Source organism: Barbatula barbatula (assembly GCF_947034865.1).
Source record: "Barbatula barbatula genome assembly, chromosome: 11".
NCBI lineage: Eukaryota > Metazoa > Chordata > Actinopteri > Cypriniformes > Nemacheilidae > Barbatula > Barbatula barbatula.
Genome location: NC_136774.1, coordinates 5,022,714 through 5,094,802, shown reverse-complemented (window position 1 = coordinate 5,094,802; position 72,089 = coordinate 5,022,714). Strand labels below are relative to the sequence as shown.

The following is a 72,089-nucleotide window of genomic DNA, read 5'->3' as shown; positions in this document are numbered from 1 at the left end:
CATTACTGCTTCTCATTTTGTTTTTGGACAAAAGTTGCACTGGAATTTTCAGTAATGCCTTTGCATACTTAAAAACATTTGCTCTTACTGTGATGTGCCAGAGTTCACAAATCTTAGAAACCATTAAGAGCTTTCTTAATAGCCTCTAATAGGATATGGCTTACTAGTATCCAGTCCTAGGCAAGAGGGTTTCTCTTTTATCGTTCACAAGATCACTGTTAAATAATACTACAAACACCACAATTGTTTTACTGTGAAGCTATAAAAGAAAATGTGAAATTATATACTTAGTCTCCATATTTAATCTTATTGCCATCTCTGAAAGACAACCAAGACCCTAAAAGTACAGAACAGCCAACAAAGCATTTCTTCTGGTACATCTTTTTTCATCTTATTTTCCATCGTCTCATTTTCTGTCCCTTCGTCTGTAGCAATTTAATATTATTTCCTGCCACTGTCCTCTGCGTGTCATTTAATCCCTTGAAAGTTCTCATTGTCTTTATTTTAAGACCATTTGCATTAAATTATGGACTCGGTTAATCCCACTAGAAGCTCCTTATAAACAGTCAGAGAGCAACACAACAAAAAAACCCTTGTGCCTCTAATCATGAGATGACCTTGAAAGTACGTTTAAAGTAATTATAACAATGAAGTCATATCAGAGTTTATCCCTTATATATAAAAGCTACTTAATATCTTGTGATTCATCATCATATTATTATTATTATTATAAATGAAACTAAATAGGAGAAATATTCCTTAAAATGTAGTAATTGTATGTAACCCTACATGACTTACATCATCTCACATCAACTTTAGACATACACAACACTGGCTCACTTTATTATATGAAAATGCATTTGACATTTAGCTGAAACAACACGCAACACAGTGGTTTTTCTAAAAGACAGGGAATAAATAATAAATAAATAACTTGCTTATATAAAATAAAAGAATAAGCAACTTCGACATCTGACATCAGGGGTTGTTAAATCTATGCCGAGCGCTCCAGGTTTAACAAAATGAATCTGCATTTAAATATTTAAATCAGTTCAATGTCATTTCTGTGCGAGCAATGATTACAAATTGACACAAATAGAGCAATTAAAATGAGTTAAACATTTATTAATAAGCTTCTATTAAAATAAATGGTTTAAGAATATCTTAAATTGTAATAGCTGGAATCATAACTCCCATACAAGAGTTGGATTAATTTTTATCTTTTGCATTCCCTCTGGACTCTTGCTCTCAATGTGCTTTAGGCTTCTCAATGAAATGCTCAAAGTTACATAACCATGCAATTATTAGCACAAGCCCTTCATGAGACATCAGAATCATGTCAGACGCCTCACATTTTCAAAAATCCGTTCAGCACTGTATATTGATGACTCTTGAAAACTTGAAATGTGGACACTAAGAGACGAATTGAATTACTCCAAAGATTAGTCCTGATTAATCCAAAACCGGAATATTGGAAAGATATTGACACAACCTACTTGTTTGTCAAATTTGTATCCTAGAGTGAAAATACTTTTGGATTTTGTCATAGACTGGGCAAAGCGGATCAAAATGGGACGACCTGACAGGTCATTGTTGGAAAAATCTTCCAAAAAACGCATTTTGCCAGGCTTGACGTCAGCAATGCCAAGTGTCACAGGGTTCTCAAAACTAGCTCTTTTTGTAATTGTTGGGCCTCGACAGACACTGGTCACTACTTCTATTGCATGAAAAATAGCGGTACAAAAGTTCTTTCAAATGTCTAGCAGTAAGTCAGGAAAAGAATTATCCAGATTGCATGAAAAGAAAAAGTCAATAATGAGGAAGACATACAGTCCAGTTACCAAAGCATCAGATGACACTAAAGACCTCTTGCCTACAGTGCTAAAGCCAAGGGCCATCACATTATGTGCTTTCTTTATTCGTCTCTGCTGAGAGGAAGATGCACCATGATTGAGTTTATTTGCTGTAATGAATCAGAAGACAACTATCATCCCACTAGCTGTAACCACTAAATAACGGTTTGCCCCGATCAGAATGAAACTACTTGCAAAAACTACTATAACAGCAAGCATGAGGAAACGAAAAGTACCACCTGGACAAACCCATCTATTAACATTTCATGAGACAGGTTGCCACCAGAAAGTACATCATTTAAAACCTACTATCTCTGCTCATTGACAAAGCTGACACAAAAGTTTGTTCTGCCAACACGAAATGACCTTATACAGTGTCAAGCTCCTGCTAGCTAAATATTTTGACCCTGGGTTTCAATAACAAATCTGGTCAAACTGACTTTAAAAGCATCTACCTAAATAAAATGATTAAGCAATTTAGGCTAAGTCAAGCAGAGAATGATGGAGAGATGCGAAGATGTGAGAATGTTTTTATTCCAAAGGCTACGTGAATCAAGAAAGATTATAGGACAAATTAAGCAAACTGCAAGAAAGCTAATATTATTATATAGAAGAAAATTATTGTGGCAAAATCAACAGTTGAAAAGGGGGGTTTATGCTATGCCACTACTTTTTTTACACTGTCAGAAAAATGTACTTTTTATGTACAGATTTATGCCTATGTAAGGCTCTGTTCATCTGGCTACAGATTAAGACAATAACTAAATGACATTACATTACAGAAATTACATTACATCTAAACCATTCCAGACATGGCTGAACCACACTGTCTTTTAACAGGGAATATCTGCTTTGCCATTTCTTCAATAACATTAAGATCAAGATGAGAGCAGGGTATATTGCTTGGAATGTTTATCAGAGACATGAAAAGGTTTCAGAGTATATTTTGGTGGCGATGCACATCGGCGGTCAGAAAGCATTTAGCATATACTGCTTGTGACACAACGTCCAGGCGAGATGCCAAGATGTCCATTCAATTGTAACATGTCATGTGCAAATAATTTCACCAAAATAAACTAAGTGATGCAGAAGAGAACATTAAGTACAATGCAGATGCTAAAGACATTGCTTTTAGAATATTTTTACAAGTTTACAAGTTAACAGGTAAAATTTGTAATATAGACTTCTGAATAAATACAACAGTGAATGTGTTCTGGCAACTAAAGCTATTTTTGCACATAACTATGGTATACTGAATTAAACACATCAGCAAAACTCTGGCTTGTCATGGAAGTGTCCTGCCCTCTAATGCATCCCAAATCTAAAAAATCCTCTCATTTTAAGCATAAAGCTCTTACCTCCAAATGCCTCCAGGTTGGACTTACCTTTTAGGGACAGGCAAGATTTCCTCAGCAGCATTCATGGAGGCCAGAGATACACCAAGGCAAAGCAGTTACACTCCAGCAAGAGAGGGTAGAGGATGTGTTTGTCCGCAGACTGAGGCAATGAGAGCACTGAAGCTAGAAGACTGGAGCTTGGAGGGACCCGGAGCAGAGCAACTGCGTTTGACACAGACGCGTGCTGATGGAGAAGTGTGCGTGTCCACTCTCACACACGGAGGAAAATTCAGACAGACAATGGCAGTGGTGTGCATCACTCATGCATCACATTCACACGTTTGTGGAATAAATCTGTATGGCATAAAGAGAGGCTCAGTTCGGAGAGCTGACAGTTCAAGCATGGCAAGAGATACTGTACACGAAGGCGTATAAAAACGGGATGATCTCGCTCACTTTCAATCTTGCGCTCTGGTCTTTTTCCCCTCCCCTCTCTGTCCAATTGTCTCGATTTATGCTGGGTTGATAACCACTTTTCTTTGTCCTTGTAACAATTCATCTGTAAGATTTTTTATGCTTTCTGTTGAATACTACATATTTTATTTTGAGAATTTCCAGGAAACGAAAGCAAAAATGTCATTCTTATTAATATAATACAGTACAACAGTAATAAAACGACTTGCAAAATAAAACTGAAATAGAAAATATATGTTTGACGTTGAAGTATAAAGTGAGGCTAACTGGGGATTCAATGTGCAAGCAAAGTTAAAAATAGTTTACAATGCATATGCATTATTTTGCTATATGCAGTGATCCTGTACTTTCCAAAACACTGCTCAAAACTGTACAGCATACTAGCCTATTCTATTAAATAATGTTTTGTATTTATTAAAAATGCATTAAAGGGCAAAATCTACTTATTTTCAATTGTCGTCGATGTAAAAAACGTATTGCCAGCCAAGTTGGCAAAACTATCTGATCAAGTTTTATTTTGTGGTTGTAGGTATCAAGAATGAGATATAAAAGCAGGCTACCCATTTCTTATTTCTTATAAGAAAGGTTTATAAAATAATCAATAATTATGATATTTACAAATGATATACATCAGGTGCGTCACAGCAGTTGTCAGAGTTGTGAAAGGAGGCGTTTTCTCCAACTTTCTCTAGCTTGTTATGTTATCTCTGTGCTGAAGTTGAATGATTCGATCTCTTTAGATTCTGCTGTAGAGAAACCTCCTCAAAGGCAATTAAAAAGGGATTTATAAACAAGTTACATTTCATATAGCTCATTTGATAGATAATGCATTCGTCTTTCACATAAAACACAACACAACTAAATGCTCTCACATGCTTAGGTTTATTTGTAGGGGGTGAACAGGAGGAAGGTTTTTTTTTAAATAGTTTGTCTCCATCTAGTGTTTTGGTATTAAATAGCACGTGGGTAGTTATTAATACTGCTGGATTCTGTTTTCAAAGATTGGAAAATTCGAACAAATGTTGTGAAGAAGATGGTGCACATGCTACAGCAATGTCTATTTTATTTACATTTTAATTCTAATTGAATTCTTTATTATTAAAGCGAGAAAATAATTCCTAGAATGCCAGTGAAGAGAGGAGCGGTAAAGAATACCTAGAATGTTCCTCTCTTACAATCCATGCACGGTTTATACTTTTTATTACATTCTCATGTTTCTGCCTGAAATCTACATTTGATGTTGATATTTTATTTTCCACATTTCATTTGTTTATTTATATATATATATATATATATATATATACTTATAAGAGCCTACTCAGCACCTTATTTTAATTTTACTTACTTTAGTTCGTACTTATTGTATGTCTTTTGTTATATGTTCAATGCTTTGGCAATATTTCAAGAACACGCGATCATGCCAATGAAGTACCTTGAAATTGAATATTATAGTGAAGGATGAAGCGTGTTTATGGCGGATGTATTATGTACCAGTTTAAATGGGCTACCATGGTTATAGTAGCTAGACAATGTGGCAACAATAGTTGTAGCCTACTACAAATAACACCGACAAGCTATGTATAGGTCTATTGTAGCGAGAATGTGGTGTTCGTACGGATAGTATAACTATTTAATGTATTTGAATGTCCATCTGCCTATTGAACTGACGCGACGCCCAAAAGCATCCACGATCGCGTCGCGTTGATCGCTGGAGGTTGACCGAGATCTCGCTTGTTTACTTAACGCAGTTCCCTGAATAGTTTGTGTAAGGGGCGTTTATTTCTCTTACCAAACTCGAGCATGAAAGCACAAGGTCAAAAGAGTCTGAAGAGTGATAATAACACCGTCGATCAGTCATGGGATCAGACGAGCAGAAGGATAAACTCAATGAGCTCTTCCTCGCCTGTGATGTGGATCGATCAGGACGCATCGAGAAGTGGGAGTTTGTCAAAATATGTTCCGAGCTGCATGTCCGATCCAATGAGGTAGATGCGCTTTTCTCCAAACTTGACAGCGATAAAGACGGCACAATCAACCTGGAGGAGTTTGTGAAGGGATTTCAGGACACACAACTGTTGACAGTGGACGCGATGAGTGAAAACGCCGGTGAGAGTTTCTCTGTGGCCTGGGAGGACTTTAAATCCCGCCTGGAAGACCAGGTCAAGTTCATTCCCAGGTAATAGGAGGCACAGGACGACCCTTTAGTTTATACGTTTTTATAAGGCTGTATATAAATTCACAAGAAGCCTGTCTGTTACATCATTTATTTTTTATACAACAATTTATGATGTATCTATGTAAGGCCATTCATGATGTAACAGGAATGTAAGTGTGTTTTTTTACTTGTTGAGAATATGATTTAATTTACAAAGAACCACCTTTTACATTGTTTGGGTGTAATATTTATGCTGCTAGTAAGGCTAAGCAAATATTTAAAACAAACAAATTAGAAAGTTTTAAAGAGAGGTATATTTATGATCTAACAATTGCTTGTAATTAATCATTTATGTTATTATAATTACTAAACATAGTATACTTTAATAAACGTTATAATAACATATAGGACTAACTCGGTCCGGTCAACCACATCTCTCAAAACCTTCAAAAACCTTCAAAAATCTACTTAAAGCCCTTCTCTTCCGTGAATACTTGACGGACAAATGAAAAAAAAGGGATGTACACCAACTCTCTCTCTTTCTCTCAGCAAGTAGTGGTCTAGCTTTTGTTGAAACTACTAACTTTTTATTAGCACCTAATGTACTATTGCTCTTGTATGACATATCGCTTATTGCTCCCTGAATTCTTTGTAAGTCACTTTGGATAAAAGTGTCTGCTAAATGACTAAATGTAAATGTAGTAATTACGCTTATCGATCTGTGTACATTTCCAATCTTGTAGGTTACGCATCTGTCCTTTTATCATAAGTTAGTGTTACGAGTTCATTACTGTCTCTTCTTTTTATCCATTTATAACATTTGCGTTTAGCTTGACTTAAGCTGTTATTTTGGTTAACAACCGGTCCGGGGTTTTCCCTGTCTCTCTCCAAGTTAGATGGGATAGAGTTCCATCCCCCTAGACCCCAAAGAAGGGGTCAACGCCATAGATGATAGATGGACAGCTGTTTGGTCGCTGTACGCTGTATTAAAAGCGTAGTTTGGTGTACCTCATGACAAGACACTGACATTGATTCTTGCCAGAGGCTTGGCATGAGACACATCGCCATCATGCGATGCTAAAGCTGATAGAACATTGATTAGTGTACACTCTCAATTCCCCTTTTATGTCCCTCATCAGCATAGCATTAATGACACAGGTCTTACATTAAAATAGAGAACACCCAAATCATGAGGCACAAACCCACCAACTTTGCACCATCCTTTTCAGGTCATGCTATAGTGATATAATAAACTCTGTTTGATTGCTAATTTTCTGAAAGACACATGATCTTAATACCACCAGCTTCAACAACTACGGCAAACAAGAGGGCACAAGTGTTTTCCCAAAATGCAAAGTGTGTGTATAAAGAATGTTTCCATTAGAAACTAATTAAAATTGTAGCTATATTAAAGCATAATGTTTTTTCTGTAGTCTTCGTGTACGTGTTTTATTCAAAGGCATTGTCGTATGTGTGTAGGATTGACCAGGTGTCCACTCTCTACCAGAACATCAGTCTGACGGAGCCCAGAATGATATCTCAGTATGAAAGAGTTCTGATAAATTTCATCAAAGAGATTCGAATATTGAACACAGAAATGGAGCATCTAGCACTCGCTGTGAAGAGGTACGCATGTAGATATGCTCCATATAGCACCATGGATATGCTTTAACCACCAACTTTGGTCGCTTATGTGGGTCCTGTGTGTGATCATGATAATATGGGCTTTGGTCTATAGAGCTCAGGATCAGGCCGCTATACAGTTGAGTGAGATGGAGGAAGAGATGGACCATCGCATCCACGCCACAGAGAGAAACACACGCCTACAGGTGGGGAAATGTGCTTTTACAGTATCTCAGCCACGATACAATAAAGCATCAAAAATACATTTAGGTTCATTGTCCATGTTTGTTCTATTCAGCTGACCATCAATATTGTTGTGCAATGAAACTACCTTCATAAATGTATGTGTTGATGTGATTGGGAAAATATAAATTTGTTATTGAAACACAAGCATTGGCGTTTTAAAGGTTGGCCCTGCTGTGGTTAAAGAACTTTGTTTAGTGTGACAGACCTCATATATGCACTTGTAAATATGCTATGAACTGGCATCGTGCCAAATCACGTAAGTGTCTTGGCCACCGTTCAAGGTTTATTTTAAGTACTACGTCACATTTTACTGCAACAATCTTCGACAGTCTTCTGTCTGCTCTGTTCCAAACGGCGTTGTTTATCTTAAACCCATGTTCCACGACTTATCTCATTATGTAACTAAACTGACTGTTTGCTCAACTCCACCTGTTAAAATTCCTCTAAACGTGTATTGCATTTGTAGTCCTTAAAGCAGATATACGGAGACATTTTCTTACATTAGCTGTGTATTATTTATTTCTTCTAGGAGTCCAAAAAAGCAGAGGCAGCGTTGAGCAGCATGAAACACCAGCATGAGTCTCAGATTTGTGAACTTCAGCAGAAGATACAGACACTGCAGATGGTGATTAAAAACCTCTGTTAGGAACGTATCTAGAAGCACAAAGAATACCTCATAGTTTTGGCCGTGGCCCCAGCTGACTTCCAAGGGGACATCGGGATGACTAAGAATTTGTTAAATGGGTCAAAATGAGCATTGAAATACATTTTTTAAAACAACAAAAATCAAGATATTTCTTATTATTTATATATATGTAATATATTATATAAACGTGTAAAAACACGTTTCCAGTTAATGTCAATACATTTTGAGTTTTTGTGAGCGGAGCCTATGAATATTGTTGAATACAGTTGGGGGCCTTGTGGTCAAAAAGGTTGAGAACCACTGTTTTAGCCGCATACAATTTTTGAGCTGTAAAGAATATTTGAACTGATTTATGTTTTTCTTAGATTGAGAACCAGAATAAAAGCACCAGCCTCAAAGAAGAGACCTCAACATTAAAACGAAAAAATAATGAGCTCCTGCTGGTATGGCTCTTATTCAAAGCAAATAATACAAATTTTCTGATAATTTACTTGAGGCAAAGATGTAGGTGACATTTGTCAGATTTTTATCTGAAACCTTGGTCCTTGGTGATTCTCAAAATCCAAAAGTATCTGCTTTTCTGACTCTCAGAGCGACGGCAGTCGTGGACTTGAGTTTAGAAAATCACCAAGGACCACTGCAAAAAAAAATGATTTACGGATGTACTGAAGAAAAAATGTCACATCCATCTGGGATGGTCTTGGGTGCGTAAATTGGCAGCAAATTTTCATTCCGTTCTATCGTTTTTAGTTTAGAGTATTAAATAGAGTATTTAAACGTTTACTCTGATTTAATGTGTTTATGTTCCTTTTTTAGCAAAACCAGAAGTTGAAACAGGAGCTATTGGAGAGCCACACTAATGTTGCGTTTCTCCAGAGTGAACTGGATTCTCTCAAGAGCGATCTCACCGACCAGAGCATAAACTGTGAAAGGTAATGTGTGTGAATCACAGCATTCATGGTAGACCAGGTTATTATAATGAACCCTTTATTATAGAGCAGAAATCTCACAGAAACTCATAAATTACCTACTGACTCATCCTGACACTCCAGACAAGATATATGCAAACAAATAATACAGTGTGTATTATAATAGGGAGCAATACTCACTTGACAAACTGTATAATGGCTTTGAGCAGCTGTTAGAACAGGTTTTGTGACTGTTTACAGTAGTGATGCACTGAAGCAGGATGTCCTGGTCTCATACGTCACACTGCACAGGAATGTCTGAAACTTGTTGCCTAGTAACTCAACAAAGACACAGTTTACTTATCTGTGCATGTGTTTTAAAATGATCATTCAGCCTGTTGGAATATATGCTATAAATGATAAGATGCTTTAACAATGTTGTTTGTGTGCCGGTGCAGGGATGAATCCCTTATGAAGTGTTTCTCTGAGGAGCGAGAGAACCTTGAGAGACAAGTCGAGATCCTTCAGTGAGTTTGACCTACAGCACACTCTCAATTCAATAAATGACATTCTGCATGCTAACTTGTGAGATGTTAACTTTTTAATGTAATCCCGAGTTATATTTGGTCCATATACTTTACCTGGAGGAATTGTTTTGCTATAAAGTCACATTTAAGTATGTGACAGGCTGAGGAAAGAAATAGTTTTGTTCGAGTTGGTGGGGTCACATCGTGTTACTGTGTTGAATGACTGTTATGGTTTCTTGCCAGTGTTAAACTCGAAAAACGTTTATAATGCACACTTGAAAAGATTTAACAAGCATATTTGTGCCATAATATTTAATAAAACCCTCGCCCATTTCCGTTGTTACAAGAACGATGAATCATTGCAGGTTTACATTTTATTAATATTGTTTGTTAATAAAAGCATTTATGACAATTGCTTACATTAAGGGTCAAGGAATTGAACATACACCTAAATCTAAGGCTCGTAACTGTTACCTGAGTAATACCAGAAATGTATGAAAAGTTTTTGCCTGGCAGGGAATTTTTTTTTATATTTTTCTTTGATACTATTGAAGAAGGAAAATGATTTAAGTACAGTTTATTACATTTCAATGTGATGGGGACATCACACAATAGGTGTTATAATCCCACTATTTCAGCACAGTTTAATTGCCCAATAGGACATTTTCCACACTTTATGCATGTGAGGGGAAGAAGTCAAGAATATGAATAGAGGAAAGGAGGTCCAATGTTTCACTGGTTTTGCGGGTAGGCATCCTTTTGTTTTGGGGGATAAATGATTATAGAAATGCATAGCATACTTATCTTTCCTTGCTATTATCAGAGAGACATCTCATGAGTTGTGTACCCAATCCCACTTTCATCCCATCCATTATCCTGGGTGAAAGATTCCTTTGGTGAGGTGCTGCTGATAATGCCCTTTGGATGGTTCCCAACAACGCGACACATTGTCAGTTGTGCACCTCAGCCTCATTGGGTGTTTTGGCCCTTTATCACAAAACATCAGCCAAGGGAGGCCCACCGTAGGTTAATCAGACCTGGGTGTGTGTCACATTGTTACATGGTCATTTGTCGGTCCAAGCTGTGTCCATCCGCCTCAACCACAGCCAGTGGCTTCTTTCCAGTTATTGGCCAGTTCTTGTTTATCCTCCACTGGATCGGTCCTCTGAACCCCACCTCCTTTTTCAATTAGCTCATCCAGATTAGTGGCTGCAGCCTCTGCAGCACTTGCTTAGCTGGAAGCTCGGTGGCATCACACCTCAATGCAACCATACGCGCCAACCCATTGGCTAAGGCTGTTCTAGCCCCACTGGCACCGTTAATGTGTGCCCCCGGTTCCATATGGCATAGCAGTTTATTTATGCCACTTAGTCTGAACAATGCAACTTTATTAGCAGGGATTAACAAGCTAAATAAAGTAGGAAATTGTCAGACACTTCTCTGGGTTGTTTTTTTTTACTTATTTCAATGCATTCCGAATTTATTTCTAGCGTTTTGCATTGTTTTAAAAGCAGTTTTACAAAAAATACATTTCAATACAGATCCTATAGTGACGAAAGGAAAAAAAGGGATATCATGAAATATATAGAATGCATGCGATGCAATTTTTGTTCAAGAACATTGATGAAACAAAGTAGAATGTAAAATCCATCATCGTGTGGTTCAAAATCTTTCGACTGTGTACAAATAAAGATGTTTTAGAAAGGTCTCAGTGGTTTGGTGTCCATACAATGAAAGTCAAAGGGGGCCAATGTTGTTTGGTTACCTGTGTGTCTCAAAACATCTTGCTAACACTTTACAATAAGGTTATAGTTGTTAACATTAGTAAATCAATCAACTAAAATGAACTAACATTGAGCAGTATAGTTTTTTAAGCGTGTATTGTCCATGTTAGTTCATTAACTGTTGACAGATAGGACTTCTGATTTAAAAATTGTATTAGTAAATGCTGAAATTAACATGAACGAAGATTAATAAATACTTTAGAAGTATTGTTCATTGTTTCTTTATGTTTTATAGCTAATTCAAAAACTGATTGTTAACAAAATACAACCTTATTGTAAGGTGTTGCCAATATATTTTGTGTTCTGCAGACTATAGTCATACAGGTTTGGAACGACATGACGGTGAGTAAATATGATGATGATGATATTTATGATGCTCTTTATTGTCCAGAGCAGCAAACCGGAAGCTGCATGATAGCAATGATGGTCTGCGTGGAGCTTTAGAGACCATTCAAAGCAGAAGTAAGACTCAGGTGAGACCCCAGCCTTCTTTTAGATGTAGATTAAAGAGTTTTCTGAAGCTAATACCTAAGATTAACTTAAACCCGTCCTCCTTATGTATTTTTCATATAAGTCTATCAAGACAGAAGTGACCCTTTTCTCTTGCAGCGTGTCAGTGGGCTCTCACCTGGAGTTTATATGAATCAAAGAAAGACATTGTGTGTCCCTTATTTTGATGGGTAAGACATGAAAAGTAATTATTATAAACTCTTAAGACTATATGAAATCATTTACTTATTTAATACATAATATTTCTGATCTGTTCGTTTACAGAGTTTTCACATTTGTCTTCTTTAATTGATGTTAGTAACATACACTATGTTGTTATAGCTCTGTTTCAAGCATATTTTGTGAGGCATATAGAATAGGTGGTAGAAACTGTAATGTTCATTTTACTGAATACATCTGTAGACGTTTTAACACGTGTGAAGATGAGGACCACGATCAGTTACGTCTGATAGCCGATGAATCTCTGGCCCTGGCCCTGTGTGACCCCATGCGCAGACACAGCTGTGAGGAGGACAGCCTTCCTGACAGCTGCGTGGATAGCGGCATGTCCACCCTGCGCTCAAATAATGGATACGAATTTGAGCATGAAGGGGCTTCCTTTGCAAATCATGAGCTAGCAGCGGACAACAGCACCATTGTGTCTGGAGAAACTTCGGACACAGAGGTATGATGTCATTGTTTGAAGTGTCTTATAATTAAAGGTGGGCATATTATCTTTTCGTTGCACATGATTCTTCAGTGCACATTTATTGTAAGATGAAAAGGTCGTTTTTGTCATCTACACTGATGAGCCAAAACGTATTACCACTCATGAAGGTGGAAATAGAAGGAATGTGAGCAGTGCCAATAAATATGAATATTTTCATATTTAATAATGTCAATTTATTTTTATCATATGATCAAATAATCACAATTAGGGCCGTCACAGCGTCAGATTTTACTACAGGTTTGCCGTGGCCAAAACAATTTACAATCACTATTGTGATGTCTTTTAAAATGAAATAAATAAATAAATAATGCTATTGTTCAAATTCATTATATTATATATATATACAGTGTATATATATTTATATATATATATATATATATATATACATATATATTAATCAAATAATCTCATTCAAAACAAAGAGAGAGTTTGTATAACCAAGTCAAAATGTTAAATGTGTTCAATACTGTGTGTAAGTGTCAACAAGATATTGGCGCTGAATTATGTAGAATATTATCATGTGTTTACGATATCAATTTTCACGATTATTAATATCAATAATGGTAACGGTATATTGTGACCCCAAATCACAATCTTAAAGAACCCCGTAGGTCAAAGGAAATTGTGTGTTTTATAACTGCAAGTGAAGTATATGTGGAGTATAATAAACTGTGTTCATGAATGAATAGGACTAATTGAAATTCATAGACATGATGACCAGTACCAAACAGGACATATTTCGCTAGAGACGGTAGACTGATGCTCTGTTAACTGTTAAATTTCAGTATTCTTATAACAAAAGGTCGCAACACAAATAATCATTCACTCCTGAGAATTGCAATATTGACGTCATGTTTATTTTAATTTGACATTGTCTTAACAAATTCATATGATATACGCTTTCTTTGCGTTCACAGGTTCTCGAAGTGCGAGACGAAGCTGCGTCCGAGTCCGATGGTGAACCGGCTCACAGCTGGGCTCCGTCGCAATCCACTCCAAAAAACGAAATTACTGCTCCAGGGAAGAAATGCCTGTCAGCTATCTATACTGAGGTACTGAACTCGCTGGCCCAAATGAATCTTTGCCTAAAACGCTGTCGTAAACCCCATATTTTGTGCATGTGTTCAGAGAGAGAAAGATGAGATGGCAATGACCCAGACTCCACCTGAAAAGGCCTACAGAATTGTGCTAGCTGGAGACGCTGCAGTGGGCAAGTCTAGTTTCCTACTTCGCCTCTGTAAGAACGAGTTTAAAGGCAACACTAGCGCAACTCTGGGTAAGACTTCTCCTACATATGTGCATGTTAATTCCGGTGTACTTAAAGTAATAGTTCACCCAAAAATGTCAAACCTTCACCTTCTTTCTTCCGTAGAACACAAAAGAAGATATTTAGAATTGTTATGTTAACCGGACCCCATTCACTTGCATTGGTTTTGTGTCCATGCAATCAAAGTGAATGGGGTCCAGTTAACATAATTTTTCTAAATATCTTCTTTTTTGTTCTGCGGATGGAAGGAAGTCATACAGGTTAAAATGACAAGAGGGGGGGGAAATGATGACAGAATTTGAATTTTTGGGTGAACTATCACGTTAAGGACAGCGGCACTAGGATTTTTATCTATAATACAGACAAAACTGAAATTCCTATTCCAGTCAAAATATGTGTCCTGTATATTTCCCTGCAGGTGTTGATTTTCAGATGAAAACCTTGGTTGTGGATGGTGTCCCAACAGTGCTGCAACTGTGGGACACAGCTGGTCAGGAGAGGTAAGATATGGAAGACCTAAAGGAATAGTTCAGAGAAATATTAAGATTAATAACGTGGATAAAGTAATCCAAATGACTCCAGTTGGTCTTCTGAAGCCAAAAGAGTTTGAACATGTTGTTCACTGAATTAAAGACCCAATGGAGTCGCTGGGTCAGAAAATGAAGATGAAGATTTTTTTAATTTGGTGAATATTTCTTTAGAATATTATATTTAAAATGAATATGTTTATTTGATTTTGTAATCCCTATCATAATCTAAAAATGAAATGAAAGTTGATTTAAGTGAATTTTTTATGTATCATGGCTGTGTTGCAGATTTAGAAGCATTGCAAAGTCATACTTCAGGAGAGCAGATGGAGTTCTTCTGCTGTACGACGTCACCTGTGAGAAGAGCTTTCTGAATGTGCGCGAGTGGGTCGACATTATTGAGGTATTTCCAGGCACTGTATACTGTAAACTCGGGTGAAATATTGAATTTTTTATTTCCATCATTTTAAAGTTAGCAAAAGTTTCTTGCAACTGAGACACGGTAATCATAATTTCGATTGACATCACATTAATTAAATGTCTTTATTGTTTAGCCTTTTGATCTTTGATTCAAAGTTAATAAAAAAAGTTTTATCATCAAACACAAATACAGTATTTGTTAAATATGTGTTTGGGACAATAATTGTTACCCTTAAAGTTTAGTAGAGTGCATCGTGCCACCTCCTTTTGCCAAGATAATGGCTCTAAGTCTTCTCCTATATAATGCCTGATGATATTGGAGAATGCATGGCAAGAGATCTAAGACAATCCCCTAAATACAGAATCCCACCAGATCCTTAACATTTGGAAGTGGACTCTCCAATTTGCCCCAAGAGTTTTCTATGAGGTCCAAGAAAGGGGACCGTGATGGCCATGACAGCACCTTGATTATAGTGATGTATATTTTGGATCATTGTGCTATCGGAAGGTCCAAAGTCTTCCTATTTTAAGGTTCCAGACGGAGGCAGTTATGTGTTTCCTTGTTGATGTCCAAGTCCTCTGGCAGAAAAACAGGCCCAAAACATAAAATAACCTCCGACATATTTTACCATAGGCCGCTACTTCTCCATATGTCTCCCTCTCTGTGTGCACCAACACCACGTCAACACTATTTTGGTTTCATCTGAGCCTAGGACCTGATCCCATGTTGAAGATGGTTAAGTTTGTTTTTGAAGAAGTAGAGGCTTTTTTCTTGAAACCCATCAATCAAATTCTTATAATGACTTTCGGATTGTGGTTTCCTACAGTGCATTGAGAAAGTATATGAGAATACACGTCATTTACCGGGTTGATTTAAGTGAGTTTTTTCGTCAGTTTTGGGTTTCCTGTGTAAAGCACTTTGTTTCAGAGGAACGTTGCCGGTTACATCTTCAATGAGATATTGATTTGGTCTCTCTTCTGATGCAGGATGTGTCCCAGGATGACATTCCTATCATGCTCGTGGGCAATAAGACAGACCTGAGGACACAAGCTCTTCAGGAGGGAGTGACTTGTATCCCAACCAGCTATGGAGAGAAACTAGCCATGGTCAGAAGTTATTCACGGTTTCTTTGTTATCTCCTATACTTTAATTTTGTCAGTATTCATTTGATCCAGAATATTGCTAGCAGCACACCCTCATCTCTTAATACTGACACTGATAAAATTATGTTATGCAAAAGCAGGATTAAAATGTAAAAAAAAGGAAAAATGCTTAGCTCCAAATGTTACTCAAATTAATGCCAATGTATAAAAAAAGATATTTATATATATCACAGAATAGCACATTCCCTATTTATTTGTATCAAATTACTGTATAATAAAAGTTATAATTATTAAAATAAATAATTTGTTTAATTTGTTTTAGAAATGAAGACAAATTCCACAAACCTTGTATAGAAACGTATTTAGTACCATGCTCCAGGACACCCTTTGCTGTAAAAGGATTATATTTTAAATGTATAAGTTTAAGGTCTAAGTCATCCATTTTCTGATGGTAAACGCAACACTTTGTTTTTGAGCGGAACTCAAAGATCTATGTACACAAAAGGCCTGTTTATCTCAAAAGTTCTTCACAAATCTGTCTAAATCTGTGTTAGTGAGCACGTCTCCTTTGCCGGGAGAATCCATCCACCTCACAGGTGTAGCATATCAAGATGCTCATTAGACAGCATTATTACTGCACGGGTGTGCCGTAGGCTAGCCACAATAAAAGTCCTCTCTAAAATGTGCTGTTTTACTGTATGGGGGTCCGAAAACCAGTCAGTATCTGGTTTGACCACCATTTGACTCACGCAGTCCAACACATCTCCTTCACATAGAGTTGATCAGGTTGTTGATTGTGGCCTGTGGAATGTTGGTCCACTCCTCTTCAATGGCTGTGCGAAGTTGCTGGATATTGGCAGGAACTGGAACACGCTGTCGTATTCGCCAATCCACAGCATCCCAAACATGCTCAATGGGTGACGTGCAGTGAGTATACTGGCCATGCAAGTTCTGGGATGTTTTCAGCTTCCAGGATCCTTGCAACATGGGGCCGTGCATTATCATGCTGCAACATGAGTTGATGGTGGTGGATGAATGGCACAACAATGGGCCTCAGGATCTCAGTTATTCTTTGGTTATGCAAACCGATTGTTGCAGCAGTTGTCCGGGTGGCTGGTCTCAGACGATCTTGGAGGTGAAGATGCTGGATGTGGAGGTTCTGGGCTGGTGTGGTTACGCGTGGTCTGCAATTGTGAGGCCGGTTGGATGTACTGCCAAATTCTCTTAAACGCCTTTGAAAAGCCGTCTCGGCTTATGATAGAGAAATTAACATTAAATTCACGGGCAACAGCTCTGGTGGACATTCCTGCAGTCAGCATGCCGATTGCACGCTCCCTCAACTTGCGACATCTGTGGCATTGTGCTGTGTGATAAAACAGCACAGTCTAGAGTGGCCTTTTGTTGTGGCCAGCCTAAGGCACACCTGCGCAATAATCTATTGTCTAATGATTATCTTGATATGCCACACCCGTGAGGTGGGTGGATTCTCTCAGCAAAGGACAATTACATTTACATTTATTCATTTAGCAGACGCTTTTATCCAAAGCGACTTACAAAGAGTTCGGGGAGCAATGAGCGATATGTCATACAGGGAGAAGTGCTCACTAACAAAGATTTAGACAGATTTGTGAAGAATATTTGAGAGAAACGGGCCTTTTGTGTACATAGAAAATGTCTCAGATCTTTGAGTTCAGATCATGAAAAATGGGGTCAAAAACAAAAGGTAGTTATTCAGTCATGTAAAAATAAAAGATTTATTAATTCTTCGTGGCTTTTGTGTTTTATAATTGCAGACATACAGCGCGTTATTTTGTGAAACAAGTGCAAAGGATGGTTCAAATATCATTGAGGCTGTTCTTCATTTAGCAAGGTAAGCTCACATTTCACAAAGTCGTAAAACTAAAAATACAAACCTTCTGCCTGCTGTCCACAACACTTAACATGTGGCTGCCGTCATATACCTGTACAACACAGTGCAAATCTGTAAGCTTTCTGTGATATTAACTTGGCACAAGAGGGCAGCACATTGATGGAGTTTTCAGTTTCGCTTTTCAAGGAGTAGAATTAACATCATAGAATATGACTCTGTTTCCTCTGCACCTTAGAGAGGTGACCAAGCATGCGGCGCAGTGCAAGGAGCCCATAACAGTGGACAAACTCTCTATAAGTTCCAACAAAAAGATGTCCAATGAAAACTGTTGTATGGGATAATGCCTGTGCAGGTGGCTCCCAAAATACTTCTCATAGAATTGGCTGTGGCTCAGGTATTTGAGCCTGACATCTACGTGAAGGTACAATATGAGTATTCAACAAAGGGTTCCTGATAACAAATCGGATATTTAATGGAGAGGTAAAGCAGTTTTGGTCTTTTGGAAGGCACTTTTGGAAGGCACCAGTATTGGTCTTTTGAAAGCATACACACATTTTTGAAGATTCATTGTTTTTAGTAACCCCCTATTTCACAGGACATGTATGTGTAGCTTACAGAGTAAAACACACTCTTTATTTTAAATTAATTTAGTTAACATGCTGCACCTTACCATTACTCTATTTATTACTTACAATGTTCTTTTGTTAAAGTGAAAAAAAATATTCCGTTATGTAATTTATCAGTGATATTTGAAACTGAATATTTTATGGTGTTGATGTCTATTGAAATCAACCAACGTTTTGAGAATACATGGATGGATGAAACAGAATAGTTTGATGTACGGATTTTACTGTTTTAATAAAAAATAGTGATTTTGTGGATTCCTCTAATTATAAGCAATAGTTTTATGCCTTTTTCCAAAGTTGTAATTGCATCATAGTTTATTTGGGATATAACAGTCTGTTTATGTGCTGTCACTGGTCTCCACTGCACTGTATTCTGTAATAAACAGTGGACAAAATGTTTGTCAGAAAAGCCTTCATGCTGTTTCTCAGTTATGTGAAAAGTGCATGAATTACGTGTTGTATACTGTAGATAACCTTTAAGAATGTATGTTGGTCAAACACATTTTTAAGTGTAACCCATACAAAATTTCATATTTTCAATAAAGATTTCACTCTAAGATTTTCACTCCAATTTTATTGTGGCAGTACTAACATATAAAACAATTCATTTTTTGAACATATAAACCATCAAAAATCACTTTACAATTTAATTAATATTTAATAATAAACTTTATTGAACTTTACAAATGTCATAAGGCGCTTCCCGGTCAATTTCAGACTGTTTTTTTTATATTGATACTCCCAGAGTTGTATTTTGAAATGATAGACCGTATGTTAACAGAAATATTTCAAATGTTGCTAAACATGCGAATAAAACACATTTCACCAATTGTGTGAAATCACTAAACACTCAAGAAGATAGCAAACTTAAGACGAGACGAATAAAAAAGACACTGTTTTCCAATTTTGCATATATTCTTGTCAAGTACAATTATGAGTCTTTTAACAATCTTTGTATTGTTTCGTGTTTGGTCATGTTTATGTATAAATCATCTGGGTATATTCGCCACCAAGCGTTAATCTTAAATAAAAATGTGTATGTGTATGACAAGAACACGCTGAATTGGCCTGATTTTATTCACAGGATGTCGGATTAGATACCAGGACTATCAACCAAAGGGACGGATTTCAGAAAGATTGTGTCTAGTGAAAATTTCCCAACAAAATCAAAGGAAAAAGAGAGGAATTGCAGCCTTTAATATCAGTGTTTCATTTTGTTTCAGCGCATCTTAAAACCCTGCAAATTAAATTTGGTTTTTCTTTTGATTTTGGTGTAAAATATCAGTCTCATTGAAAGTCACAACAGTGCATTTATAGCATCTTAGTGAAAACGGATAAAACAACTTTAGTGCAGTTCTATCAAATATATCAGGCTGGATTAATAAAATAAACACAGCACCCTCATCCTTAAAGGGTACATGAAGTGGTGATGTTGCATCATGCAACAGCATGGCAAAGCAATAAAAACATTTCAACATATTTAAGTGCATAAAAACATTATATCACATATCTTTTTGTTCACTCTGGCCAATTTAAAAAGTTAGAACTTCTAGATTTTGCCACACTAGAATACAAGAGATGTTGAGGTTAATGGCCAAATTCAATCAACCTGCTATTGTAACCTATGTTTTTAATCAAATATATAATAAAGATTAATGCCTATAATCTCAGACGAGATGAATGTATATAGATGTATATCATCTAAGCTGTTGCTGTAGTTTGTTTAACACTTTGATTGAATTTGGCTACATATTCTCTGGTTTTATTGATCGTGATAACACAAAGCATGACTATCTAGCATATACACAACTTTTTTCTCACATATGTGATGTGCAGCACAATAACTATGACCTATACACATGAACAAAGCATCAATGGTATATTTATATTATTATTTGCCGTCATCAAAATGTATGACTCATCCTGAGCTAAGAATGCAAAGAAACCTTCAGCAACAACAAAATAAAAAAGTTCATGTTCTTTTAAATGGCATTTGGCCATTGTAAAATCATATAGAAATATGATTTGGGTGCATTAATCGAGTACACAAGTTCGGATTCTTAACATGAGAATGACCTCATGGTATTTACAGACATGCAGACAGTCCTCAAAAGTGAGCAACTCATTTTTGTATCTAAACTTCTGCCTGGTCATGCATTTTAATGCATACTCATTTAAAAAATGTATATGAATAAAAAAGAAATATTGAAAAACAACCTTTGAATGTATTCATAACGTATTAGGAAATAAAGATATAGCAAGTAATTTACTATAAAGTATGCTTTTGATGTAATCACAACCATGACTATGTAGTAAGTGTTATTCAGATTTTAATGCACATATTTTATGTAATAAAGGGGCGGTTTCTCGGACAGGTATTATTTTAAAACAGGACTAGGCTGTAGTTAAATAGGGAGATTTGAGCGTTTTTTGAGATTTTGAGTGTTTACAAACATGCCTTACAAAAAACCATTATATGTGTGTATTTTGAGACAAGATAGCTGTCCTTCTGTATTTTAAATATTTCACTGCATGCTGTTTTCAGTTTTGGCAGCGCTGATATTTATTTACTAGTCTTAAGCCCTGTACGGAAAACCGCCCCGTTATGTTTAAAGCTGAATGACGCAACAAGATTCTTCATGAATGAATATCTCGGACAATGAGCCATAAATAACATACACCAGAACATTTTTTGAAATTTTCTATCAGAAAATAAACTGCTTTTTTAAAGTCCTTCAATAAATGACATGCGTTCCTGAGAATGCCGCCTGGTGTTACAAGGTAAATGTGATCAGGATATTATTTCAAACTACTATGAGCATGATACAATTTAAGTTAAAAAACGTGTCATTAGCCCTTATGCTATCGTCTCAGCAAAAGATGTGACACCACATCACTTTCAAGTTACATCACAAGTAGCCATATATTGAAATTGCATTGGATTGGTTGATGTGGATGTGGTCAAAGCTTTGCAGTATGTGACCACATGAATACAAATATTTAAATACATAAGTCAACAGTTTAAATGCAACACGTCTTTACAGGTGCGGCATCATGTAGAATGCAAGTATTGTAAATGTACGGCGGTACTACATGAGCTTACTATAAAACTTGCCAAAAGAAACACAAATAAACTTCAAACAAGTAATAGGGAAAAATATATTTCTACTGAAATGTACGTAAGCGCTGTGTTTATTTTAGTATAATTATGGCGCAAATATATCTTTAAGAACGTAATCTTTACATTTATTTACTAGTAGATAAAAATCAGTCTTTAGCCATTGCCTATCTGCAAACCTGGATGTGGATTTAGAAAGACCTGCATTGAGCTTAGAATACGAACAAATTATATGAGATGAAATGTGATTTTAAGATTGTTTGTAATCCTTTTAAATAGTTTTATACCATCTTTACATCAGGGTGATATTCTACACCATTTACTTTTGAATTTTTAATGTTTTTATCTATTGTGTATTTGACCAAGTGATACTGTATGTTGTGTGACCATTCAAGACTGTTAAATGTATAACTGTTCCATCCTCTCAAAGCCTGTTATAGTAAAACTTTCATTTGACATCAGAAAATATTTAAACAAGTTTTACATTTTGTGCTATTCAATGATAAAAAAACACAGCACACCATTTATGACCAATCGGTGATAATACAAATATTTGACTTCTCTACTAGCTTCTTTTTCATGTAAAGCACTTTAAATAACATGACTTAACTAAAAGATACCTGCACTCATAATTTGGAAATGTAGAAAATTTTAAACAGATATGTTGTAGTATGCAGACCTTGCCCTCGCTATATATTATGTTACTCCGCTGGAGGCAGAAAATATAATTTGCAACACAATGTTATGAGGTCATAATTCGATCTAAATAGCAGTAAAGCTTTAAAATATAATAGGTTTTCTTGATTTGGGAAAGCGGGACCCTGTTCTACACATTCAGAGATGCATTTTTTGTGATACGGAACGTTAAAAATAATGAATGTGACATGGATCAATGTCAACATATTAAATCTGACAGCAGGGTCCAAAATTATCCTTTGCACCAAAAACAAAGTGGCACAAATTAGCAATTTGGTAGAAATGCATACTCAAAATAGCAAAGAATGATCCTGACATTTCTTTGTTGTTTTTATTAATAAAACTCCATAATAAGTGGTGGTTCATTTCTGGTTTATGCCTCAAAAATCTAAATACTAGAAAGAAAATCACAATGTGTCTATCTATCGATCTGATGCAGTCAACCACAGTTGACAGAACCAGCAATATTCCTGAAAAAGTGACAGCTGGAGCAAACAATACATTTTGGACCCTGAATGTTTTTTGTTTGCTTTTTCAAAGTTTAGAAGCACATGCAAAATCATTTAAAAATGGTCAATGATAAAATTTGTGACATTTCTCAGAACAATTTTGTGTCATTGTTTATAGTCTTCAAGTAGCTGACTGAACCATCTAAGGCATTTGTGGATCCTACAAATGTCCATTACGACTGCTAAAATACAACCAAACTACTATCTACTTGACTTTCATAGATGAATGGGCATAAATAACTTGATGTACTGTAGGAGAGCAAACCTTGCTTTCATTCCCACCCCCTGTTCCATGACGGTGCCATTAGCGGTGTGCCTCATTCCCCCCATAGCTGCTCCATTATGAGTTCCACTTTGCAGAGAAACCATCTTCTCAGAGGGCAGTAATACTCGTAGTGAAACTGCTCGAACTCAGGTGTCTGGCGAATGTCATGCAAGAACGAGATGTCCAAGTCTGACTCCAACAGTAAGAGGAGCAGTGGAAGTAGAATCATGAGAAGGCCAGTTGCCATCACCACCAGACGCACGGCACTGCGCAGGCAAGCCTGCATCTGGTGCTGCCCATTTGGCGGGTTGCACAAAGACTTGCGATAATCCTCTCTGGCCAATTCCCGATCCCGTTCGGCCTGAAGCTCCACCTGCATCTCTGGATCGGCGTGTAGCTCCTTCAGCATGCGTGCGGGGCTCTGGAACAGAACATCTAACCCACATTGGCTCTCATCCACTGGCGTTGGCACCATGCTGGCACACGGGTTATACGCCGTGTCCGAAATAGTGAGAGTGTCGCTCTCCTCTTCTTCATTATCTGCATGTGTGTCTCTCCTCTCCGCATCTGCCCTCGTCCTGTTAGCTGTCTCATCTTCTTGTCTTTCCTGGATGGTTTCTCTTTCCTCTATCTCCACTTCCTCAGGTGTCACCGATGGTTTCAGTGGAGATAGGTGAACTGAGTCTTTTAAAGCCCGGAGTCCTGCAAAGCATACAACGTGTTCATCACAGTTATTTTACGTGTACAAAATGTGAAATCCTGCTGTCTGAAGTTTTTTCACGTTTTAATAAAACGCATGTATTCATTGAAATGACTCACAAATAATTGCTGTTGCCCTTATTGTATGCATCCTGCCTGTGTGTGTGTTCATGGAGCAGCTATGAGAAATGACTGTAGCCTGTTTTCTTTGGACAAGTCCTGTCTAAAAATAGACCCGGTTGCCTGGGTAGTGTGGATTAAGACAAGTCTCCCGGCTAAATTGTCACTGACATTCAGGGTTCTCCATGCAGCTCTTCTCAAATGTAGCACTCACCCAACAACCTCATCTAAAATATATATATATATATTTCTTGTTGCCCAATAATATTAATGTTATGTAAATCGTAAAAGACATTGAATTTTTTCAATGTTTTGCAGTCAGAATAGAATATAAACACTAATTAAATACAATGGATTTAACTACATATATTTTTGTGAGTGGTTGGCCTGCTACAGTGCCTTTGACTAACAACTTCAAAGGCAATTTTCTCAATATTCAGATTTTTTCACACTCTCAGATTCCAGAGTTTTAAACGGTTGTATCTCCGCCATTTTTTGTCAGATCCTAACAACCCATACATCGGAAGAAACCTTTATTATTCCGCTTTCAGACATTAGGGTGAATAAATTATACCCGTTTTTTTGTATGTGGGGGGGTGTTCTCTTTAACAAGCTCACCGACTATGCTTCAAATGTCATATTTCTCTAAGCAAATTGAAAAATCATTGTATAACCTTGTAGATGAAGGCATGGGCACCGACAACATGTCACCATAGCGACACATAAAGAGCCCAGGAGGAGGCAAGAGTCACTCGAATCAGACCACTGTGGTTACCATGGCAACAATCAGTGACAACAACTAAATTTCAAGGTGAAGGACATCAAAATCGCCCAAAAGATACAGACGTCATCAAGTAAAAGAGAACAAGTTGACATATGCAGCATCCAGCTCACTATATGATTTGAATGAAAATATGAGTGGTACCGTCAAAATTAGGGCACAGTTGGGGCTTTTCAGGGTGTCATGTGTAGTTCCTAACTGGCCCAAATTTGAGAAAAAAAGGCCATCCCTACATCTCTACAATATTCTGGTACTTAGGTATTCTCACACAGAAACATCATGAAAAACTCCTTAAACCACACATTAGAGGTATGATCACATCTGCTCTACTCTTAATACAGAACAAAATGTAAGTGTCTTTAGATGTTATCATTTTAACTGTCATTTGATTAACATCTAGAACATTAACAACTTAAGAAGTTAAATTTTAAATTCATGACGACCATGTCATCATCTGCATCAGGAATTCTTATATTCTTAAATTACAGAGTGAAAGCTACTGTAAAAATCACTGATGAAATGAAGTATAGCCACGCTGTTCCTATAAATAATGATTCCGACCTCTTGCATTGCAACATAACGGTCACAAATAACAGATGCTAATGTGAGATTATCAGATTTGGGTAGCTTCCATACCAGTTCCTGAGATACGCTCCCCGTGGCCAAGAAGGCGTACATAGACATCTCGTGCTGTGTGGTTGGCCATGCGAAGCTGAAGGCTGTGGCGCGTTGTGATCTTTACCTGGCAACGCATGCCGTACGCTTGCTCCCTTAAACTGTTATCCAGAAATCCATTAAGAACCTCATCTACATCTCTTTGTAGAACTCCCTCAGCAACCGTTTCACAACCCACCTCATCCTGAACGCCCATACCACACTCCTCCTGCTCTCCAAAAACATCCATGTTGGACCCTCTCTAAAAACCTCCCACTCAGATCGAAGACTATCTGCACAATGACGTTCTGCTGTGTTCTTTTCCTGAGACGTCTGGCATGGGTCATCGCTGTAATAAATCGCGTACACCCATAGGATGGGGTCTGGCCGACCCCTTCTCTTCACTGGATAGCAGACAGTGTTAACAAAGTCAGGGCATTAGGGGTCGGATCAGCCCAAATGCAGGATGAGCTATTTATACAGTATCAAGCATAGCATGTGGCTTTGGTAATCACAGCGGCTGATTATGATGAAAATATACACTCTGCAGAACAGTACATCTCATAGACACATCCGGATTTAGAGGTGTCCTGCTTTTGTGCCTTTGCTTTTAATTTATTATTTCTACAACAGTTATTAAAGGAATACTTAAACAGTGTGAGGAAAATAACAAATTCGATCTATTTTCTGATAACCTTCGCAATTATCAAAAAACAACACCACTGTGGCCATTTTGAATCCGCAAGCATGAAGGCCCATGTCAACCTTAACAGCACTGGTTGGAAAGCAGATCCCAACAAATGAGACTGCACAAATGAAAAGTCATAAAGATGTCACTAGCTTGAGTTGCAAAATACCCCTAAATATGACACAAACGTCCTTACCAGTTTAGAAAAGGGAAGCCAGATATTATACTGTAACTCAATGCTCTCCAGTGTGGAACTAACCGGCAAAGGACTGTCGAGACAGGAATCGAACCCAGGTCGCCGTGGGCGCACACTCTAAAAAAGTTTCTTGGCTCGTAATCATAACGGAAACACTTTCGGTGCTATATAGAACCACGTTTTGGTGCTTCGGTGGTTCTTCAGCAGTTCTTTGGGATGACTGCTGTGCTATATAGAACCGCTGAAGAACCATACAGGGGCTTAACAGGTCATTTTAGGTGAGAACCTTTGAAGAACCTGTGAAGCACCAAGATATGCTATAGAACTAAAAGTGGTGTCCTTATAGTTACGAGTAAAGAATCATTTTATGTGTTACATAGCAGCATTTTATTTTTAAAGTGTACTTGCGCTTCCTCAAAGTCCGTTTACGGAAGTCGTGCCACTCGGCGGCCATATTTGCAATGCCTCTGAGCAGCTATTTACAGTACGTCATAGCTAAAAATCTCCTTTTTCAATATCGCCTCATCTGTTGCGCCTGCACACAGGCTGGCAGGCGCCTCACGAGAGCCCTGCCCCAGAGAATCGTCAGACTTTATTGATTGACGACTGGCTTGTTTTACAGGAAGGCGTGCCCTCCTTCACAAGAGCGGCCATATTGAGATTTGCCTCCTTCGCAATTCATTGTAATGGCAGTGGTGCATCTAGTTACCTTTTTTATATTTGACTACATTTACTAAATACGTTTTTTTGAAGAATGTTGGTTACCGAACAACAGCGTAACCCATTCACTTCTATAGTATGGACACAAAGCCAAGTCAATTGCTCGGTTACCAACAGGTTAGCCATACAGGTTTTGAATGACCAAAGGAGTAAATGATGAGAGAATTTTCATTATGGGGTGAACTATCAATTGTAAGTAGTAACACACCAACAAATCAAAATATACAGTATCTGCTGCATAGCAACCAACCACAGCCTTGTGGATGGTGTAGCATTGGTGATGTTTCACTTCAATGGCTTATAGCACACACATTTCATTAAAGTAACCTCTCAAGTCTCTTAAGTAACTGTCAGTTTTTTTTGGAACTGAACCAACTTTTGAATAAGCTTATGTTTAAATATACTGCAGTGATTTGACACTTTAAAGTCACAGTATAAAGTTAGTTCAGAGTAAAATTCAAGCATCATCTTTTTGCAGTTGCCACTTGGTTTGAATATTCTTATTAGATTGCCAGAGAGCCTGTGATCGTACAGGATGTATAAGAAAATCCAGAGACAGGCTTATGTGGTATTTAGTCCTTAAAACCTTGTCCTTTACTTTGGTAACTCAATCTGTGAGAGGCTTAGATATGATGCAGTATCAGCTTCAGATCTTTTCCCGTGGCCTTTGTCTTTCTGATTCACACAACTAGACCTGGCAACCTGCATCAGCTTAATAAGCATTTAATTCACAACCTTTTTGGAATTTACCTGAATGATTCGACTTTAAACAGAAGAATGATTCAATTGACTTAACCAGCAGCTTCTGACTTTATAAGCAGTTGCTTTAATGTGCACAGTACTTTTATAGCACAAGTCTGGGCATGACTCCAAATAATCAGTGCTAACATGATGTCTGCTGAGAGTATTTTAATGCTCTGATTGGAGTCTCCACAGAGACCAGCACACCATCAGCTCATTTTCAATAGATCCCCTGAGAACAGGTGCCTTACATCTGTCAAAACCATCAGTACAGTTGTTTTAAAGGTGTATTGGAAACTCTTTTGCTTACTTTTGACTGCATACAGACACCTGCATGTAAAGCGCACTGTAAAGCTTTATAAAATAATTACAGATGCCATTGTGGAAACAACATATTCACAGGCGCATATGCGCCTATTAATTTATTCCACAACAAAGTAGCATTTTGCGAATCATGTTTCATCAAAAAAGCAACCGCATGTTTTTCCAAGCCTTGATGCATAATGAGAAAAGTATTAAACAAACATATCTGGCCAGATCTGGGCAGACAGCTTTCCCATTCGTCTGCCTAAAAAGTCAAGGCATGTACAATGTACAAAATCACTGGATTTTCCATGTGTCAAATCACACACATTCACATTCATAATAGAAGCATGTTTGTGTTACCGTTGTCTGCTGAGATATCTCTGCGTTCCCTGCTAGAGCTTAGTGCTGGTAGGAGTGGCTCCATGTTCATTATGAGATGTTTATGACTGAGTGAAGTAAAGCTTCTGCTTTGGCCAAACTGACACCTAAAACAACCACAAAACAGAGCAAATTCCAATAACGGTTGGAGGGCCAATCTGAATTTGGCGGACATCAAAACAGCAGCACATAACCTTAAGAATTCTAATATGGGTATTTATACTTTTCAATTTTCACAATTAGTCTGGCAACACAGAAGTCATGAGATAGACACTTGAAAACATCTGAGCGTACAAACGAGCATATCCATGAAGACTAACAAACAACAACAAAATCGCAATTCGGTCTGGATAACAATATGAAAAAGAAGCAAAATAAATTCAAATGGAGATGTTACTGACCTGTGTACAACAGGTGGTTCTCTTTGAATCTTTGAGCTGGCTTCAATGGCTTCTTTAGCCACCCGCCCACTGGAAAACACACGCACGTTCACTTACACTGCTATAATGTTATTATTCACACTAATGAGAAATTGTAATGTATGACGTATGTTTAGTGCCATCGGCTAAGTACATTTAATCAAATAATCTCACCTGTAGCGAAATCTGCTTCCCTTGAAAAAGATACTGCTGCTGGACACCGTCTTTATCTGACTTGATTTTGCGCATCTAAATAACAGAAAACAGAGAAAATGTATTCAAACATTACCTGGAGTCATTTCTAAATGAAGAGTGATTTGTGTGTGCATGCACCTCTGTATAAAACATATTGAACACACTTCAATCAAAGGTCTGGTATTGAAACGTATGTCCCGAAACACCTGAAAAACTAGTTTCCTTCCAAACTTTTAGTATGTGTCTGTGAAAAAGCACAAACAGACAGTGCATCTCAGCGCAGCTATCACCCAAGGCAACTGCCTCTCGCTGTTTGGATTCAGATACTATTTATGAGAGAGTTACTATTTTGTTTCTGAAGAAGTTAAGCAGCATACCCCTTGCTTTTCTCTATATAAATGAGCCTCTTTGGAAATGATCCGAAAACATAGAATTAGCTTTATGCAGAAAATACTTAGCACTAATTATAGTCCCTTATTTTTCAAGTTTACAGACTGTATAAACCGTACAAAGACTTCTGACCATGTCATTCTGAATATAGGAGATTATATTATAAAACGTCACAAGGGGGGTGCGAGGCCCTGCACGAACTTGATATCCGAGGGCCTCTGGAGGAGGTATTGTTTTTTGCATTGGTTTTATGATGATTGATGATGATTCTCAAAGAAAACGGGCAGTGAGTCTGTTGCTATAGTGACGAATGCAATTTTGTCAGGCGTAAACCACGCTCTTTGTTGTTAATGTTGTGGATATTTCAGCAAAAAGTTTGCTTCAATCTAACAGCACCAGGTTGAATAGGGAAAAACTTTAGCACATCCATTTTAGATGCTTAAATTATTTCTCCCTCAATGCAGTTTTAATGAACATAGGTTTGCTTAAATATCTTTGGTTTGACCAATTGCGTTGCGTGTATATGAAAACTACATTTAATGTGGTTAAATGACTTTACTTGGCAAAAATATATTTTCTTCTGTTATATACTTCTATTTTTTCTTCTGTTCCTTTAAAAAAAAGACAAATTAATGTTGGTTCTTAATGGAGCTGGCTCAGACCCATCACTACGGGCCTGAATGTGCTTTTGAGATGTGGTTATAGCTCTGCCATCAGAGGGGACTGGGGACTGATGCAGGCATTTTCCTGATAAATAGGTTAAACTTTATTATTTTTAAAGATTTGGTCAAAACAATAGCAGCAGATATTTCTTGTTCAGATAAAGTTTTTTGATATGCCTTACAGGATGTAATTCGCAAACAACACACACTATACCTCAAACCATTAGATTTGTCTGCACGAAGAAGCGATGCCGAATAACAAACCTCACAAAGAAAATAACTGTATATTACGGATAATATTATAAATAATACCCAGAATATCCAAACCTTTTAAATCTTTTTTATTTGGCTACTCTAGAATAACATCCCTCACAATGATTAGCATTGGGACACACTCTGTCAGTTTAACTCAATGGTAAAGACATTTAGCCAAGAATACAGCCAATTCACTGCCTAAAAATGATCATGCCAATGTTTGGGTAACGCGGCTGCTGAGCCAAAAGGTAGTTCCCAAGTATACTCAAAGGTATACTGAATATATTTTGCTCACCCTCAAGCTGTTCCAGGGTGGTTGTTCTGATTTTGAGAAGACGAAAAATTTGCTAGTTTTGCATGTTTGTGCCATGAAATTTGTAACTTATAGACTGATGTGTGGTTAATATGACAACAGGTGTAATTGACATTGCTCTTGTTTGGCATGCCTGCTGTCTGGCTGCCATTTAAGCTCCTAATTAAAAAGCTTTCAGCAGAAATGTGATCCTACTGATACACAGTAACTAGAGACAGGAACACGGAGAACAGAAATGAAGAACTTGCATTAGGCAACAGAGCAATTTGTGTGTCCTCAATAACTTCACCTTCAAAATGAAAATTCTGTCATCATTTACTGAGAAGATATTTTGAAGAATGTTTTGTTTACAGCCCCCAATTAATTTTCATTGGTTACAATAGAAGTGAATGGGGCGCTTTGCTGTTCCAACATTTTTCCCTTTTTTAAATATCTTATTTTGTGTTCTGAAGAAGAAAGTCCTACAGGTTTGAAATGATGACAGAATTTTCCTTTTGAACGTGAAATACTCCTTTCATTATCTAATGCAGACTAATGAAATAAAACTACATACAAATTATGAATTTTAATTATGTTTATAATGATGCTTTCATACAAATAAACAATTTGCATCTCCCCTTTTATTACTAGTACATTTCCATCTGTTTTATATACTGTAAAACTCCAACCATTCTAGACACTTTCAACTTAAATTCAACCTAAAATATTTTGCCACCAATATGTAGTTTTTCTTACAATGCATTATACATTAAAAAACTCCACCAGTTCATCAACGATTCAACTCATCGTGGTCCACATCCAATCCCAGATTGATACTACCTGACAAATTTGATGGATCCTTGCGTCAGTGTAGGGAATTGCTCTTGAAGTGTTGCATTTACTTGACTCAAAGTCTTAAATAATCATAACAGAGCAACACAATAAAATTCTACTCATGACAGTCAGCATAAGCCATTTTAAAAAGATACGTTTTTACCAACTTCCTGAAACTGGCTAATGTGGGTGCATTTCTAATAGTAAATGGAAGAGCATTCCATAACCTGGGTGCAGTGACAGAGAAGGCTCTCCCTCCCATAGTCTTTAATCTACAGGGAGGCTGCTGAAGAGTAAAAGAATCAGCAGACCGAAGGGAACGAGAAGGCGTGTGTAGGGAGACTAAGTCAAAGATATAAGAAGGGGCTATAGCTTTGTTTGTTAGTGTGAGTGTTTTAAAAACAATCTGCGACTGAACAGGAAGCCAATGCAAACTATAAAGCATGCCTGTGATATGCTGACATGGTTCTGGATGTACTGCAGGCTTTTGATTGATTTAGCTGGTAAAACAACAAACAGTTCATTTCAATAGTCAATCCTGGAATTAACGGACGTATGAATAAGCCTTTCAGAATTAGGAAGAGTCAGGTACAAATTAAAATATCTACCTTTTTGAATAGCCGGCAGTGTCCCAAGAAGAATAACATCTGTCTTAGAACAATTAAATTGAAGAAAAGTATGGTGCATCCACGTTTTTGTTTCCTGCAAACACTCCGAAAGATTTTTGGAGGTGGACGCAAATTCAGATTTAGAGCTGATATAGATTTGGGCATAATCAGCATAAAAGCGATAGCACGATCCATATTTCCTAATGCTTTGCCCTAAATTAAGAATATAAACATTAAACAAGATGGGACCCAAAACAGAACCCTGAGGAACACCGTGGCATATACATCCAATTTCAGATTTGATGTTTCCCAGGACAACAAACTGGCAGCGAACAGTGAAGTAAGATTTAAATCATGTAAGCACCGTCCCAGTGATACCAAGGCATCGTTTCAGCCTATTTAGTAGGATAGAATGGCACACTGTTTCAAATGCTGCACTGCTAAGTTCTAACATGACCAAAATGTTAGAGGCCCCAGAGTCAGCTGACACAAGCAAATCATTCATGACTCGAACCAAGGCTATCTCCGTACTGATCACAAAGGTTTTTGGAGGACTGGTGTAGAAACTTCAACCTTGAGTGCATTTGGAACAATACTACTAGAAAGGGAGGTGTTCACAATTTTTTAAATGTGGGGACTAGTTGAAGGGAGACAGCTCTTAGGAACAGTTGTTGGGATTGGGTCATGAATACATGAAGTGGTGTTCATTGTTATTACTAGTTTCGAAATGCAATCAATAGTTACTATATTAAAACTGGAAAATGCAGCATCAGAAAGTTTAAGTGCATAGGTCTTTGAAATTGCAGAGCAGGAGACCCTTTTTCCACAAAGAAATTAAGAAACATATTTTTCCTATGGTTCAGTGGTTAGAACATGTCGCTAGCAACGCCAATGTCATGGGTTCGATCCCAGGGGATTGCACGGTCAGAAACAAATGTATAGTACAATGCAATGTACTGTAAGTCGGTTTGGATAAAAGCATCTGGCAAATGCATAAATGTAAAAATTGTTGCAAGTTGTTGGGGGAAAAATACAGTTGATTTTTCTTAAAATTTTTGTTGAGATTTGCAGCACCATCGCTAATGATAGACGAGTAATACTTTGTTCTTGCTGCTTTAAGTGCTTCAATATATTGAGTCATTTATTTATCATACATGAGCTTATGGACAGTTAAATCTGTTTTCCGATATTGGTTTTCAAGCTTTTTGCCTTGAGAGCCCTGGGGTCAGTGGTGTACCAAATATAAAATTTAGTAAATGAAACAACACGTTTTGTCTCCAAGGGGCTAACACCTCTAAAGTAGAAGACAAAATGGAATTATAGTGATCCACAGATTTGACTATAGTGTGCTCTGATATCAAACATGAAAAACTGTCGTAATTGATGTTCTTGACATTTCTAAAACTGATGACCCCTTTTTTGTGCACATCTTAAAAATGGAAGATTTAAATTCAAAGTGAGACGCACATGTCAGTGCTGAGGAGCTGATCAATATCCACACCAACAAAACACACCAAATCAAGTGTGTGACCTTTGTTATGAGGGGGAAATTTCACGTGCTGGGTCATGTTGAAACAATCAAGTGCATCCATAAAATCAACTGTTAGATACAGACGTGCTCAAATTTGCCGGTACCGCTCCACAAAAAAACAAATGCACTATTTTCTTTCAAATAAATTGAAACTGACAAAAGTAATTGTCATCCTCCATTGTTTATTCCATATTAAATAGAAATCAGACTTTACTTTAGATTTTTTATTCAACATAATATTGTAAAGAAGAAAACAAATGAAAATGTCAGGGACAAAAATGTCAGGGACAAAAATGATGGGACCCCTAACCTAATATTTTGTTGGAGAAAAATGATGGGACCCCTAACCTAATATTTTGTTGCACAACCTATAGAGGCGATCACTGCAAGCAAATCTGTAGCTCTCAATGAGACTTCTGAACCTGTGAACAGGTAGTTTTGCTCCAGCTGTCTCAGGTTTGATGGGTGCCTTCTCCAGACTGCAAATTTGAACTCTTCCCATAGATGTTCAATAGGATTCAGATCAGGACTCATAGAAGGCCACTTCAGAATAGTCCAATGTTTTGTTCTTATCCATTCTTGGGTGGTTATGGGTCATTATTCTGTTACAGGACCCATGACCTGCGACTGAGACAGAGCTTTCTGACACTGGGCAGAAAGTTTCACTCCACAATGCATCGATAGTCTTAAGATTTCATTGTGCCCTGCACATATTCAAGGCACCCTGTGCCAGATGCAGCAAAGCAGCCCCTAAACATAACTGAGCCTCCTCCGTGTTTAACTGTAGCTATAGTGTTCAGCTTGATTTCTTCGTCTGTGAACGTAGAGCTGATGTGACTTGCCAAAAAGCTCCAGTTTTGACTCATCTGTCCAAAGGTATTTCTCCCGGAAGGATTATGGCTTGTTAATATGAATGTTAGCAAATTCCAGTCTGGCTTTTTTATGTTTTCCTTTCAAAAGTGGAGTCCTTCTGGGTCTTCTTCCATGGAACCCACTCTTGCCAAAAAAGCAACAGATGCGATCAGAAACTGATGTACCTTCACCATGGAGTTCAGCTTGTATCTGTTTGCCAGTTATCCTTGGTTCTTATTCTACCATTCGCACTATCCTTCTTTTCAATCTGGGGTCAATTTTCCTCTTGCCCAAGGTGGTTGGCTACAATTCCATGGCCCTTAAACATCTTAATATTTGCAACTGTTGTCACAGGAAGATCAAGCTGCTTGGAGATGGTCTTGTAGCATTTACCTTTACCATGCTTGTTTACAATTCTCTTTCTGAGCTCCTCAGACAACTCTATCCTTTCCTTTCTAAAGCCAATGTTCAGTGTGGGGCACACAATGATACCAAACAGCACAGTGACTACTTTTGAGATTACAAGTAACATGTATGATACTAATTAAAGAAACTAATCTTTTTTAAGTATCACTTTAATCCAATGATGTATTATCTTTTCTTAGGGGTACCAACAAATATGCCCAGGCCATTTTAGCATATCTTTGTAGAATAAGCAATAATTCATCTTTATTTTATGACATACCAAAGGCATGCAGTACACATGATACAATAGCTTTTAATTTCATCCCTCTTCAGGAAGAATGACGCATTATTTCAATGAGCTGTAAGGGCACCAACAAATTTGAGCACGTCTTTAGCTGTATTATTTGAGTTATCCACATGGATATTAATGTCCCCAGTAAGAAACATTGCTGGACAAACAGAGCTAACAGATGAAAGTAGTTCTGTTCATTGATAAACAGCGAATGAGGCTGTTATGTCCCTGTAAAATGAAAAGAATGAAAAGAAACTGTTCTGGTTCCCCAGGTGGATCCTCAGGTGTACAGCTGCACTGCTGCTCTGTTCATGCAATGCTGCATGTACATACAGGCAGAGTGTTTGCCCAGAACAGTTTTATTCCGCCAGGCTAAAACCATGCTATTGTTAGAATATGTGATGATAATGGTCCATCAGAATTACATTTATCCATTTAGGCCACACTTTGTGTTTTTTTAAAGCGGCTAACAAATAAGAGATATACGTAAAATGCAAAACTATTAAACAACTGTTATGGCCCACACACGTTTATCAGTGTTTCCCATACAATGCATTTACTGGGCGGACCACCCCCTTTGGCATCAAATTTAGTAATTTCTTATCCATCCATGATAATGACTGTTTCTGTGATCGATTAACTAGTGAATAAACAGCGCTTCGACGTCTTCTCTATTCCTGACTTGTTTGATGTGAGTGGTACATGGTTCTCTCTCTCCCGTGTTACATGCTCTCTCTTGGTGCGTCCCAAACGGGATATTATTGCCCTCCGAAGGGCCCTTCATAAAAGGGACACCATACAAATCGTCGCTCCAAATAAATAGAATATTACATTTTATGTCTCCTTTTGCCAAGTAAATTTTTAAACACATTAAGAGACAAAATTGCGTTTTTCCCTAGAGTTTACACATCAAGAGCTTTACTCTTCGAAGTGAGTAGGGAATAGGGATGATTGGTTCTGAATGGAACGCAGGGTCTTTCACGATGAGCTCCATGTGCGTGCGAGCCCTAGGCCTCGGCCAATGAGTTTGGTGCGATGTGTTCGCGTTGGTGTATTTAGCTCCATGTAACAGCGTATTCTCTACATTTCTGAAATTATGCGAAACGTCTGCTCTGTACGGAAGCCGTAAAGTGCCAAACAAAACAACAAATCTATAAGCCAAAAAACGAATCCCAAATCACAATTACAAATCTTAAAACGCAACACCAAATCTGAAAACACATTAACAAACCATAAAGCGCAACAACAATTCCGGAAACAAAACAACAAATCAGAAAACACAACGACAAGTCAGAAAACACAACGACAATTTGTCTGATTTGTTATTTTGTTTCCGGATTTGTCGTTGTGTTTTCTGATTTGTTATTTTGTTTTCAGATTTGGTGTTGCGTTTTCAGATTTGTAATTGTGATTTGGGATTCGTTTTTTGGGCTTTTAGATTTGTTGTTTGTTTTGCGATTTGTTGTTTTGTTTGGCACTTTACAGGTTCTGTAGCTCTGCACAATACGCAATCTATTATAAACTATCACTTGCATTTAAAATCACAGAAACACTCATAATACAGCAACATGCCCGATGATGTTGCGTTTATAAATCAGGATTTTAGCAGCAGTTAAAGTGAGTGCTGGTGGCATTTAGTTGTATAATACAGTATAATGTGACAGATCAGAGAGTAGAAGCAAAACAGATATCAAGTGCCAACACTAGTCCCAACACAACGTGATGATGTCACAATAATGCAAGTTAGTTTGTGACGTCACCAGCAACACAAGTGTCTCAAATTTCAGCTGGGAACACTGTTTTATATTAACATCTATCATCCTTATATAACATTATACATTAGTTGACATTTGCCTGAGTCTATTGTAGTGTTGCTCTATTGTGTTGACTTTACAATTTTACAAAGAATTCAAAGCAAAATGACATAAGATTTTCAATTTTTATTTGATTTAAAAGACCTCTTTCATAGACTTACAACATAACACTGGAATTGAATTGAATTGAATGGAAATGTTGGAGATAAACATTCTGCGGGATGGAGATAAAGCCCTTATGATAACTTGTTTGTAAGACAACCATAGCCACAGTGTTCCCTATATAAAAACCAAACAAACTAGTAATAAGGCTATTTTATTTGGAGACAGAGACAGAGACAGAATTGATAGGAACGACTCACTTGTAAAAGGCCTGATTTTCTACAGCACATTTCCACAGGTGTTTACAGGCTGCTGGTGTGGAGGTGTGGAATGTCAGAACCAGTTTCTTCTATAGAGAGAAAGCAAAATTAATTGAAAATATCAATCAACCTAAGTGAATTGGGGAAGGTGTTGTAAAAGGAAGCAACAACAAAGAAGTATCATAAATTACAACAGGATGGAATCTGAATATCATAAATAATGTATAATAAAAATAAAGTGTGTGTGTGTGTGTGTGTGTGTACAGAGGGGTGAAGTCTTAAAAGACTACATTGTGGGGACCGTTTGCCGATTATTAAACTAAATTGTGTTTATTTGAAAATGTAAAAATGCAGAAAGGTTTCTGTGAAGGTTAGGGGATAGAATATCAGTACAGTATCAAAGTCTTTATGTCTTTGGGAAGTCCCCACGATGTGTAAAAACAAACATTTGTGTCTGTGTGTTACTGAAAGTGAGTGCTAAATTTGCAGGCAGCTGAATGGTTTTGCCGGGAAAGGGCATGGAATATAAGAGTGAAGATCAATAAAACACATCAAACAGCTCAGTCAGTGAGCCAGTTAACAATGCTTTCACTGGAACACAATACACACTGACTAACATTCATTCACACTATACAGTACATAGTGTAAAATGTTGTACATGTACAGAGATACTACTGTTCCAAATTATGTGTTATTTTGCTTTATTTGATCATTTTTTATGTTTTTAATGTATGTTTAAGTTGTATGTCGTTCTTGTTAAAAACCAATAAACATTCAGTCAAAAAAAACTACCTTGCTAGTCACGATATGTGAAGACTACTTTTGTTATTTCCAGATGTTGGTGGAGGAATTCACGCTTTAAAAAAAATAGTGCCTTATTTCTTTTGACAAACTAAAGATGTTAAATTGAATTTATATATATTTAGAATGATGGATATAGAATGCACTACATTGCTTGCTTATTTTGCTCAAAAGCATGATCTATGTAAAACTACATGTAATAATAAGAAACTGTGCCTTTAACCACATCTCTAAAGCTGTAATTCCAGCTACGCAACTTTGCGATGCTGTTAGAGAATGTTCATTCGAGTGATGGTTTCAGGAAACACTGAATCGTTGAACTATGCTGTCAACAAGGGAACCTGTGACCAATGTTGGGTAACACTGCTTTTGAAAAACTCCTACCTGATGGGCCTTTTAAAAGGCATTCAGCTTCATTCTTGTGAATGTGAACAAATACGGTTATATGAATAAAGTCAAATAAAGAGTGTTTATTATCATAACACAGTAAAGTTTCTTATCCCCCGCAGCCGTGATTTCTATATTTAAGTAAAGTCAAGTCAACTTTATTTTACAATTTTCATTGTTACAAAGCAGCAGTACAAGAAAACATATTGACTATAAGCAAAACATAAGGTTATGCAAGTCAAAACACAGGTAAAATATCAGACAGATTATACATTTCTATATGCAGAGTAAATTAAATAAAACTATAAAATTATAAATATTAAAAAAATTCTAAAAAAATATTTACAATATAGCACGCCCCTGAGTGTTTAGAAATGGTTGAGATCACATTTGTGCACGTGTGTTAAAAAGGCTGCAAATCAACCTAATCCAAGTAAACATATGTGCTGTACCACACACCCAAGACGTAAATATGTATGTATTAGGCCAAAGTGACAGAGATATATGTGAAGAGCTGATAAAGTGCTGTGAGGAACAGAACTGCCTGGAGAATACGTTCCATTAACCTCACATGTCGTGTAATCTGAGACGGGAGATCAATAGACGGAGTGCTGAGCAGCACAATGAATCCACGCAGAAATCAATACAAACCACTTCCAGGCTGTTTAGCATCAGACTGCCGCCTTCTGCAATATACTTCTCTACACTCATACTAAGATTAAAGTCACATCATTAACACAAAGCAGACTGCCAAGTTCCCTGAACCTATAGAATCTAGGAAGTAGACATCTTTGAGAAAACTACTAATTTGGTTTTAGAGAAAGTATCCTGTGATTCACTAAGGGGTGGTTTCCCGTACAGTGGTCCAGTGTGTAATTTTTTGAGGATCTATTGACAGACATAATGTACATGACTATGTCTTAAGAAGTGCATAAAGACCTTAAATAATGAGGCGTTATGTTTTTATTTTCTTAGAATGAGCTATTTCTATCTTCATTCAACACAACATGAAATTCGTCATGTTGTTTCTACAGTAGCCCTTAACGGACAAACTGCTCGCGTTTTGTAAATACATTATCTCCTTCGCTAAAAAAGTAAAAACATCTTATTCCTTATTGTACGTTAGTGCTTCGAAAGGGTGAGGCGATCGGTGTAGTGAGCTGTTGGATTCAATGTCACCGCTAGGTGGCGCTACAGTTCATATACTGGACCTTTATGACCAGTTTTAAACCAGGGCCGCAAACAGCTTTCACTGACATATCTTAGAATACATTTTATAATCTTATAAGTCTAAATCTTATACCTGTCTGGGGAACCACCCTAAACGACAAGGTGTTCCTTGTTGAAAAAATATTCTTCAGCTATATCCTACATAACGCATAAAACGTATGCAATTGTACCAACTTTAATCTTCATTCCTGAAGTTTAGTTGGTACAACCTTCTGTTAGCAGCGTCAAAATGATTGCTTCGATCCCAGGGTGCACACATATTAATAAAATGTATACCTTATATGCACTGGAAGTCCCTTATCCAAAGCATCTGCCAAATGTGTAAATGTAAAAGCAAATTTTGTGATTTTACGGTGGGTTAAACACTTCACTATAAGCATTAAAAAACGTAACTATTATTTTGATGGGTTTTAATTGTAGTAGCATAATGCAAAATGTTATGGGTTCGAGTCCCAGGGAACACACATATTGATAGAAGCCAAATGCAGAATGTTCCATGCTTTTTAAGTAGTCTAGCCTTCCTGGGCCAACCAGTTTAAAAAGACCAGCATAGCATGTAGCTTGTTAGCAACATGATCCAACAGCTAGAACAGCATCATACCAGCTCTAACAACACAAACCAACTGGTCTAGCCTGGAAACCTCTTAAAGGGGTGGGAGGCTGGACTGAGTATGTTATTATATCACGGATGGCTGTAGCACTTCCGATCCCGTATGCCTACATTGAAAAGGTAATATACAAAACTTTCCTTCCCAAAATTTGCCACCAAAATACTAGGGTTGAGAAATTATATTCTGGTCTCATTTAGTTTGTGGCAAAAACTATTTGGGACTATATAAGTAACATGGTTTAACACTTAAAGGGAGCCATTATCCCCTTTTTACAATATGTATAAGATATTTACAGTAAGTTCTGGGGCTGTGTTTATCAACTGGTGGACCCAAAAGTGGAGAAACAACATCAACAACTAAAAAGCGTAATTCTAAATCTTTTTCTGATGCAAGACTGTTATTTTGAAAGAAGTGCGTGAAAGAAACGTCTGAGAGAGTGAGTGCTCGCCGCCCCAATACAGTATCTGCATTAAGGTGAGATGCTGTAAGGCGGAATGTCGGTGTCATTATTCTATCGTTGTTTTCTTAACTTAAATAAAAAGTCTTTCACCTCAGAAAAACAACTATCCGATGACGGTCCTGTCAGACGTTATATAGTGTTATACTCATTATTATCTATTCATTATTATTATACTCATTGTTTTTATTTTCTTTATAGTTTTACAAATCACACCCTGACAATATAAAATTTTGACATTTAAATTTTTTATGCATTTGGCATAATGCATTTTATCCAAAGCAACGTACAGTTCATTGCATTGTACTATACATTTTTGTTTCTGACTATATGCAATCCCCTAGGATCGAACCCATGACCTTGGCATTGCTAGCAACATGCTCCAACCACAGAGCCACATATTATGAATCATTGAATACACATGTACTGTATGTAACATACTGTATAAAGACATTTTCAAACGGAAAGCAGGTCGGCTATTGCTCAACCAATTGGGACACTGAACAGTCTGCTCCACAACACTTTTGCGTATGACAGACAGACATGCGGTTATGTGAAACAGTCACATGTCCAGAATAAGCACATGTATACACATTCTTTTCTAGTGTGTGAACATGCAAAGAGGGACATACTTAAGTGACAACAACACAATGGATCTCCCTGTATATACAGTATCAAGCCAGAAACTTAAATAGATAGTGACCCATTTTAGACATTTGTTGGCATTTGCCAGATCAGTTTCAATTAGCCCTATGATTCAACAATGATTTGAATATATGTTTAAATCTTATACTCTAAGACTTCATAATTCATGAGTTAATGGTCATGGTGGCATATGTGTTTACTCACCAGCAATGGAAAAGTGCACACAGAGAAAAGAAGACAGAAGCACATGTAAAACTAGATTTAAGCGCAAGACTCAAACTAAATGACAAACACATAAAGCAGTATATAAATCTGTACAAAAAAACCATCTCAAATCTGAAAATGATGGGGTCAAAAAGCATTTAAATTGGTTTACTGCATGTACTGTATGTCTTTTAAATGAACTTTTAGCATTTGTTTTTCGAGAAATTCGAAATTTTAATGAATACAGAAGACACGATTGACGTTTAATAATTCAGGTGAATAGGGTGAGCATGATGTTCAACCAGATCATGTTTGGGTAAAATATACTGGAAAAAAGAAGTGCATGTACGTGCAATAATGAAAAATGTCATGTGAACAAGTGAATCAAATGAACATCTTTAAAGAATTGATATCCTACCTCTCTTTGTACTCCGATCACATAGAAGGTTTTCCCTTCAAATTTAAATTTGCTGACATCTGCCCTGCAGAAGTGACACGATAAGTCAATACAAATGTTTAAGTTAAACAGCCATTAAAATGAACAGAATAAAATTAAAATTATAAAATTCTCTCCAAATGTTTACAATTTTTTTTAATAAAAGGCTACTGTAACTGTTGCTGTGTGGCCAAAACAGCTCCCTCCTTCACTATTCCATATATAGCGAATGACATTTGAGTCCACTATGGGAAGGAGTGAATGCAAAGTCCTTGAACAACTGTAGTGAGATTCTTTCTACATGCTGGCCTAAGCAGCCGAGTCTCAGCAGTATGCCACAGTTCAGATTTAGGTTTGTGCTTAAGAGGCTTTAGAGGAACAGCCTCATTCGGTACAGTGAGTACATCGAGCTAGTAGATGAGAACAGGACTTGGTAAAACACTGACTTTCACTGAACCCTGGACATAGATGACACTTTAGTAGAGACATGAGGAAGACTAGGAAGAGACATGAATAGGCTTGTGATCAGAGAGCATATAATCAGAAACTGTAGTGTCACAAATATCGACCCCGTAAGAAAGAACAAGGTCCATAGTGTGACCGTGGATACGAGTGGGAACTTTAACCTACTGTATCAGGGTAAAGCATAAATTATATTAAGAAATTCCCTTGACAGAGGGTTTGACTGACAGCAAACATGAATGTTAAAATCGCCATCGACATGTAAAGCTGAAGAAACTTAAAGATGACTCATAAAGTTACCATTTTAGAAGGTGGATCCGCTTGTTTCCCTGGAAAACCACAAACCCTCTTGCAGTGAATCCCAGGAAGGCTGTGGATCCTGTGAAATCCTAAAAGGAAATATCAGTGATATGACATCAGTAAAAATAATATAAGTTCAAATCAATTATTATTACAAGTCCAACAGAAAGTATGTTAGTCGAGAAAATGAAAGTTTCAGAGTACCGTGCATGGATGTGGATCAACACCATATGTATCCAGGGTATGGGCCCTCTGAAGAAGGTTCAACTCTGCGAGTGCAGGACACTGTCCCCTACAACACATAATTAAAGCATCGTTTCGTTTAGTTTTTAAAGGGGTATCTAGCTTAACATTTGGTATATTTTCTCTGACCTCAGCTCATTCTGGTGAATATCCATGATCTTGCGTTCAAGTCTGAGGGACTGTTTAGGGAATAGCTTAAAGTCGCTGATGTAGTCTGCAGGATGCTCATCGGGATCATAATCGCCAAGCTCAGCTAGAAAAAGACAAACACCTTTAAAATTTAAACAGTGTGTATGGAGTCTGTAGTCTGTGTACATAAAGGCACCTGTTGAATAGTCACTTTATGTCATAACCTTCGGAGACTTTCCTTGTTTCTTTGATTTGTGAAAAAGGAAATTCATATTTATTTGTAAAGAAATGCTTCATGTAACAAGTTACCAATACTGTGAATCAGCTGTCTAAATAACACAAAAAATTAGGTATATCACAAAATGTGATGAAATGTGACTTTTGTCTCACCCTGTACTATACAACCTCCAAGATACGCAGCATCAGTAAATGGACATAGGAGCCTCCCGTGGTACAGGTCTCTCTTCAACTGCAGGTACAGCAGATATCTGACCAGCCAAACAAAAAGAGCAATAGAGATTTTTATAAAGCATACAAAATAAACCATGTTTAAACCGTGTTTTGCACTGTCAGTGCGTTTATATCTTGTGTTCTATCTCAAAGCACTCCAATCTGTTCTTTCTATTAAATATAAAAGAGAGCGAGTGGTCCAGATAGATAGATAGTGGTTCTCCGTGTCATGCAGCTTTAAGAGAAAAAAATCTTATGGAACAGAAAATAGCATGAATAGTCAGAATAATGCGTCTCTCATCCATCCTAAAATAATCCTTCCTGTTTCGCAGGATGTAACCAATTTAAACCTCAACTCAAACAACCTGGGGCCGTTTCAATAAGGAGGTTCAACCAACTCTAGGTTAAACCTTGACATACCCCACATTCTGAAACGGAAAACCCAGAGTTTCCCTCATTTCAGGGTTGATATACTTTTCAGTTTTCACTAGACCTCCTTTCTGAAACGGGCCCCTGGGCTGCCCAATACACAAACAAACTCCTGTTTACCCACAAGAAAAGCTTTCTTCACATTGAGAAGATATAGAAAGACAGTTACATTTATCTGCACAGTTCAGATGGTGCACATGCGCTTAGCAACACGCTGTGCAAGTTAGTCACAGTAACAATCTGTAAGTGTTTAAGAGGGTGTGCGTAGTTCTGATTGTGTGTTTGCGTCTCTATGCAGATGGTGTGCATGGAGGTTTGACAGAGTCAGTGATTTTATTACACTAGTTTAATATAATCCACAAGTGCAATAAAATTTTGCAGGTAAAAATCCTAAACATAAAGTTCCAAGAAGTAAACATGTTTTCAAATGTTGGTTTCTGCTTTTAACAAATGCTCAGATCAGTAAAAAGCAAATTAAACATACAGGCCAAATGTGTAATAGGAATATTTTCAATATATTTGAAGGTCATTTTCTTTAGGTAATAAAGGTAAGTCTATTAAATACTTACGTTTAAATAATATACGTATTAAGAAAAATCTCTCAATAGGTTTTGTGCGACCAACACACTACATCACGCTGGCTACCTTGACATGAAAGAAGTCACTGACTGCCCGCTACAGCTTCAGATTAAACATGCTCTATCCAAACAAAACTGGAGCAATCTACCCAGGAGGCGTTTTTAAAATGCAAATATGTAAGCAATAGAGCTGTTTGAAACCACTGTGGCTGGTTTTAGGTTATATTAATGTTATTTCACCTTAGATCAAAAGCATGTTACCTTGTCAACTCTTCCTTGATCTTGATTGGCTCCTGAGGGTAGAACTTCACCCTGAAGCACATAGTGTACGGCTGCTGACCTGAAAACAGCACACATCAACAACAAATAGACACCGAGACAGAAAGTGCTTGAAGCCACTAACTCGGAGACATATTATGCGCAAACTGTAACCAAGGGCATGAGCGAGACTAAACTGATTATATGAATCCATGAGATGAGGGAAACCCTCTGGTGAGGAATGAAAAGAGTCTTCAAAGATAAACGTAATGAGTCTAAGGAGTTTAGAGCTCAAAGGAAAAGATACTGACATCAATGATGTCACGTAACAGAGAATCAGCGTAGAGTTTGGTTATTCGCATTTGCAATAGCACACACTTCCGCATTATGCCACAATTTGAGGAGTCTAGAATATCTGTGCTCCTAACAAATGGGGCCTTTGCGAGCATAACCGTTAAACACGTTAGTCTAGCGCACATTTTTTTCTGGAAAAATACCACAGTGGTATGGAAAACCATGTTTCTTGGGAACCCTCAGCCTATATACTGTTATGCAGCTAAAGAAATAACAAAAACTTACATTTCATCTGTTTCACCACAGGTTTACTCGGGTCAAGCCAATGCTGTGGAAAAAAAGGTCAATGATTAACTGCTGTGAAATCTGAAGATGGTGTGGACAGCTTCATGCTCAGGAAAATGATTGTTCCCACCAATAAGATATTTTTGAAATTAGCTTTACTAAAAACCTTACGAGTTGTTAATGTGTAGGTACCCTTTGTTTCTCTGGGTCCACATATCTGATTCCAAAGTAATCTTTCTCCAGTAGACTGTAGCGGTTACACACATGATCCAAGAGAAACTGACCCTTAGTGTCTCTCTGTGGAGACAAGAACAATGAAATAAACACAGTAAATACAAAATCCATAATCTTAATAAAAAAACCTAATTTAATCCTTCATCACTTATTATGATATGAAATCATAGAACTAGTCTGTGAAAACACATAATAAAAGTTAAACAATACAATTTAAGTGAGAATTAGACCAAGAATTACGATGAATTAAATGCAAGGGTAAAAAGATGAGAGATGATATCCACAAAAGCTTTGTTTGGTTTGTTTTAACGCTGGTCCAGAAGAGCTTCCTTTTTCACTACACAAATACACACAAAATACAACCAACACAAAATGTATAATCGATTAAACAAATATCTTTAACAATTAATTATATATGTAAGATTTAAAATAATTATAATTAAAACAAATATATAAAACGGAAGTGCTTCTGGACCAGTGTTTACATCTTGCGACGATAGGGGACTGTTCAATGAACTCACTGTCACCTCTCAACTTTAATCTGAGGATCACAAGCATCTTGCTGACTTATTCACATTGAAAAGATCGGACAAATAAGACGGTGCCAGTGTAATGTGTAGCCAATAAAACACGGGCACGACAATGAGAAGTATAATCCAAAAGGGTATCTTTAATAGATCCACATAGACCACATATTTGACCAGTTAATTTATTTTTATTTTGACTTGTTGTGCAAGCACAGTCTAGCTTGTGCAGAAGCTGCAGCTTTTGCCAGAGGGGAACTGGAATCCCCTGGTTAGGTCTGGTTTCCCTCTGAGGTTTTTTTCACCTCCAATGGAGTTTTTGGTTCCTCGCGACTGTTTGCATACTGTTTTGCACTGTTTGCCTGGCCGGGGCGCTGCTAGAATTTTATAGTTTTATTTAATTAACACTGCAAATAGGAATTTATAGTCTAATATTTGACCTGTGTTTTGACTTGCATAACCTTATATGTTTTGCTTATAGTCAATGTTTTCTTGTAACAATGAAAATTGTAAGAAGAGCCACATAAATAAAGCTGACTTGACTTGACCACAAACGAACTGAGGGAACACGTAGGCATAAACAAAACCGGATAATGAATTAAACACAGGCACCAACTTGAATAGGGCAGATGATCAGGCACAGACAGGTGATGGTGATAAACTAATGATGACTATTTAACGCAGGAATGAACAGACATGAAAACCAGAACTAAAGCAGAACAGAACCGTGACAGCTAAAAGACAGATAAAAAATATTTTACATTTAAAACACCGGCAACCAGTTGAGAGACACAAATTTTAAGCGTGACACAGAGGGTTGAGTTAATCAAATATATAAAGAGTTACCATAGTCCAAAAGATAAAAGAAAAGCATTTATGACTCTTTCACATTCTTTAAACGATAGGACAGATTCAACTTTTGACAGAAGTTTAAGATGTAAAAAACATGACTTTGTAACTACAGATTTAATATGGTGGTCTCCCATAGTTTTATAACAATGTAAATTATCAAAATTTATATTTGGTTTTCCTTTATTCTGATTGTCAGCTGGTTGGATGTACAGTACATTATCCCTTGCACAACATTCTGCTAAAATAACAAATTTCATTTGATATGCAGTAAGTATTATTAGCGATATTTGCTAAGGCAAGCATTTATATTTCTATTGTTCATAGGGCTACATATTTTGCTAATGATTGCTCAGTATGCGAGCAGAGGATTGTAAGTTTACTAAGCAGTGAGACTTACGGAATTCGTCTGTTCTGTTGAACAATAGAACTGTTGAACAAATCCCAAATAAACAATAGAGAAAGTACCCAATCCATATCTATCTTATCTGCCATAAGCCATGGAGGTGCGCTATTTATGTATGTATCTATATATAACTCAGAAGCCTAGCAGTCACAAAACAACACTTTACAATTCACTCAAAAAAAACCTTATTGCTTAGCAAGCATAGACCACCAAGATTTTCGTCATTAAAAATAAAAATAAATTTAATGTAATTGAATGTGCCGAACCGGGCTAAATAGACTTGAGATGTGCACAAATGATGCATTGCTCTCTTTTACAAAGAAGGAAAAACACCCATAACAACCTAAAATAAATATTTAAAGTGATCAAGTTTGGAATTGAGATTTACCTCTAATATTGATCAAAATCATTCCCAATATTTCACAATGCTCTATTGTAGTCTTTGGCAAGTGTGTGCACACAGAGTGTCTAGATGAGCGGTTTGTGTTCAGCTCTGATGCCCATAAGCTTTTTGACCTTGCAGTTTTTACCTTTGACGCAGGGTGCTGTAATATACATTCCTGAAATATGAAATACAAGGATCACCAACACAGTGGCTTTATAAAGCCTTAGCTGCACAATTGCTCTAACAGTAACAAGAAAAATGTTTAATAGTAAGCTTTAATACTAAATATAATTTAAGTCTTTTCTGGATGGTTGCCTGGTGGTTGTTATTTAGTCTGACACACACAAAACATAAATCTGAAAACGTTGAAAATAAACAGCACCCCACTCCTCAACAACAGCAACAGTGACCCTTGCCCTAGCAAATAGTACTAATACATGGGAATTCGTGTGTGAAGTAAAGAGAGTATGTGGGGGAGAGATTTTAAATTCTAACAAACAAAACAAAAAAACAACTACAATGTATTATTGGTATTTTTAACTGTATTCACTCAATATTTAAGCTCAAATAGGCAGAACAAGCACAGTGATAGGACTGTGAATGCTGTGTTTGTACTGTTTGTTTTTCTGAGAACATAACATATGAGGGAAAATGGACTCATGTACTCAGAACCTAAAGGGATAGTTCACCCAAAAATGAAAATTCTGTCATCATTTACTTACCCTCAATATGTTTCAAACCCGTATAAATTACTTTGTTCTGCTGAACACAAAGGAAGATATTTGGAAGAATGAGTAGGAAAAATGTAAATGGTAGTCAAAGATGCCACAGAACTGTTTGCTTTCCTAAATTCTTAAAAATATCTTATTTTGTGTTCAACAGGACCAAAAATAATATTTTGTTTCTACTATGGTAGTGAATGATGTCCCAGAACTGAAAACTGTTAACATGCTGCCAAATATCTTTCTTTGTGTTCAACAAAAGAAAGAAATGTATGCAGGTTTGGAACAGTTTGAGAGTAAAGGGTGACAGATTCTTTTTGGGGGGGTGAACTATCCCTTTAAAATCCTTCGCCGTACATGCATGCACATGACATCAAACGATCTATCACTACAGCGCCCTACATAAAATAACGTTTTTTGGATAAAAGTGTCTGCCAACTGAATAAACGTAAATGTAATACAGACATACATACTGTATGCAACATACAGAACGTTTTCATGTCATAAACCAGAAAAACACATGAAATGTATCTCTTAAGTTAAAATACATTGAGCTTGTTTGTAGTGTGCAAATACCTGAGATATTTAAAAGACCAGGAAGATCAGATGGTATTTAAGAGCAAGAAATTCCTTGAAAAAGATAAATGAAAATGCAGATGTTAGAAGCTGCCTTTACGGCAACCTCATGTGCCTTATTTGTGCTGTTGACAATGTGTGAAAGTCAAACCCCTTGACAATTTTCCTTAACCTCTAACTTTCTCAAATGGTTTAGCCTGTCCTTTGCCCAGATATATAAGAATGACAGAATCCCGATTAATGTTAAAGGCTTGCTAAAGGAGCTATGGTGATGTGTACATAACAAGTGTCATCTGGCCTAATGTATCACCTCATTCAGAACTCACTTAATGGCTGCAATGCAAAAGAATTACATCTATTGGATATTTGTCGGAAAGTTGTGAATTTGCTTTTAAAATTGATTCTCCGGTGGTGCTGCATTTCTATGGTATACTAAGAATACAAATGTATACCTAGAAACAAATATATAGTATTTTGCAATGTAAGTCACTTTGGATAAAACGTCTGCCCATTGCATAAATGTAAATGTAATTTCTCTCTGCCCTCTAAGTCCTGCAGACAGGAAAGTGGATCATGTTGACAACAGGTCGGAAGCGAAACTGACCTGATATGGTAAGATGATGCCTTGATCCATGTAATTTATCTGTTGCTCTATATATATCTTGCTCAATTTATAATAAAGGTCCAATGGTTTAAAGATCTTTGAATAGGACATCTTAATTTTTTTTAAAGTTGTTTTTCAATATTAGCAATAAGATATGCGCCAAAATAAATTCATGTAAATACATTTATGATCTTGTGTGGAACAGCAGCATTTCATGATATGGATGTTACAAATGCTGTCGTTATAAAAAATATTTGGTTCAAAAATAATAAAGTAAAAACTAAATCAACAAAGTGCTTGCTTAAAATGTAAATACCAGCAATCCTATTTCAGAGACCAACTAGACTGTAAAGACTTTTTCTTTAAGTGTTTAGGATAGGATCAATGAATTATGAACATCTGTGGTTGCGTCATACATATGGAAGTTCGGGTAACGGCATCATTATTCATTTCGGCTGATACCAACAGTCTGTAATTATGTTGTAGTTATCATATTTTTAACTACAAATAATGTTCAGACTAAGCAGTCAGTGTTATTTAATGAAATATGTTGAAATGGTAAGTTTCAGTGGATGTGAGTTAACAGGTCATATATCCCCAATGGCTTAACATGCTGTTGTCTTTTAAAATATCTATCATACACCACAAACTGTCCCTGCACTTCTCCAGGCTAGGGATGTACAGACTGAACAAGACACTGAGACGCACACACACACACAAGCGCTGTTCATCACTTCACATCATTCATTTCGATTGCCATGACGTTATTCGTTTTATTTACAATCTTCTACTCTCCTCCCTCCTCTCCGGCCCTCACACCTCCTCCCTAATCTCTGTACTTCTTCTCTTATTCCACCTTTCTCATCTTCTCCCTCTGAGTGTCCTCTGCTCCTCTCGCATTTCCTTCATTTGACTCTCCTCTTCTTTTCTCACCTTTCTCATCCCTCATTTCCTCCCATTGACTCTCCTCTGCTCCTCTCGCTCTCCTCTGATTCTCCCTATCTCTTTTCCTCCCTTTGACTCTCCTCTGCTCCTCTCGCTCTCCTCTGATTCTCCCTCTCTCTTTTCCTCCCTTTGACTCTCCTCTGCTCCTCTCGCTCTCCTCTGATTCCCCCTCTCTCTTTTCCTCCCTTTGACTCTCCTCTGCTCCTCTCGCTCTCCTCTGATTCCCCCTCTCTCTTTTCCTCCCTTTGACTCTCCTCTGCTCCTCTCGCTCTCCTCTGATTCCCCCTCTCTCTTTTCCTCCCTTTGACTCTCCTCTGCTCCTCTCCCTCTCCTCTGATTCCCCCTCTCTCTTTTCCTCCCTTTGACTCTCCTCTGCTCCTCTCGCTCTCCTCTGATTCCCCCTCTCTCTTTTCCTCCCTTTGACTCTCCTCTGCTCCTCTCCCTCTCCTCTGATTCCCCCTCTCTCTTTTCCTCCCTTTGACTCTCCTCTGCTCCTCTCGCTCTCCTCTGATTCCCCCTCTCTCTTTTCCTCCCTTTGACTCTCCTCTGCTCCTCTCGCTCTCCTCTGATTCCCCCTCTCTCTTTTCCTCCCTTTGACTCTCCTCTGCTCCTCTCGCTCTCCTCTGATTCCCCCTCTCTCTTTTCCTCCCTTTGACTCTCCTCTGCTCCTCTCCCTCTCCTCTGATTCCCCCTCTCTCTTTTCCTCCCTTTAACTCTCCTCTGCTCCTCTCGCTCTCCTCTGATTCCCCCTCTCTCTTTTCCTCCCTTTGACTCTCCTCTGCTCCTCTCCCTCTCCTCTGATTCCCCCTCTCTCTTTTCCTCCCTTTGACTCTCCTCTGCTCCTCTCGCTCTCCTCTGATTCCCCCTCTCTCTTTTCCTCCCTTTGACTCTCCTCTGATTCCCCCTCTCTCTTTTCCTCCCTTTGACTCTCCTCTGCTCCTCTCCCTCTCCTCTGATTCCCCCTCTCTCTTTTCCTCCCTTTGACTCTCCTCTGCTCCTCTCCCTCTCCTCTGATTCCCCCTCTCTCTTTTCCTCCCTTTAACTCTCCTCTGCTCCTCTCGCTCTCCTCTGATTCCCCCTCTCTCTTTTCCTCCCTTTGACTCTCCTCTGCTCCTCTCCCTCTCCTCTGATTCCCCCTCTCTCTTTTCCTCCCTTTGACTCTCCTCTGCTCCTCTCGCTCTCCTCTGATTCCCCCTCTCTCTTTTCCTCCCTTTGACTCTCCTCTGATTCCCCCTCTCTCTTTTCCTCCCTTTGACTCTCCTCTGCTCCTTTCACTCACCTCTGATTCCCCCTCTCTCTTTTCCTCCCTTTTACTCTCCTCTGATTCCCCCTCTCTCTTTTCCTCCCTTTGACTCTCCTCTGCTCCTCTCACTCTCCTCTGATTCCCCCTCTCTCTTTTCCTCCCTTTGACTCTCCTCTGCTCCTCTCACTCTCCTCTGATTCCCCCTCTCTCTTTTCCTCCCTTTGACTCTCCTCTGATTCCCCCTCTCTCTTTTCCTCCCTTTGACTCTCCTCTGCTCCTCTCTCTCTCCTCTGATTCCCCCTCTCTCTTTTCCTCCCTTTGACTCTCCTCTGATTCCCCCTCTCTCTTTTCCTCCCTTTGACTCTCCTCTGCTCCTCTCACTCACCTCTGATTCCCCCTCTCTCTTTTCCTCCCTTTGACTCTCCTCTGATTCCCCCTCTCTCTTTTCCTCCCTTTGACTCTCCACTGCTCCTCTCACTCTCCTCTGATTCCCCCTCTCTCTTTTCCTCCCTTTGACTCTCCTCTGCTCCTCTCACTCTCCTCTGATTCCCCCTCTCTCTTTTCCTCCCTTTGACTCTCCTCTGCTCCTCTCACTCTCCTCTGATTCCCCCTCTCTCTTTTCCTCCCTTTGACTCTCCTCTGCTCCTCTCACTCTCCTCTGATTCCTCCTCTCTCTTTTCCTCCCTTTGACTCTCCTCTGATTCCCCCTCCCTCTTTTCCTCCCTTTGACTCTCCTCTGCTCCTCTCGCTCTACTCTGATTCCCCCTCTCTCTTTTCCTCCCTTTGACTCTCCTCTGCTCCTCTCCCTCTCCTCTGATTCCCCCTCTCTCTTTTCCTCCCTTTGACTCTCCTCTGCTCCTCTCGCTCTCCTCTGATTCCCCCTCTCTCTTTTCCTCCCTTTGACTCTCCTCTGCTCCTCTCGCTCTCCTCTGATTCCCCCTCTCTCTTTTCCTCCCTTTGACTCTCCTCTGCTCCTCTCGCTCTCCTCTGATTCCCCCTCTCTCTTTTCCTCCCTTTGACTCTCCTCTGCTCCTCTCGCTCTCCTCTGATTCCCCCTCTCTCTTTTCCTCCCTTTGACTCTCCTCTGCTCCTCTCACTCTCCTCTGATTCCCCCTCTCTCTTTTCCTCCCTTTGACTCTCCTCTGCTCCTCTCACTCTCCTCTGATTCCCCCTCTCTCTTTTCCTCCCTTTGACTCTCCTCTGCTCCTCTCACTCTCCTCTGATTCCCCCTCTCTCTTTTCCTCCCTTTGACTCTCCTCTGCTCCTCTCACTCTCCTCTGATTCCTCCTCTCTCTTTTCCTCCCTTTGACTCTCCTCTGATTCCCCCTCTCTCTTTTCCTCCCTTTGACTCTCCTCTGCTCCTCTCGCTCTACTCTGATTCCCCCTCTCTCTTTTCCTCCCTTTGACTCTCCTCTGCTCCTCTCCCTCTCCTCTGATTCCCCCTCTCTCTTTTCCTCCCTTTGACTCTCCTCTGCTCCTCTCGCTCTCCTCTGATTCCCCCTCTCTCTTTTCCTCCCTTTGACTCTCCTCTGCTCCTCTCGCTCTCCTCTGATTCCCCCTCTCTCTTTTCCTCCCTTTGACTCTCCTCTGCTCCTCTCGCTCTCCTCTGATTCCCCCTCTCTCTTTTCCTCCCTTTGACTCTCCTCTGCTCCTCTCGCTCTCCTGTGATTTCCCCTCTCTCTTTTCCTCCCTTTGACTCTCCTCTGCTCCTCTCGCTCTCCTCTGATTCCCCCTCTCTCTTTTCCTCCCTTTGACTCTCCTCTGCTCCTCTCGCTCTCCTCTGATTCCCCTTCTCTCTTTTCCTCCCTTTGACTCTCCTCTGCTCCACTCGCTCTCCTCTGATTCCCCCTCTCTCTTTTCCTCCCTTTGACTCTCCTCTGCTCCTCTCGCTCTCCTCTGATTCCCCCTCTCTCTTTTCCTCCCTTTGACTCTCCTCTGCTCCTCTCCCTCTCCTCTGATTCCCCCTCTCTCTTTTCCTCCCTTTGACTCTCCTCTGCTCCTCTCGCTCTCCTCTGATTCCCCTTCTCTCTTTTCCTCCCTTTGACTCTCCTCTGCTCCTCTCGCTCTCCTCTGATTCCCCCTCTCTCTTTTCCTCCCTTTGACTCTCCTCTGCTCCTCTCACTCTCCTCTGATTCCCCCTCTCTCTTTTCCTCCCTTTGACTCTCCTCTGCTCCTCTCCCTCTCCTCTGATTCCCCCTCTCTCTTTTCCTCCCTTTGACTCTCCTCTGCTCCTCTCGCTCTCCTCTGATTCCCCTTCTCTCTTTTCCTCCCTTTGACTCTCCTCTGATTCCCCCTCTCTCTTTTTCTCCCTTTGACTCTCCTCTGATTCCCCCTCTCTCTTTTCCTCCCTTTGACTCTCCTCTGCTCCTCTCCCTCTCCTCTGATTCCCCCTCTCTCTTTTCCTCCCTTTGACTCTCCTCTGATTCCCCCTCTCTCTTTTCCTCCCTTTGACTCTCCTCTGCTCCTCTCCCTCTCCTCTGATTCCCCCTCTCTCTTTTCCTCCCTTTGACTCTCCTCTGCTCCTCTCGCTCTCCTCTGATTCCCCCTCTCTCTTTTCCTCCCTTTGACTCTCCTCTGCTCCTCTCGCTCTCCTCTGATTCCCCCTCTCTCTTTTCCTCCCTTTGACTCTCCTCTGCTCCTCTCGCTCTCCTCTGATTCCCCCTCTCTCTTTTCCTCCCTTTGACTCTCCTCTGCTCCTCTCGCTCTCCTGTGATTTCCCCTCTCTCTTTTCCTCCCTTTGACTCTCCTCTGCTCCTCTCGCTCTCCTCTGATTCCCCCTCTCTCTTTTCCTCCCTTTGACTCTCCTCTGCTCCTCTCGCTCTCCTCTGATTCCCCTTCTCTCTTTTCCTCCCTTTGACTCTCCTCTGCTCCACTCGCTCTCCTCTGATTCCCCCTCTCTCTTTTCCTCCCTTTGACTCTCCTCTGCTCCTCTCGCTCTCCTCTGATTCCCCCTCTCTCTTTTCCTCCCTTTGACTCTCCTCTGCTCCTCTCCCTCTCCTCTGATTCCCCCTCTCTCTTTTCCTCCCTTTGACTCTCCTCTGCTCCTCTCGCTCTCCTCTGATTCCCCTTCTCTCTTTTCCTCCCTTTGACTCTCCTCTGCTCCTCTCGCTCTCCTCTGATTCCCCCTCTCTCTTTTCCTCCCTTTGACTCTCCTCTGCTCCTCTCACTCTCCTCTGATTCCCCCTCTCTCTTTTCCTCCCTTTGACTCTCCTCTGCTCCTCTCCCTCTCCTCTGATTCCCCCTCTCTCTTTTCCTCCCTTTGACTCTCCTCTGCTCCTCTCGCTCTCCTCTGATTCCCCTTCTCTCTTTTCCTCCCTTTGACTCTCCTCTGATTCCCCCTCTCTCTTTTTCTCCCTTTGACTCTCCTCTGATTCCCCCTCTCTCTTTTCCTCCCTTTGACTCTCCTCTGCTCCTCTCCCTCTCCTCTGATTCCCCCTCTCTCTTTTCCTCCCTTTGACTCTCCTCTGATTCCCCCTCTCTCTTTTCCTCCCTTTGACTCTCCTCTGCTCCTCTCCCTCTCCTCTGATTCCCCCTCTCTCTTTTCCTCCCTTTGACTCTGCTCACTCTTCTGGTTATTCTTGCAAAAAATCATCAAAAACATGGAGAAGGAGGATAAGAATAGAATGAGTGCTATTTATATAGTCTGATGAAAGCATGCTTCTAACCACAACATCGCCTTCTCTCCTTTCTCTTTTTGGACGTTTATTGACGAAAAGAGAGAATGAAGGATACATTTCTGCAGATGAGGCGAATTGCAGTCAGCGCAATACAGAAATAGAAAGATTGAATCAATGATGAGGCCATTGTGTTTTTTAGGATGAGCAAGGGCAGCAAGGGCAGTGAAGTTTCAATGTGACTAATAATATGTCAAGATGTCTAGACCTTTGACAAAAGAATTGTGGCAGTGCCATAGTTTAGTGATGTCATTCGTTTGTAATAGCATGGTACTAAATGATCTGAACCATATTCACAAACCATATTTATCAACCATATTCAAAAATATTATTACATGAATAAATATTATTCCAAAAATAATTCAAATAACACTGCTATTATAAAACATAAAAACTATGACTGAAAATCTTTATTAAAGTCCCAGTGAAAAAAATTTATAGAATATTGCAGCGTTTATTGTCAATAGTTTTTCAATGTTCGTCAATCTCTTTTTAAAATGTGTGTGCCCTCATAATCATTAGTTAAAATCTGAAAATGCACTTCCTTCCTGTAATGAGTATCCATCTTAAATATGTTAGACGGCTTGGGCGGAGCATCCGTCAACTGTCAGTCAGCTGCCAGGTTATTTCAAAATGCAATGGCTGTTTACATACACTCAATCAAATTGCAGAGAAAGACTAAAGCCAGGCCCACAATTTTTTCTTATTAGAAATTCCATTTCAATCAGAAATTCATCAAAATGTGGAAGTAAAAACGATCACAACTTCCAGTTCACAGGGACTTTAAGGTAACAAGTATTAAGGCAATTTTTTACAAATTTCTTTTTAAATAAACAGATTAAATAAAATTTAGTTTTTAAAAGAGTTAACAAATTCACATCTAAATAACCTTTACAATTTTATATTTGCACTTTGATTCAGAATGTGCTCAAAAGAGATTTATCGCTTATTTTACAGTAAATTTGGTTTTGTGAAAAAGCTCGACAATGACCAAAAACGTAAAGGGCACTTTTAGGCCCTGTTTCAAAGCCACTAAGACAGATACGCATGCAATAATACAGCATGCCAACAAAGAAAATGAGAAAGAAATGGTCAGAATTGTACGGAAGCCGTAGAGTGCCAAAAAAAAATCCCAAAACAAACAACAAATCTAAAAGCCAAAAATATTACTCCTGATTGGACAGAACCCCTGTCAATCAAGATAAACAGTCAGATGTATGTTCAACAGGTTCCGTCCAATCAGGAGTAACTACCCCGGTCACACAAAAGACCTACTTTTTCCGGTTTGACCGATTTGTCGTTGTGTTTTCTGACTTGTTATTTTGTTTCCGGAATTGTTGTTGTGCTTTATGGTTTGTTAATGTGTTTTCAGATTTGGTGTTGCGTTTTCAGATTTGTAATTGTGATTCAGGATTCGTTTTTTGGCTTATAGATTTGTTGTTTGTTTTGCGATTTGTTGTTTTGTTTGGCGCTTTCGTAGAATAGAGTCAGAAAGTTAAATATTTTTAAAAGACCTACGTACGTTGATCTAATCTGTTGAATTGTTGGCATTCTATGTCCCTTAGACTAGAGGCACACACGTGTCTACTTTCTTTTCCAAAAATGCTCTAATGACTTAATTTTATCTTGCTGAGCAAAAGTCTCAGAATCTGTAGCACATGAGTGATGTAGTACACCGCCACACAGAAGATCATAATCTGCTTTAATAAAACATGAGATACTGTATCTGTTCCTCAGACACTGAGAATACTCCAGACACACTCAAGCCATGAGTGAGCATTGACCCACACATATTACACAGACATGTAGTGTAGTTGTTCATGTAGTTTTACTTGCTTTATAAAGTTGGGATCTTTTTTATTGTTTTATCATTAAACACTTTTCAAGCAGCTGACATGACAAAGCTAGAATGTTTCTGTTTTAATCAATGAACTTGCAGTACAGACAGCTTCTTTGATTATAACAGACACTAGGCTAGTTCCATTTTTCAGATTTTATATAGTTATATTACTCATCTGAACTTCCGGAACATGACTTTTAAGTATGGTACATACTGTGAAATATCAACAAAATGCCCATAAAATATTTATTGATTTCCATTTCAAGCACAAACAATGAAAAGATAGATATAAAAAAATTGGTATATTAGGGAGCAACACAAGCAACTGTTTTTGATTAAGATCAGCATTTCATCACCTTAGAATTCTGACATTCGAGTCTAAATTGAGTAATTCACATATTCTTGTGACTTCAACTTATTTACATTACGAACGCCATGTTTGTTTTTTTAAATGTGTGCATTTTGGGACTTTATTAAGAAAACAAAAGGTTCTATCTACTAAATCGAATTATAATTTGGTGCTACAAGGTTCTATCTGCAAGAGCCACTTTGAATGCACACAAGAGGACCAATCAGCATCAGCTATCTTTGTCGTGTGACCGGTACCCTCATGGACGGGAGCACATCTGAGGAAACAATGTTTAAAGAAACTCGTTTTAATGATACTCTTGTCAATGAGAGCAGTTCAAACGACAGTATTTTTTGTTTTGTTTCAGGTTTTGTTAATGCCAAATAGTCAAACAACTTTTTAACACATTATTGTACACTAATTTCATGTTTTAACAAAAGATATAAGTTAATTGTTCGTGTTGCTTGAAAACCTAATGCTTTAAATTGCTGTTTCAAAAAACTGATATGCTGAAAAACTGAAATGATGATATTGTACATTTGTAATACATTAAAGGTCTGTGTCTTTTTCATGTATCACAGAGATTTGTTCCTCACATCAATTTGTGCTATATGAAATGAAAAAACTCAAGATCTCAAAACTACTCTGCCTTATAATTCAAAGGCGAAAATTTCTTCTAAATGTATATTCCAACCGAAACACGATTTAAAGTATTTTCGTGGATGCGTAGATATTTTCCACTTCCCTGATAAGTAAAATGTGTAAATAGGCAATGATAATCGCTTTAAATGTACATTTAATTTTGTTCTCTCAGAGAGATTATATTTCACATGTACAAAATATTGCAACTTTGCCTGAGAAATGCTGAATTGTGAGAAATAAAATGTAACAAAAGGTACTGCTTATTAAAGAATGTATGACCAAAAACAGACCGTTTATAATATGTTCTTCAGCGAGACACTGACCTACACGGTGCAAACAACACGAGTCATAAATTCACCTTTTAGAACTACTTGTAGGTTATAAAAAAGTAAGAACTGAGTGCTTATAGCATGTAAAAGTGCACGGAGGAAGCCTTTGTCTATGAGGATGGTCATGAAATATGCAGCAGAAATCCATTACAGAACAAAAAGCCATTAGAACCTCGTGACATTCTGAAATATTCATAAGACCAAACATGCTCACTTTTTTTTAGCTCAAAAAGTTTATATGCGTTACATCGACTGATGGGAAACGGTAAAGGGACATCACTTCCCATTCCCAGTTATGGGAAAAGGGAAAGCACAATTTCCCTTTAAGAACATTGGCAAAACTTGGCTTTTTCCCTCAAGCCGCAGTTTCCTATCCTCACGATGTGTGGTTTTCTCAAAACATAAGCCTGGAAATGGATGTGGCTTCCATTAGACTGCACTTACATTAGTGCAGATGTTTGAGATGCACGTTTAGGTGAATGACATGACTTTAGAAAAACTGCCTTGGATGGATTTTTTGGCAACATTTTGGCAATGGTTTTTTTTTCTAAAAATAGTTTTTCCTACAATCCTTTTCGACTCATTCACAGGATCTTTCGGCATCAATTATGTGAAACACCCACTATAGAATACTGCCACTGGCTTTTTTCTGCATATCTAAAAATGTGGCGTGGCAATGTCAATGGCTTGGTAAGAGGAAAATTCATTCTATAAATGCAAAGTCTTACAAAACATAAATTTGTTCGTAAGGTTATTTGTCGTGTAGCCTACTCTAAAAGATGAGACTTCTCTTTTCAAGGCTTGAACGAACAGTTCTAATCGTAAAGAAGCGGAATTCAGCGTCTAGCAAATACTAAAGTTTACCTCTCTCACTTTGGAAAGAAAGATGAGAAAGACACACTTCATCGGTCTCTTTCGGTTTCAAAAGCTCCAACGCTATTCAATTACACACTGCAATACGAGCTAGCGGTTCCAATATTCATGATTATTACCACAAATCTATGCAATATGAATGAAATACATTTTGCATTTTGAGCCTACACAGAAATTCAAGGGCGTAACTGTTATAACGTGCAATACAATGACTGTAACGAGCAAACCATGACGAAAGCGTCATCACTCCCAAGGCGTCTGCCACATAAACAAGCACGAATATCCATACAACAAGAAGCCAATGTAACCCTGCCTGCATTGAACAATATGCTCCAATCACATGTTTATAATCGCAATAAAGACAATAAATAACGGACACTGTGGTATCGCTGAGCGCGAGCATACTGAGGAACATGCGCCTGGTACAGGTACCTGGATGCTGCACGCGATCTCGGAGTCGTCGAGCAGCCGAACCGTGCACTGAACCTCCTGCGGGAGAGAGGAGATGCTCGGGCTCCGGAGACGAAGCATTTTCATGGTTCTCGCTTTCGCATAGCAAAGCAATAGCGCAATCGGTGCCCGAGAGGTCGTTACGCGTCGCCAACCGGAGAGATGTCGTGTTACATGACCGGGAGAACGAACGGTCGATTCCCCCTCATGAACGCGCGCGCCTCCCTAGATCAGTTCAGTCACATCACCGACATCAGCTGCGCTTCACTTGACAATATTCCACACACGATGCGTTGCCATAACAACGGAAGTTGCCGCATGTCATTTTCTTGACTTTCCCCACTTAAACGTAATAGCCATAGTTATTGCAATTATACCTCGAAACCATGTGTTTCCAAACAGTGTGTTATTTTTACATAATCGTACGTTATGCGAAATATACAATACTATTATAGGTTATGCGGTATAAACAGAATACTTGCTATCTTTCCTCAGCTTTGTTCAAGAAGTGTAAATTAATATTGCCAGCTAAATGAGTATAAAAAACGTATCTTCTATCATATATACAGTGCAGTGTTTCACGGGTACACTATACATAATAGTTTTTGAGAAAACAGAGTGAACATTGCAGGAGGTCTCCAATCCTGCTCCCTGACAACTACTGTCCCACAGAGTTCAGCTCCAACGCCAAACACACCTTAAACATCGAACTGTTCGGAGTTCCTTGAAAATTACAGATACAGCTTTTAGGAGTATTGAGAATAAATACAGCCATTACAATAGTTTGGATTTTAAGCAGTTGCTAAGGTCTCAAAATAGAACAGTTGCTCTATCCCAGGGGTCTCCAACCTTTTTGTAAGCGAGGGCTACCAAAACATCTAAAATCCTCTAGAGGGCTACTTGTTGATGACAAACTTTAAACATGTGATGCCTTATTTTTACGCTCACTGAACCAAAATCTGTTTTCTTTCAGATATTTTTGCACTTGAATATATTAAAGCATATAACACTTGCTAATAATAAACTTTCATGATGATGTAGCACTTGGCTGATCGGTATAGTCACAGATTTGTCAACTGTCTTGAGCATTATTGGTGAGCCCTGTGTTTAGCGGGCACCTTACAGAGTTCATGAGGGTTACCAGCAGGGATGGACTGGGAAGAGAAATCGGCCCAGGATTTTTTTGGCCCACATCAGCCCTAGACAATTTCTGTTGACGGGGGGGGTGTTTGCTACGCATGCTTAATTTTGTCGACTGAACAGGTGCTCTTTAATTCTGTCGACGGGGTGGTTATGCGGGGAAAGCCTTAGTGTCTTTGGTTTTCGTGTTGCGTACACTCGCATTTATAATTCAACAAAAGCTTCCATTACCAGCCCCAAACGATAGCGTTGGCCAGTCTGACTCACTTTATTTACCAAGTGCTTTATTGTGAACGTTCCATATGCTAATATTGGATAGAGCAGCGGTCTCTATCCATCCAAAAAAAATGAAATGAGACCGCTGCTCTATCCAATATTAGCATATGGAACGTTCACAATAAAGCACTTGGTAAATAAAGTGAGTTTACTTGTAAACAATACAAAACATTGTCTGTTCATTAGCCTGTTTATCTTAAAGTACATTCAGTCTCAACTCAAACATGAGGGATACTTCACTCAAAAAGGCAAGAATGATATCAAGTGACAGTTCTGGGACACCATTGACTACCAAAGTAAAAAAAATGAAAATGGTAGTCAAAAGTGCTACAAATGTTTGCTTTCCTAACTTCCTCAAACCATCTTCTTTTGTGTTCAACAGAAAAAAGCAATTACACAGTCATTTTCCTTCTATGTTAGTCAATGGTGTCCCAAGAACTGTCAGCTGCTAACATTCTTCCAAATATCTTTCTTTGTGTTCAGTTTTGGGTTGACTCGAAATAAAACACTATTTTAAAAAGTAGATTAGCTTTTTATTGAATTGAACTCAAGATGTTACACCATTCTGTTCATAGTCCACAGAAATCATTCTATACCTTCAAATGTGCATCCATTACATAGAACTGAAACATTATCGTAACAACAAAAGATCATTCTGTCAGAATACACTATGAAACAAGACTAGGTGGCAACAATACAAAGGTGTGAAGCATGGTGTAGGCATATGTATGTGTGATGCTGTGTTTTGTATAGTTAAGATATTCAAGAGCAAGAACATTCAAGCTGTTTTTAGCATGAAATGTTCATACATCCCCTTCTGATGCCTTTTTCCCTTTTCGATTCCCCTGTAAAATAAACAAATAACACACAAAAGTTGTCAGTGAACATACAGATAGCACAATATTTTTGTGCTGTGTCATTGTTATGATCCTATGTTTATTAAACAAATATTAAAAACAATTTATGTGTATGTGTGTATTTTGCTAATAAGACTTGTTTTTAATGTACCACTGCCCTGAACAGTTATTTCACATAACAGATACTGTCTTCGACAACACAGAATAATAACAAAGTAAACAAACAAAACCCAGTTCAGAACTTTAGATACACATAATTCTTAATACTGTACGATATTACTTGGATGATGACTATTTTTATGTTTTGTTTAACAGTTTCTTCTGCATACGTGACTCCTGTCCTTGACTGTGCGATGTTGATGTTCATACACTGAGGACAACAGAGACTCACTCACGATAAAGGAAAAGTCAGGTGGATATAAACCTAAATGATCAGTATCAATAGTTATGTTATTACTGGGAAACGTATATTCTTTGTAGCTTTTGGTCATTTATACATTTAAAAAAGATATTTAGTCGAATAAATATAACATTAATAACTATATTCAGCGTATGTTCTACTTAAGAAATAAGCATCGTTTCTCCTAAACACAATCACTAAAACTTGCTCTGTTCTGGGCGTAACGCATGGTGCCCAGTATGCCTGCCTATATCTAGTTTTCATGAATGTACATGTAATTTAAATAATGTAATTGCATACCATCTGCTAAGCCAATGAGAATCACTGGGCATTGACCCATAGACCCATTTAAAACACCAAGCGTTTCGCATTACATTTGCCATGCTAGTTAGCCGATATCAAAGCAGGGGTTTGTCTCATCACCTGATGTTTCGGTTGCTCTGACTGTAAGCCCTTCACCTTTGACCTTTCTTGCTCAAGCGCTGCGTGCAGTAGTGACACCTGAAAGAGAGAAACATGTTTCGTTACAGGATATCACAGCAACACGACATCATTAAGGCAAAAGCTACTTCATGTACAATGACACGTGAATCATTTTTTGACTGAACGAATACACACCTGTGAGGACAATTCCTCTTTAATGTTCATAAGTTCCTCTACCTGAAGTAAAATTTCTGCTTTGTCCTTCACTGAAAATAAAAAGGCAAGTTAAATAAGAATAAATCCTGATCGCCATATTTTTTTTATATTAGTGTATTCTGCACTTACTTTCTCCCTGTTGAAGCATTTTGAGCAACTGAGCATTTCTGGCCTTGACTTCTTTATATCTTACCTGCAAAAGAAAAGAATTCATAATTTCAGGCATAACCAAAACACATGCCATATTCAGAGCTATTTATTTCACAATATACCATTTAGTCAGATGAAAGTTAAATTTCGGTTTGTGTTTGGCTAGTGTCTAATACTATAATCATTTATATTTTATTTATGTTCATATTCATTTGTATTATTATATTAATGTATAATAGTTGTATTAAATAAAAGACTTGTTGAATTTTGTTGCATGTTCATTTATTAAATTAAATACATTTTTTTAATGGGTCCTGAAGTTTGGTCGCATTTAAACAAAACGTATGATCGTTGACATTTTGCGGCGGAGTTTAAATTCAAAATATTGGAGAGACAAGTTTAGCCAAGTAACAGTTCTTCTCGGTTTCTTTTGATTGCTATCAAAAATAATCTACAGGCACTGAATTGTTTGTGAATGTTTACCGGAAGTTAACTGCAGCCCACAAATGCGTGCATGCTCAGTAACGTTTGTTTATGTTGTCACTTTGAAACCGTCTATAGTAAAAAAGATTAACAACAAACATGCTTTCACACTCAGTTCTTAAAGAGGCTGTTTGCATTTGGAAATGCCCAATAATTCAGAAATGGGCTTGTACCCTTTTTTTGATTGGACTTCAAAAAAACATTTTTGTTTGGAAATGCCCAATAATTTACAAATGCTGGTTGTTTTCTGCAGGACCGGTCCATCACTGCTTTAGCATCAAAACAAGTCTGACACCGCCGTACTGAATATTCATGTTTACATAACTCTTACCTCCCATTGTGAAACTGTCTTTTTCATCTTCTCAATTTCTCTGTCTTTCTTTTCCAGTTCATATTTTAACTGCTCAGTTCTCACATCCTGAAAGGTTTATGGGAAGAGAAAGTTCAGACTTCTTACAGTACCAAGATTGTCACTAGGCCAAGGACTGTGAATTACTCATTATATTGGAAGAGCCTGACCTGCTCTTGCTCCGAAGAAGTGTTGACCTCATGACCGGCGCTATCGCTGTACTGCTCTCTGCGTTTGTCAAGCTGAACGATCTTACTAACATCATCCTCCAAACGGTTAAAGAACTTATCATCGCAAAGTGCAGGGTTCACCGGCTTTGATTCCTGTAGCAGAGAACAGGTAGAAGAAACTGCATTTTTGCCACAACTCAAAAGAAAACAAACGTCTTTGGAATATTTCATTAAACTGAAAAAAGCTTGTAGCACTCCTCAGAAAAATGATAAAAAATTGTTCATGCCCACCTAGCTGCTTAACTTTCTGACTCTACATTGTTATCCCTCAATAACACAGCTGGTTATACACATACCTGATTTGGACATCACTGCATTTTTTGATCCAAAATTATAATATTATTATGTATAATGTCTGATAAACAATGTAACTGATCACTATCTCAAGAAACATATTTACATAGGTATGAGTCTGCCTCTATAGAACTAGAGTGATGGACAACCTCTTTAGCATGAAAAAAATTAGCATGAAAAATTAAAACAGACCCAACCGAACATGTCCTTGGAAAAAGATACTCACCTCTCTGTCCGGCCTTTTATTTGGTTGATCTGCAACCAAAGACACTGAGTTAGAAGAGCCTGTGTCTCATACAGCAGTACAGTAATAGTGCCTTGTTAGTATAGACCAGTATGTTAATAAAGAAGCACTCTCACCCATGGTTCCCTCCTGTTGGAAGTCTTTGAGAGACACGGTGACTCGTTTGTCCTTTCCTTGCTGACTCTTCTTCCTGTCTTTCTTGCTTCCTGTCTTGGTCTTAGGTGATGCAGTCTCTGTATTCTCAGCATTCTTTTGAGAGACCAAGTTAAAAAGCATATTAAATGCTAAATATGCATATCATTATCACAGTAACCACACATGGGAACAGCTTAGTAGTTGTTATTGTTGCATGCACAAGTCCTTAAAATTATTTTTAGTTATTTTATATTGCATGCCCAATTAAACACCTATGGGAGGTCTTAGACAGCACTGGAATGTTCCTTCAAAGTTGTCAGTTGAATTTACTCGCCCATAAGTTGTTCAACACCTGTATACATTTCTTTGCTCTTTTGAACACAAAAGAAAGATATTTGGAACAATGTTAGCAACTCACAATTCTGTGGCATCACTGACTACCATAGCTGGAAAAATAATTGTGTTTTTTTTTGGTCTGTAGGAATTTTGAAAAGCATACAGTTCTGGGGCACCTTAGACTACCATTTTCATTATATACTATGGCAGTCAATGGTGCCTAAGAACTGTCAGTTGCTAACATTCTTCGTGTTCAACCGAATAAAGAAATGTATACAGGTTTGGAACAACTTGAGGACGAGTAATTCAGGACAGAATTTAGATATTTGGGTGGAGTGTCCCTTTAAACACTGTACCTTTTTCTGTTGTTCCAGTTTACTTAGCATCAAAGCCTTCTCCAGATCGGCCTCATACAATTCGCTGGTCAGCTGTAACACAGACATGTTTTCCAAACATCATGAAGGAATGGCACAAGGGAACACGTTAAGGTCAAATCCTGGGGTTGTCTGTGAAATGCTTTACCTGCTCATCTCTCTGTTTCCACTCCTGCCAGTTCTCCTGTGGTGTGATGTTGGGGCCGACAGCTGCTGGGTTCAGCAGGTCATTGGCCAAATCCTGCAGTACAAGTGTCGAAGAGGGAGCTGTAGACCGCTGAGGGATCTTCTTAAAGGCAAGTTTTCTGAGCTACAGTGCAGATAAAGGAATACGTATTTTAAGGTTTAAAATGTCAACACTAAATTATTGACTATATACAAAATGAAACACAAGCGCACTGCTCAGTGTAAAACAGTTTAAATGTTATATACAATACCCCACAGTTCCTCATTTATGTTCAGATTTTATAGGAAATGTACATTGCTCACATTTTCCTGAATTGTCCTTACCAGTTTATCCTTAACAGCAAAGCCAGGTCGTGTCACTGGACTTCTTTTCTATGATAATACATTTTCCTATGGTTGGTATAACTGCTTATTTAACATTCATTAAATGATTACTATTGTCTTTCAAAATAGTAGCCAGTCCCAAACTTCCCATACACGACTGTTATTTACCTGTGTGACAACATGAAAACCTACAGAGCACATTTTAAAGCCTGTATATGCCCTATGCGTTTAGAAGTTTATATTGTTGTTTGTTTCCACTACTAAACATTCATTACCTCATTGGCTTCGCTCTGTTGCTGCTCCTTTTTTCTTCTTCTCTTCTCTTTCTTCTTATCATTGTTTTGGTTGCTTTTCCCGCTAGGAGTTTTCCCTGATAGGGGCTTCCCCGCACCACGACCTGCTTTCAGCTTCCCTGCATCAGAATCAGACTCTGAATCACTGTCCAACTGCAGAAGAGCAAAGCGGGACGCCGTGGTGGGCACAGAGATCATTGCTGATGACATCGTAAACCTGCCAAATGGATACAATAACTTATTAACACACATAACCCAAATAACTAGTAGATTCTATGATGTGCTATTAGAGGGGTCATATGTCGTGAAAACGTGTTTTTCTGCGTCTTTGGTGTGTTATAAGTTGCCCATGCATGTATTAGACACGGAAAAATTTAAGTGTCGGAACAAATAATGCATTCTATCTAAAAGCGAACGCTCACCCAGACCTGCCTGAAACGTCTCGTGTAACCACACCCCCACAAATCTACGTCAGTTCATGGTATGACTTGACTAAGACCGCCCAAATGTATACACAGATAAGGCCCGTACAATGTCTTTGGAATAATATTTGTATTAGCCGTGTCATATGACCCCTTTAAAGGGACAGTTCACCTAAAAATTTATTTCATACATTTCTTTTGTTAAAATGAACACAAAGAAAGATATTTGGATGAATGTTAGCAGCTGTCATTTCTGGGGCATGATTGACTATATGTTGGCTGGGTATTATATCATATATATTTTGTTGTACTGCTTAACACAAAATAATATATTTGAGGTAGTCAATGATGTCCCAGAAATGTCAGTAACAGAACAAAGACATTTTACGTTATACGGGTTTGGAACAACTAGAGAGTCATTTATGACAGAATCATCCTTTTTTGGGTGAATGATCCATTTGAGGTGTCCAATTCACTTACAGGAAAACCATGATCTAGAGGAGCTTTCATACAGTATGCCCCATATGAAAATGCCATAGAAGGTTTATATAAACAGTAGACAGCTCATTGTATAGTTATATAGTCGTACCTTAACTTAGCAAAATTACTGCAATGAGTTTGCAAAACGTAATTGTTTCATCGCGCTGTTGGCACTTCACAATAGAAACGCGAATATGTTGAAAAAGATCGCGAGATGTAACTTAATGGCTTTGGATCGCAATCGTTTTGTGTGAAAAGCTGTGAATTCGTTTCTTTATACATTAAGTGATGCGCGTTTGAACATTCGCAGTGCCCTAATTCTCTTAAGATAGCTCAATAGGTTTTAAACACAGTCTTAAAATATGGCTAGCTCATACTTTTTAGCTCACGAGTGCTAAAAACAGACGCATTCTATCACTGCTAGATTTCACAGGCCCGCTTCAACACGTGCCTTGTCTTCATATGGCGTAATTTCGGAACAATACGCGATTTTAGCGATCTAAAGAAACTTTTACCTGGTTTATGTAGCTGTCGGTACCCACGGGTTTGATCAAGCGCAAACTGCAACGAGAGACAAAGTATGGAGGCCCGCTTGGAACAATATCGTGAACGACCGCTTCTTATGGGACACCACAAGGGGGAGCTTGAGGCTCGGAATCCCCTTTGATAAAATCATAAAACGTCTTGGTTTCATTGTATTTAAAGCGCAAACTGTATTCGGATCAGTTTGCAATTAAGGAATATCATAAAGTGTTTTATATTCTTATTGGAGAAAATAAAACTATTTGGACTCATCCCTCCCGACCAATCATAAACAACTACAGCAAAAGAAACGGAGCGTTTCCCAATTGATGGGCGTTGCCATGCACTCAAAAGTATGTATCAGTACCCACTATTAGGGGTAATAGGCGAATTGGACGCGGGCGGATAGGTGTTTTTCGGGCTTGTTTGACTTGATTTGGCCGCGATATCCGACATGCGGGTGACATCAGAGTACAGCGGACGCGTTTCGAAAGCAAACCTTTTACCAGGGCCGTGTCCGAAATAGCCCCTATACCCTAATACATATTTGAGGGGACGTCCATTTTTAGTGGTGTCCGAATTCCGCGTCTCGGCAGAAGATGGCGCCCGCAGCATTTCCAGTACACCAGTGTGTCCGAATTTACTCTTTTCACCTCTTTTTTCAAAAGTGAATGATGGTATAGACAGTGGGCGATTAAGGTCACGAATAAACCAGAATGCGTTGCTGTTGTCAGGCGGCTGCAGACTCTTGCGGCGCAGTATCAAGTCGAACAACAGGGCGGATAGCGTCTTCGTGCTAGGGAGCTGAACCTACACATTTTTATGTCTTTATTGTTAGATGTATTTTCCTCATAGATTTATAAACCCCACATAAATTAACTAATAAGTTGTTCCAAAGCAGCTTTACAGGGGAAATAAAATAACACAAAAAAGGTAGAACATAGTACATGAATAGTTTAACTTAAACACCTAGTAAGCACCATATTTTGCATTAAGTGAATGCTTGGCTGACAACAGGTGTCTTTTTGTGCACTATTTAAAGATGTTTCTTCCATATAGTTTCTATACCTTATTTGGTTTTAACAGGTGTCTTATTGTACACTATATGAAGACGTGTCTTCCCTGAAATAAATGAGTTCAAAAGCATGATGCCTCTCTGTGTCTTGTTTTTGTGCTCCCAGATCTGCAGAAAAATTCTCTCACAATATCCAATCTATTTCTGATTTGAGATTTTAATGGTGATCCAAAACATCAGAAAGTGTGAATGGAATTTAGTGTTCGAAAGGAACCTGAAATTTAACATTTATCACCGATTAAGTGAATATGATGGGAATTGCTAACCCATTTTGCATAAATCAGTACAATAAACATAAAATGTGATATAAAAATCTAATTTGTGAGTATAACCCAAACCTAGTGTGACAACGCAACACATGTCACATGTCACTTGTGAACATTCTTGGCCAATGAGAAGTGTGTCGTCATCAAGGCTTTCACAGCCGATTTTAAGCAATTGTAGCACCTGACCTAGGCGGCTGGTCTCGTTTTGCGTGTGACTAAAAATCAACTTGTACATTTAATGTAGTTTTCATCTGTTTTGTCCATCATTGCTTTAGTCATCATCATTAGGTTGAAGCGTTATCACTCTTCTATAGATTTGCTCAAGCAGCGTCCGATAGCCCCGCCTCCCTTCCGCTACTTAAACTGCGACTGTTGAGTGCGTGACTGTTGAGTGCACACTTCATATTTTCGGTCGAAAAGTACATCATCCGGGTACTTCCAGTGCACTTGTTTTTTGAGGATTTTCAATGTGAACGCACTACTCATTGCGATTTGGGACGCTGGTTAGGGCTGTTAGATCCTGAATTTTTTGGAGTCGATTCCGATTCCAATTCCCGTTTTACTAAATATTTTTATTTATTATAAAAAAAAAAACGTCGGCAACACATTTTTAATTCAATACAATTTTCTTAGCTGTCACTTTTTACATTTATTACTAGTTTAAACCTTAACCAAATATGTCGATCTTGTCCTACAGTTCCAATGTATCATTAATATAATAAATAAACTAGCTGTTTTCAAAAATAAAGCATAAGTCACTTTACTGTTTTTAAAGTTATTCTGCAGTGTACACAAAAATACTTAAGGGATATAGAAAGGGTAGACAGATCGAAAATCAGTAAATTGTATTAAAAATATGTAAGAATACTGCGCATATTAATATTACAGTCCAATGCAAGTAGTGCAGACAGGTGTTGAAAAAGTTACATGTTAAAGGTGTGGATACGTGTAATTTTATCTGCATTGTGTGTGCAAACAAAGCTTTTGCTTTTAGGGATGCAGAATATTTTATGTCATTCCACAGCTCTAGATTTCCTCCATAAGTTTTTTCTGAAGTCTGCACTGTTTTAGACAAGAAACTAACGGGATTTAGTTGACCAATGACATTAGCTAAGGGGCGGGGCTTGTGCTTATGAAAGCTCACAAAGCGGAGTCGATTCCTTTAATGAATCCAACCTTTGGAATCGACTCACAATTCTCAACGCCTTGCAATAATAATAATACTTGGACATTTGGATTAAGTGTCTACTAAATGACTCAATGTAAAAAATGCTTTAACTATTCTAATACTTTAAGCTAACTGTTCCATTGCCAACGTTTCCATTCGACTCAACAGCGCGATTTGGGAAGTGTACGTCTTGACACACATTCTGTGTGATCCGGGACTTATTCTGCACATCATGTACTTTATTTGAAATGTCTACCTGACTCCATTGTAGTTACCTTTCTTATGTCAAAACTTTCATTTGAAAGTAGCTAATATAACATTTTTATTTCTGGCCTTTTTAAAGCATACATGTGTTTTCCTTCCGTTTCTTCCTTCTATTAAATGATGTTTATACCACCAGGTGTTTATAACTTTATTCAAAGCTATAAACAGCACAATTAAAAAAAATGTATGATACAGTAAGTTATAACATCAGTAGTAGATACATCGTGTGTGATGTATTGGAATGTGTGCCATTTCTTTGTGGTTTTTTTTAGCATATGGCCACAAGTAAAAGTCAATAAGAGCAGAATTGATGTGACATTTCTTCCCATCTCTCTGTTCCACGAGGTTCCACAGATGGTGCCGGATTCTCTCCACACACCAGATAGAGCATCCCCTGATCTCCACCTCTCGCCTCTCCCCTGAGCTCAGCAGTTCACCTATAAACAAAAAGGGTCAGCGACTATTTATTATCACAAGAACAACAATACTGATGAGAGTATCTGTGTAAAACAAACTTTAATCCAAAACTTAAAATAAACGAATGAATTCCCCCATATTATTATTTATATATATATATAATACAATGTAAGAAACTATTTCTTTTTTATATATTTATAATTCTAACAATTATGAATCATCGAAAGAAAACAGCCAAAAATTGTTTTGTGAGATCCAAGCATCAAATATGCATGTTTCAGTTTGTCAGTTAATACCTGGGATCTTTAAAGGTTTATTTCTTAGATATTCCATACTAGCTCCAATAAAGGTACAACAAACCATTTTTCAATGCCTCCATCAGGCCATCGGAGTAGCGTAAAGCTCCAAGATAGACAAGACCTTGTGGTACCCTGTAGTCAGCAAACATGGTCAGGTGGTCAAGGTTAGGGATATTCTTCTCCCCTCGGACGTCCATGATGCCCCAGTAATCGGCCACAAGAATTTGAGCCCTCTTGTACAATGAGATCCGCTT

The 72,089-nt window shown here is 38.2% G+C and overlaps 4 protein-coding genes across 6 annotated transcripts in view; 1 reads left to right on the top strand and 3 right to left on the bottom strand.

Annotated features, from left to right (window-relative positions):
• Nucleotides 1–5,374: 5,374 nt before the first annotated feature.
• rasef (RAS and EF-hand domain containing) lies at nt 5,375–19,155 on the top strand. Of its 2 annotated transcripts, none has more exons than XM_079468102.1 (17): nt 5,375–5,840; nt 7,299–7,445; nt 7,558–7,648; nt 8,218–8,313; nt 8,700–8,777; nt 9,151–9,266; nt 9,701–9,769; nt 11,945–12,026; nt 12,163–12,233; nt 12,466–12,727; nt 13,690–13,824; nt 13,901–14,048; nt 14,458–14,539; nt 14,855–14,969; nt 15,974–16,093; nt 17,884–17,960; nt 18,196–19,155. In XM_079468102.1, exons 1-17 carry the CDS (start codon nt 5,521–5,523, stop codon nt 18,299–18,301), a joined length of 2,115 nt encoding a protein of 704 aa, XP_079324228.1. In that variant the 5' UTR covers nt 5,375–5,520; the 3' UTR covers nt 18,302–19,155. The 2 variants fall into 2 exon arrangements, with proteins under 2 accessions (XP_079324228.1, XP_079324227.1); XM_079468101.1 differs by having other exon boundaries at nt 5,449–5,840; nt 12,559–12,727; nt 18,196–19,141.
• Nucleotides 19,156–23,226: 4,071 nt separating this feature from the next.
• Nucleotides 23,227–60,299, bottom strand: frmd3 (FERM domain containing 3; the record flags this gene model as incomplete). Its single annotated transcript, XM_079467111.1, has 14 exons — nt 23,227–23,876; nt 28,440–28,564; nt 28,859–28,927; nt 29,051–29,125; nt 37,369–37,457; nt 42,122–42,185; nt 42,902–42,990; nt 43,106–43,193; nt 43,274–43,397; nt 43,664–43,761; nt 44,992–45,070; nt 45,568–45,610; nt 45,760–45,864; nt 60,195–60,299. 14 exons carry the CDS (start codon nt 60,297–60,299, stop codon nt 23,227–23,229), a joined length of 1,803 nt encoding a protein of 600 aa, XP_079323237.1.
• A 1,844-nt stretch (nt 60,300–62,143) lies between these two features.
• gkap1 (G kinase anchoring protein 1) lies at nt 62,144–68,445 on the bottom strand. Of its 2 annotated transcripts, none has more exons than XM_079466789.1 (12): nt 68,340–68,445; nt 66,905–67,139; nt 66,268–66,429; nt 66,102–66,173; nt 65,391–65,523; nt 65,257–65,285; nt 64,677–64,829; nt 64,489–64,575; nt 63,654–63,717; nt 63,504–63,574; nt 63,309–63,386; nt 62,144–62,473 (listed from the first exon to the last, which is right to left on the bottom strand). In XM_079466789.1, exons 2-12 carry the CDS (start codon nt 67,130–67,132, stop codon nt 62,432–62,434), a joined length of 1,119 nt encoding a protein of 372 aa, XP_079322915.1. In that variant the 5' UTR covers nt 67,133–67,139; nt 68,340–68,445; the 3' UTR covers nt 62,144–62,431. The 2 variants fall into 2 exon arrangements, with proteins under 2 accessions (XP_079322915.1, XP_079322916.1); XM_079466790.1 differs by lacking the exon at nt 68,340–68,445 and adding an exon at nt 67,934–68,320.
• Nucleotides 68,446–71,083: 2,638 nt separating this feature from the next.
• Nucleotides 71,084–72,089, bottom strand: part of qng1 (Q-nucleotide N-glycosylase 1) — a 2,867-nt gene continuing 1,861 nt past the window's right edge. The window contains exons 4-5 of the mRNA XM_079468562.1: nt 71,897–72,089; nt 71,084–71,556 (exon numbers count right to left, since the gene is read on the bottom strand). The exon at nt 71,897–72,089 is cut by the window's right edge and continues 3 nt beyond it. Coding sequence (XP_079324688.1) covers nt 71,327–71,556; nt 71,897–72,089 — 423 coding nt within the window. The 3' untranslated portion in view covers nt 71,084–71,326. The remainder of the gene's footprint in view (nt 71,557–71,896) is intronic.

Excerpts from the sequence above, each read along its gene's own strand:
- rasef (XM_079468102.1), top strand. The coding sequence starts at position 5,521 with ATGGGATCAGACGAGCAGAAGGATAAACTCAATGAGCTCTTCCTCGCC. Across the intron at positions 5,841-7,298 it reads CAGGTCAAGTTCATTCCCAG|GATTGACCAGGTGTCCACTC; the intron begins GTAATAGGAGGC and ends GTATGTGTGTAG. Across the intron at positions 12,728-13,689 it reads GAGAAACTTCGGACACAGAG|GTTCTCGAAGTGCGAGACGA; the intron begins GTATGATGTCAT and ends TTGCGTTCACAG.
- gkap1 (XM_079466789.1), bottom strand. The coding sequence starts at position 67,132 with ATGTCATCAGCAATGATCTCTGTGCCCACCACGGCGTCCCGCTTTGCT. Across the intron at positions 66,430-66,904 it reads AACAGAGCGAAGCCAATGAG|CTCAGAAAACTTGCCTTTAA; the intron begins GTAATGAATGTT and ends TCTGCACTGTAG. Across the intron at positions 66,174-66,267 it reads GGAAACAGAGAGATGAGCAG|CTGACCAGCGAATTGTATGA; the intron begins GTAAAGCATTTC and ends TCTGTGTTACAG.